At 28.4% G+C, this 60855-nt stretch overlaps 1 protein-coding gene across 4 annotated transcripts; it reads right to left on the bottom strand.

The window, feature by feature from the left end:
* Positions 1–5376: 5376 nt before the first annotated feature.
* Positions 5377–57589, bottom strand: LOC136977189 (voltage-dependent T-type calcium channel subunit alpha-1G-like). Of its 4 annotated transcripts, none has more exons than XM_067272641.1 (34): positions 57108–57589; positions 29175–29420; positions 28913–29010; positions 27455–27626; positions 27150–27191; positions 26482–26767; positions 26317–26409; positions 25748–26237; positions 25174–25374; positions 24754–25019; positions 23330–23481; positions 23053–23238; positions 22474–22591; positions 19187–19342; positions 18933–19062; positions 18244–18440; positions 17892–18074; positions 17606–17793; positions 16664–17000; positions 16456–16535; positions 16145–16337; positions 15885–16069; positions 13907–14033; positions 13698–13826; positions 11601–11690; positions 10617–10809; positions 10273–10424; positions 10089–10198; positions 9890–10020; positions 9203–9352; positions 9007–9128; positions 8655–8930; positions 8441–8561; positions 5377–6814 (listed from the first exon to the last, which is right to left on the bottom strand). In XM_067272641.1, the coding sequence occupies exons 1-34, from the start codon at positions 57272–57274 to the stop codon at positions 5799–5801; spliced, it is 6783 nt and encodes a 2260-aa protein (XP_067128742.1). In that variant the 5' UTR covers positions 57275–57589; the 3' UTR covers positions 5377–5798. The 4 variants fall into 4 exon arrangements, with proteins under 4 accessions (XP_067128742.1, XP_067128741.1, XP_067128744.1 ...); XM_067272640.1 differs by lacking the exon at positions 22474–22591 and adding an exon at positions 21853–22009; XM_067272643.1 differs by lacking the exon at positions 27150–27191.
* Between the last annotated feature and the right edge of the window lie 3266 nt (positions 57590–60855).

Raw genomic sequence — 60855 nt, 5'->3', positions numbered from 1 at the left:
GAAAAATAATTTTAAAAATCCGAAAAGAATACATATAAATCAATATCAAAAGTTTTTCTATTAATTAAAGATAAGCCAGGGGAATAAAAATCTTATTTAACATTGAACTAATATTTACTTGTAGATTTATAAGTAGCAAACCTATACATAGAGTTTTCTTCTATATTTAATTTAATTTAAATATTTTAAAGTATAAACTAGATAATTGCACAGAGAAATTTACTAAAAGCAATTCAAGTTGCCTCAGGAATATTATATATATATATATATTTGTACTTGTATAACGTCAGTTAGGATTTGAAAAAATTAAAAAATAAATGTAAAAACTTTATATTTTAAGCCAGAATTGGAATCTCAAATATTTATCATTTTTGGAAAGACACTATAGACAGAGACATTTTGCATTTAAGTCACAGACCTTTCAAGTGCAGGACTGGGTTCAATTGCATTTGCACGGAATCTCCTTCAAGCAGTTCCTGATTCCAACGTTTATAGTCTATTATTTGTTGACATAAAAAAAAAAAAATGTGACTGAAGGAAGATTCAATTTTGTTTCCTGTCGACATATTTTTTGAAGAGTTATTTTGCTTTTCCTTCAGATTAAAGTTACCAACGACAAACCTCTCACTGATAATTTAATGAATAAATAATGTCTTTTTTTTTTTTTAAACCCCACCCTTTTAAAACCCCTGCTCGTATGTCTATAATCATATATCAAGGCTTCCATTCTGTGTAATATAATTGTAAATTGAACTTATTGGAGATTGAAAGATTCCTTCAATGGAATTATTCAAATGTAAGAAAAGTAAAAATGTCGCTTTTTTGAATATCTTTACGTGCATTGCACTTCTGAAGCATCTTCGAATAGACATAGACTTTTAAAACAAGGATTTTATGATGCGATATAATATAATAATCTTTTATTATTATTATTATTATTATTTTAAACAAATGCTGTATATTAAAATATAAATATGATTTTTACAAAGTTACATCAACTTTCAAATAAAATTTGCTTTACAGGAAGAGCTTAAATTTCGCTTTAATTAAGCAAAATTCTTTATTAAATATTGAAGAATTGAATACTGAATTTCTTGATATATTAACGAAAAAAACAAGTTGTATTTTAGAAAATAATATATATATATATAGGCCTATATTTTAAAAATTATGTATCATAGTTAACATTCGTGTCAAATAATAAGACAGTCAACAAACCGTTGGAATCAAAAAGATCTGAAAAAGAGAAAAAGTTGAATCCAATATTTTGTTTTGTGCCGTTGGTTCCATCAGATAAGTTGATAATCTAAGTTTCCAATCCTGGACGTTATCTTAAGTGTTAGTTTCTGTGTTCGACCGAAATAAATAACATTGGTCGAGTGAAGCTGCCAAAGTTGACAACATTAGGAGGCAGTAACATTGATGTTCCAAAGAGAAATGACGTTAGTAACCACCGAAGCGAAACTTGGAATCGTATTCTCCAACACTCTATCGACTTGTACTTGTTCCTGACAAAATTATTTTATGTAAACATATTTGCAAGTTGGTAACAATGCGATTTTTTTTTTACATCTCTTTCATAAATAATGCATATGTAAACGAACCAGCGATGTATTATAAATTCAATGTAGAAATGGCTGAGTTTTCAGAAAGGTTTGATACTTTACACGATAAATAATCGAATTTAATTTAATATATTTAATACTTTTCGAAATTAATTTCGATAGAAATTATTGTTTACATTTATAAAATCAAGATAAACATCGTCTCGTATGCGTAAGAAAATTATTTTATGTAAATGTATGGAATATATCATATCTTTATATATATATATTTATATATACAGCATTTAAATAAATTTTAGTATATTTTATATTATATAATATGCAAAAACGGGATGATATCTTGTTTATTTATTTGCATATATGATAATATTATTACTTTTAAGTGAAGCGCAATGTTTATTATTAATAATTCAGAAAAATATTATATATTTTTATTTAAAAATTTTTTTTTCTATAAACCATTTATTTAAATTAATTTAAATAATGGTAACATGAAAGCATAGTTTGATATGGTTATTAATTTTTTAGCATATAATTTATAATAATCAATTTATTTTAATTAAACGTGTATTGATATTGGTTTTATTAATGTATTGTTTATACGTACAGGAAATGAATTGATATTAAATTCCAAAACTAATAAAAATATATTATTTTTATTTCAATATAAACAAAATTTAATATTGAATTCAAACTAAAAATTTATATATATATATATATATATATATATATATATATATATATATGTATATAAATTAATTAAAATAGCTCAGTACACGTGTAAATAAATAATAGAAAAGTAAGAGTATTTTGTAGTTAAAGAAATATCTTTTAGCATTAATAAAATGGCAAAAATTAAGCTGCTTGTAGAGAAAAGTAAACAAAACTCGAGTCGTATCTCGTCTTTTTAAATAGTTTCTATTATATTTTCTTAGCAATTTAGTTTTATGCTATTTACTTAGCACTCCAGCTTTGTGTTATTTACGTAGAAAAATAGTTTAAAAAAATAATAAAATTATATATTTAAACTCACACATTTTTTGTTGTAGTGATAAATTATTAATAAGTAAAAATACTTCAGAACTATTGCTGTAATTCATTAAATTAGTCATTTCTCCCAGCTGAAAAAAGCTTATACGTGCTTCCATCTGGTGGTTATTTTTGCAAATATTTATATTTTAAATAAGAATTAAAACGGGTGATTAAACAATAATAATAATAATAATTTTTTTTAAATATCTAAATTTGTTAAGTTTTGAGAAGGTTTATAAATTTAAATAAATTTCCTCTAATTTAAGTTATATTAAATTCTTCTACTGTCATAACCGAAATATTATTCAATTATTATTATTATTATTATTAATGTAAATACATGATAGAAATTTTAGCATAATTATAATGTTAAAAGCTAATGATTAGTTAGATAGAATATATATTTTTTTAAGTGAAATTTCCTCTTTGGAATCTGTAGCGAGGGAAGCATCGTGAAGATTTATCATCCCAAGGTTAGCATCAATTTACTTTTGAAAGACTTCTGTGTATAATATAATGGAGAGAAGAGGAAAATGCATTCTCGCTCTTTCCTATACAAAACTAAGTTAGAAAATGGCGTTTCCATCTTTTCTTTACTGGAAAAAAATGTATATTTTTATTCTATTCTTACCAATATTTTTCTAGCTGATCGAATTCTTTTTTTTCCCTTCTTTTTCTTTTTAAATTTTACAAGATATAAATCCAGAAACATAAATTACAGTGTTAGAGAATATCTCTGATGCATTAGGCTATGCAATCTCACTTTTTCTTCTTATTTTTTTTTTTTTTTTTTTAATTCTCGAATTTCGTTTCGAGCTAAAATTGACGTAACGATTCAATCTATTCGTAAATCGAATATTCTTTAACACTGGGGGACTATATCCTTCTCCAATGTCAAAATTACATTGTAGAGTAAGTAGACTTGATATAACTTTGCTAGATTTCTTTCAATGACAACTGTAATTTATCAATTATTTATATAAAATGTGATTTAAAAACGTATTTTTTTAAAGTAAATTTCTTTTTAATTGAGTACAAAATAACCCTCGAACAACTTAAGTGGTCGTTGTATCGAGGTCATATATATATATATTCTTCGTTAAAATAACAGAGAAAAATGAAATATTTTACGGTTAGATTTACCTATGGTAGTCAAAATGGCGGCTCGTCTCTGATTCCAGCAAACAGAATAAAGGAAACAGTGAGGACACACGTTCTAACCTAACCTAACCTAACCTATTCTAATAAATTACCATAATTATTACTAACCAAATTATTAGAATAGAATAGGTTAGGTTAGGTTAGAACGTGAGTCCCCACTGTTTCCTTTCTTCTGTTCGCTGGAATCAGAGATGAGCCGCCATTTTGACTACCATAGGTAAATTTAACCTGTTTTATTAATAATAAATTAAATTATATGAAAAATAAAGTACATTAATAAATCAAGAAAATTTTCTTAAATTTAAAAGTTTTATTAAGTATTGCCGAATAAATAATTTATTTATTTATTTTTATAAAAGAAACATTACTTACGTAATACACGATACTTTTATTAAATCAAAATATATTTATAAGCATTTACATAATTGAAAATAACAGAAGAAATTCGACTTTCATGATAATTTTTAATTATTTTTTAATCTAGCGACTTTAATTTTATTAATTAAAAGTATTTTAATTACATTTAACAAAGCGTTAATTAAATACGAATAAATTTTTATTTTAATAATTTATATCAAGAGAAGTTTTATTGGAATAGTTTCTTTAATTGTATTCTTTATAAAGTTTTTAATTTAATTTATTATTTTATTTTAAGAAACTGAAAATAAATAAAATGAAATTTCTGGGAAAAATACTATAAAAATGCTAATTTTCTATTATTTTATTTTTATTTTTTTTATATTTTTAATGTCTACACACACAAAAAATAAAAAATAAAGTAAAAATTTATTATAATTTAATTTTATTTTTAGTTTTCTTTATTTAAACATGTTTTAATTTGTCTAAAGTAGTTTAAAGTAGTCATTAATGATGTCTGAATAGTTGGTGGTAGAAGAATGAATCGATATATTTGTATCTATCTTAAAGAATTTGATGCTTTTTTATTGTGTGTAGACCATCAAAATTTGTAATAAAAATAAACAGGAAAAAAGATACTTCCATTAAAGATATTTATGACTTTTATGTTTTTCTTACAGAGAAAATGTATATTCTGTATTTGATAAAATGTCGAATTTCGCATTTCTTATCGCATTAACTTAATATTATAGAATTATGTTATGCGGTATGCTGATTACTTTAAATTATTCTTCTAGAATTTTACTATTATATATCAATAGAATAATGAAAAATGACTGGTGCATTTATCAAAATATGTCCCATATTATTAATATAAATAACATTTATTGTACATTTTTAGTCATTTTTTAAAATAGTTTAAGTAATCGCTGACAAAATTATCATGAAAATCAATTAATTTGAGCGAAATTTTGACGTCAATTATTAATATAGTTAAAGAAGGAAAAATTTATATTGATTCTGTATATATTATTCCATAGAAAATTTAGTCAAAATACGATCAAATAAGTTTAGTCGTACTTTATTATACTTACTTTTAAGTAAGCAAATAACAGTAGAAGTTAAAATAACGCTTAAATGACATTAAAAAGATTATATAATTATGCAATAAATATAAGTTATTTCCTCTCTAAATGTGAGGAATTATATATAAATTTAAGAGTAAAAATCGGAAACTATAATAATAAATAAATTGCACGTGTTATTTTTGTATATTTTTAATTGGCTTCGTATTTTCTGTTTACAAAGTATGTTTAGAACTCCCTTTCTAGATAGAAAGGAAGGCAACGGTTGTCTACAGGTCGTCTGGGTGTAGAAAACAAAATAAATATATCTTCTTCTTCATTGCACTGACGGCATAACAGCAGTTGAAGAGTAAAGGATGATGATTCTTTCTAAACGGGACGGTGTAGATTAACGATGTGAAGAAATAACTTAGTCATTTGGTGATAAAAGACATTTAAAACATAAGATATACAGGTTTAGAAAGAAGCATATTATCCTTTGGGTACTTCAATATTGTTTGGGCCTGTCGTGCAGTCTACTTTCTTAAAGGGCTTCATAATAGAATACGGAAGCATGCCCGAGATGTTGTACTTCAGTTGGTGAAGTCTTATTATTAGTTCACGATACTAAATTGGAATTGCTATTGTTGTCCTGAGCATCTGCATTTTCTGGACTGGAAGTGCCTTCAGAACTGTCTATCATGAGAGATAGGGTGGAATGACAGACGGGAGACGAATGGACTGTGGAAGAATAATTGGACGATGGTTCTTTGCCATCGCAACTAGAACCACTAATAATACTATCTGATAATTTACTGCATTCAGATTTATCGAATGTTAATGAATCTTGACTGAGAGGCAAGCACATTGATGCTCCGTCAGTTTTGGTCAGTCGATAGCAATCCGCTGACAGATCCTGGTCCTTCTTAGCTAATGATGAATATACCGACGTAATTTGCTGTTTATCACTATTTTGCAAACTTGACGGTTCTTTTTGATCACCATTTTGATTATAAAGTTTAACGTCTTGTACTTTTTGATGACATAACATCATCGACTGTTGATTCTCACTATTTTCTGAACTAAATTCTTGATTAATACTTTGAGAAAATAATCCTGATGATTCTTCACTTTCGGATATGTTATCAATGTTACTAGTGCACAAATGAATAAGTTCTTGCTTACTATCCGATTGAGGATAGGATTCTAAATTACCCCCAATCCTCCTACAGCCAATTTGGTCCTCTTTATTGTCTTTAGTTTTTGATTCTACAAGTTGGAAACCTGACACTTGCGATTCTTTATCGACTTCGATTTCGAAGAATGACGAATCTCCAGAATTTTGTGTCGAAGGAAATTTCGAACTTCCCTCTTCCTGCGAACGGTAACTATCTGTTTCTTTCGTCACACAAGGCGATGCTGCAACTTTCGCTTCCTGAATTCCATTGTAGACGGACACAACCCGAAGTGGAATAGGAGATAAGTCGGCCACGGCTACTTTATCAATGGGTTCGTCTGGAGATGCTTGCCTCAAATTAATATTTAACATAGATGTGGCATCTCCCGCAACTGAATTATCTTCTTGAGTTTCGTTTTGCTCCAAACCAATATTGATAACCGGCAATTCTATACTGACTGCAACGAAAAAATAAATTCATCTTTAATAAATGTCGTCTAATTTACATTATTTCAATATTTTTATCTTTCTATTTTACATCTTTACCTCGCTCTACGGAGAAATTTTATTTAAATAACGTCTATTGAAGTCAACTTATAAATTTATGTGATATTTTAATAACCTCTGGAATGGAAATAAAAATTTACTGACTACTTTCTGGAGAAAATAAACATTCTCACTAATTAGAATTTATATTTAGCACTTGTTTATAGTAATGAATTAAATAATGAATTTTAATTAAAATAACTACACGGTGATGCAATCAAAACTTTCTTAGCAAAAGTCGTTCTTTGAGAAATTATTCCAATAAATATAATGCTTTAGAATTAAAATAGAAAGTAAATATTTCTATTTTTAAACTATATTTATAAGTCAATTTATAGATTTTCAAATGATCGAAATTATTGCTTCAGAAAGTATTCAATTTAACGTAAACGAATACGAGTGAATAACGTTATTTCCACTTCGGTTTATCCAACAGAAAAATTTAACAAATTGATTAAAAAATAAATAAAAGCTTCCACTGTAATTTGGCCGGAATTTAATCTGCATACAATTAATAAATGTTACAATAATAATAATAATATTTGCATAAAATCTATAAGCAGTTCAATTTTATGAAAGGGAAATTTTTAGTTTTACGATGTTTGTAGAAAATTGCGTGAAATATAGCTATTAATTAATGTCAAATAAATGTACAAAAATAAACGTAGAATTCTTAGAAATGCATATCTTTATAATTTAGATATATTTTTGAATACTAATGATTAAAGTAAAATTAAATACAATTCTATCTGTAACAGATAATAAGCTATTGTATAGTAAATACAATGAAATGATGTATTTTAATAGCTTATTTAACGACGTATACGTATCTTATTTTTTTATTTGAGGAGAAATTAGACGTATGTAAGTAAAAAGCAGAAGTGTTACACATACATCTGTTATTAAAATTTCCAATTAAAAATTCCATACACATAAAAAGTTTATCACTATTTATGATAGTTTATACACGACCATCATTATCTATAACTATTCGATAAAAGTTTAAAAGAATATTTATTTTCGGATTCCATTAAAGTAATTCTAAAAATATACATTTTTATTAAAATATAATCGATTCAAAATGCATTTATTTCAAGCAAGATCTTATCAACATCCACTCCTGGAGCACGAATGAAAGCAATTAATTCAATAATACCTCTATAATTAAGCTCCATTTGCGATGTAGAAAATAACCGGAATGGCATTTGTACCAAGCAACAACCATCCTGTCAAAATCAGATCCGTGATAATTACTATTGGGATAATTTCGAGAATACAACTTTTATAATTAGAAAACCGAAATTCAGTGTTGTAACCTGCGTACTGTACATAAATCAGGTTCAGTTATGTCGTCAATAAATTGTATTCAGCTAACAAAAGAATTACATTAAATATTTTATAACTCATTCTTACAACGTTTCGCGTGTCGTCACGTTCTTTACATATTTTCCTCGGTAGTGTTTTCGGTCTTTCGATAAATTTTATAGGGAGGCGAATACATATTTTAAAATATAAAAGACATCGTGCAATTAACCTACCATAATCCTTTTCGTTATCCCAGCCGTTGTTGAACGTAAACGTGAAGTTTGCTGGAAGTGAGGCCATCTTGACTATTGGTTTGTGTAACCTTTGATTTATGTTCGTTTCCTCGCGGTCCATCTAAAAAAAAAAACAACAACACGTGTAAAATATTAATAAATGATTTATATTTAATTTCTTTTTGTAAATTCCATTAAGATTAATAAAAATTACCACTTCCAACAAACTCTCGGCAGCAGCAACTTCTCGGAGTTTCTGTTCTTGTTCGGCTGCCAGCTCTTGTTCAATTTCTGCTTCCATCTCCAAATCGTCTTCCATATGTTTGTGCGATTCTTCCAAATGCTTCATCAATACGGCCACAACTACATTCACCAAAACAAATTGTGCCATTAACACGAACACGACGAAGTACAACGGTGCAATGATAGCAGACACACAACAATTACGAACACAATCGCTCGAAGAATCACACGAATCACGGAGAGTATCCTGAAGAGAAGTGGACAATGATCATTAGTAGGCAACGTCCGTTAATGAATTAAGCAATTAGAGTCAAGCTACGTACTTTCATTATTCCGTTCCAGTTGTCGCCGGTGGCGACTCGAAATAAGGTGAGAAATGCCATCCCAAAGTTTCTGAAATGGGCATGTTCTCCGAGACCCTCGCAAGGAAACTCTTCTGTGCATTCTGAGTATTAAAAAAAAAAGTGCATTGAAAAGTTAGGAATTTTTGTTAACAAATTCTTTACAAAATGCACTTACCTAAGCGACCAAACAATTCAACTCCAAGAGCAGCGAAAATAAAAAACAGGAGAAAGAAAAGCAGACCCAGATTTCCAACTTGGGGTAAGGCTTGCATTACGGTATCCAATAAAGCTCTGATGCCTTTGGCCATTTTTAACAATTTCAAAACTGTTCACCAAAACATTTAGAATTCAAATTTCATTCTTGGACGAACTAATTAATTTTATTAAGTGATTTAGTTTAATTTTCAAGTACAGAAAAAAAATACACACTGCAGGTTATTTATTCGATAACGTTAGAAAAACTTTACAATAAAAAATGAGGAATAAACAGAGAGAAAATTTGTATTTTCTGGAGGAAAGATATTAAATATATAATAAATTCTTTAAAACTAAAATGATAATATAAACGTTATTCTATATGGCATTCACACACGTGATGCGAGGAAATAAAAAGGAATCGTACTTGACCTATCTATGAGAAAAGAATATTATAAATTGCCTTGTCTGTATGTTTGTCGGATATATCCGTCAAATATTAAATAATCGTCACAGAAAGTAGTATGACGAATATTTCCGTCAAATGCATTTAATAAAGAAATTTTCTTTTGTGTCATATATATTTAATAATTCATATAACTTTATAAATATTTTATAATTGAAGTTTCATAAGTCGATATAAGGAAGGAATTTATTTGTAGCTCACCTCTCGCTATCCTTAACACTCTCATAACCCGCATTATGGTTGGATTAACTGGCATGACGTCAGATTCCATCTCTTCTAACGTTATTCCAACAATTGATAAAATAACAATTATAACATCTAACTGGTTCCATCTACAGGATATTAAGCATCAGCACGGAATACAAAGAAAAATAATAATTAATAATAAATCGTTACTTACTTATCTTTAAGATATTTAACAACACCTAATGCAAGGACTTTCATTACAGCTTCCAGGATAAAAACAGCTGTAAAAAAATAGTTGAAGATCTTCAAAGCGTAAACAAGCTCCTTTAAAAAAATATTTTAAGAATTATAGTTTCTAAATTTGTTTCCCAAATGACGACACAGATGCTAAAACTTACTTTAGGCATCATATAAAATTCCATAGCCATAGTGACTACATTTAATCCAATAACAGCTGCGATAGCTAAATCAAAATATTTGCTGGTTACAATGCTATGCGTAAATAATCTTGGTTTGGAATAATTGATATAATAGGGTGGTTCCATTAATTCTGTAATGATATAAACCATTATATTATTTATATAGTAAGAATTACATCATTAAAAACGGCTTACAAAATGACTTGTTACACGTAACACATATTTAATATTTACATAAACATTTTTAAAGTTATTAAGGTTAATGAATGTAAATTAAGTAGAAATTTAAATAATTTAATTTAATAAGATAATAATTCATTTACTCTTTCGTTTCTTTTCGAGTTTTTTCGCTCTTTTAGCGGCTCTTCTCGCTTTCTCTTCCTTCTCTTGCTGTTCACGACATCTGTGAAAGTTCTCAACTACCACCCCAACAAACATGTTGAGAACGAAAAAGGCCACAAGGAGAAGAAATGATATGAAGTAAAAAAGTCTCCAAACGCTATGATTTTCCACTGGCTAAGGGAAATATAAACCTATCATAAAAATTATCTCTACTACACTACTTCTACTTCTTTTGTAGTTTATGTTTTAAATAATTTCAATTTAATGCTTAACTTTAGCGCTGAAATGCCAAAACTACATAGAAATATTATATAATAGTAAATTATTGAAAGTGTGCAATGAAATTTACATAAAATTTGCTAACGAAACAGTTCTTTTGTGATATTTTAATAAATAAAAATTGAATTTTAAATTTGAAATTTTCCTTTCTCGTAGCCCACTTTTTTTTATACTTAAGGTTACTTTGTCACTGTTCATCGATTTTTTATTTTATATTCCCAATTCTCTAATCTTCTTTATACGTTCTTTAATCATGAATTTTCCCTCTCTAGTATTAAAAGTAGCATTATCGTATCTATTTTAATCATATCCTCTACTATTCTATAGCTTTATTAATGCTCTTTAAATATCTAAATTGCGAAAATTTTTAAATTTCTATTTGAAATGAAGTATTGATACCGAAAAAATATTACCTTCTTAATATCTCTCAAAGGGATATATATTAAAAGATTAAAAGAACATTCGCATTAATGGATAAACTTTAAATTTCTCTCCATATATATAAATTCTCAGTCGTTTTTTTTAGCCAACTTTCTTTAACTAAGATTAAAATATTTAATTGTCGTGTTCATGTAATAAAAAAAATTCAAATATTTTAATATTAATTACTTAAAAACTTACGTCGAGATATTATTATCGATGTTATATTTATATAAATTTAATATCAAAATGAGAAAACTAATTACTTGCATGTCTACATCGACAGCATCAAGGCCAGTATACATAATATTCACCCATCCATCTTTGGAAGAAAGAACAAATAGGGTCATAAGCGCCTGAAAGTGAAAAAAATAACCTGTATATAAAGGACAAATATTACAATAGATTTCACGGATAGTTTTATTTTTATCATTAAAATTTATATGTGAAATTATACACATATATATGGAGGATTGTATGTAAAAATTGAGACTTATGGTTTGAAGTCGATTAAGCAAATTAAAACTATGTCCTATATAAGGAATTTACTATGGAATTAAATAATAGTTTCATCTACAGGATGTCCCATATATATATTAAATTTCTCTACAGAAATACAGGCTTGTATCGTTATCGTTATTTAGTTCTGTAGAAGGACGTGTTAGATTATTTTCAACGATATTCTAATGTTAATATACGAGATAAATATATAATTATATAACCATAAAATAGTACAAAATAATATATTACATAAACTTAATTAATATTAAAAGAATTATAGCCTATATATGTATTATTATCCCAGAATATAACTATATAATCAAGTCCAGATTCATGAGATATTGTATAACAGTCACTTGTTACACAAACCTGTATAAATATAGTAAATACACATAAAGACACGTATAAATAGAGTAATATAAATAGTAACCTATAGAAATGTATTTATTCATGTTACGTATACTGTAATACGTAGATTTAAAAATAGAATGGTTGAATTAATTATTGAAAATGTCAAGATTTTCAAAATGTATGAATCCGAGTGATTAATTATATTCTACATCCCTTCTATAATGTATTTTTCATCTATATTTTTAATAAATAGCTAGTTTTCATTGAAAACTTATCGTTTAGTATTCTACTAATTACATCTATAAAAGCATTGACATTTCATATTTGTATATAAATTAGTCACTAGTTATATGATTTGATAAATTCTCTTCTACTTCAAAGTTAGCTTAAGAGAAGGGAAAAAAATAGTGGTGCATTATTCTACGGGAATAAGGGCAATAATTGTCTTGGGCCCCCACCAATAGATCTTTAATAAGAAAATATTTCTCCAAAAAATTCCCTGAAGTAAACACTGTACAATACATGGGACCCATTAATTAAGGAATGTATGTTTACACCTTTTATCTGCTTCTTTGAAAGAATACCTCTTTCTCTATTAGTCTAATTTAATAACTAACAACTAGAAAATGAAAGAAAAATCTATATTTTTCCTTAACTTCAAAAATCAATACATTAAAAATCTAAAAAAATATATATATATATTATATAATATTAAAATATATTTTATAAAATAGATTTATCTAAGAAGCAAAACAAGGTTTTTATTTAATTTAGAAATGTACTTTATTCTAATTTTCATATCATTAAATAAATTTTAGTAAAGTTATTTAATAAAATGAAAGAATTTGATGCAAATGAATAAAAAAAATAATAATAAATAAATAAATAACATAAAATTGAATCTCGGTAATGACTTTATATTTTACAGAAACAATTTTCTGTACAGTATGATGATAATTATAGAGGATGGAATTAAGTTCGAAAATTCTCTTTTGAAAAATTAAAAAAGATACGCTTTTGTTAGAGAAGAGATGCATCTTTAGAATATTTTGCATTTTGGATTAGCTCTAGACAAAGAAATAACGTAATTAATTATAATTAATAACTTCCCCACTAACAAAAAAAAACCCCTTTTATTTTCACTTTTATCCACAAAACTCCTTATTTATTCCTCTTTTCTTTTGATAACATTCCTCTTTTTTTTATCACTTATCTTACTTTTCTTCCTTTTCTTTTATACATTTTCTAACCACGAGATACGCGAATCTTGTATATTGTTTTACAAAATTGCGTGCAATTTATAAAACATATCGACTAACATCGATGCAGCTGGAAATTCTAATATTTTCTATGGGGGAAAACTTCATATTTCTATTAAGTTTACTAAGAAATACTATCTAATGCATATTCTATTTCATAAAAATCAATAAAAAAAACTATTTTAGAAGGTAAATTTCTCTTTTTTAAATAGATTCTATTGGGGGTATGAATATTAATAAACTATTACGTACCTTTCCAAGATTATCGAAATTATATTTTCTGTTTACCCAATTGTTTCGTGGATCTGCCAAACACTCGGATTTATTTTGAACGTGTTTGACATTCGGACCATCACAGAAATAAAAAGTTCCTTTGAATAACTGAACAGAAAATTAATTATTTAACGTTACACGCAACGGTTGAGAATGTTTGCATGAAATTACTTAGAAAAATCACTTACCTGGACTCCCAAGATGCCGAAAATAATGAAAAAGGTGCAACATATAAGGACAATGTTACCAATTGGACGAAGGGAAGAAAGCAAAGTCTGTACGACTAACTTTAATCCAGGCGCTCTGTTGATTACTCTAAATTAACGTTAAGATCGATTAATTAACATAAACGAATGACGATTTGCCATTTAAAACTAATAAAATATCGTTTTAAAATTAAATAAGAATAATTTAAAATAATTCATAATGGATTTAATGAATCAAATATTCATAATCTTTTAAATTTTCTAACGTATGGATAATAAAGCTATTTAGAAGATAATAACCTTAAAATTAAGTTAATATTTAATTGAAATGTTTATCATTCTTAACAGACTTGTTTTCAATTTATTATCAAAGTTCACTTTGTGTATAGTTTAATTACAGAATTCACAATAGGAAACGAATTTTCTAAATTAGCTTTTAATTTAGAAAAATATATAATAATGATGCTTAATAAAGAATTAACTAAAATTTGGTTTTTATCTAGATAAATATATATTATATTTAGATAATCTGATGAGATAATCATACGAATTTTTCTATAATATAATTGAATTCAACGTGATTTAACCGTTTTTGCAATACAGTTAACAATAATGGGATATTTAATAAGTGCAATTTAGTGTCAAGGATTTGTCATAAAGTTATTTTTAATTATAATGAATGTACAGGTTTATAAGCATTTCAAAAATATATATATATATATACTGTATAATGGCATACAGACTCACGCAAATGTCATTTTAAAGCTAGTTAAATCTGGATACGTCAGAATATGGATATCAATATCAACTTCATAATTGATTATGCACGTGAATATAATAATTCCCCACGTATAGTCTATAATATATTACCTGTATGAAGGTAATAAAACAAAGTATTGCGTAGAAGAAAGATATTTCTAATTATTAAAGCATTTTACGTAAAAACGATCCTCTCTCAGATAATTATAAATGAAAAATTGTTTCAGATTTGGTATTATTGTAAATATAAAATCGAAATTTACATTTTTTTGGATCTCTTTTAAAATAAAAAAAATTGAATTATTTTTAATTTAATCAAGTTTTATTTTAACTGAAAAGCATCCATACTTTTGACTTATAAAAATAAATTCAATTCTTATCGAATATTTTCTAATTGGTTTTCATTAACTAGAATATATTCCATCAGGCATTAAGGCATTGTAAGGTTTCGACTTGGTTTGATAGCGTATGGCAACATAACACATCAAACAGTACAATACATACATAAATATCCAACAAATTCGTGTTTTATACATACGTTTTTAAAATAATTGCTTTTCACAATTTTTTTATTTAAGTTTTAATGTCGAAACAATAAATATCGATTTAAATTAAGTGACGTAAACTGATGATGACATTTCTCTAATAGCTTTAATTGTAAATCTATAAAAATTTTAATTAAAAGTATGTTATTGACTCTATGTAATCGAATTGTTAAAAGCGCACAAATTATTCTTTATTTAAAGTATTTAATTGTAATAATAAATATTACACGAATTATGTCGTTGGAGATATTGAAAATATGAAAATTCTCTTACAAAATTTCTGTTCTAGAACCTTCAATAAAATCCACGTTTAAAAGCGGCCATTTTTGGAACTTTTTTTGAATACAAAATAACCTCTAAACAACGATCGCTTTATGTCCCCGTCAGTGTCTGTTGTTTACAGGTTAATCTGTTTACAATGCGTGGTCATATTTTCGTTTAAACTGACTTGAAAATTGATATTTCTTAATATATTTCTGTATAAAATTATTGTAAAAATGTTATTAAAAAAAAACTAAATTTCGTATTGAATAGTAAAAAAAAAACTCTTGTAGAATTTTCTTTCCTTAAGAATTTTTACTATAAAAGCAACAAGAATACTTATTTAACCTATTCAAATACGTTGTTTTCAAAAAAGAAATGAAAGATATATTTACCTGAGGGGACGAAGCGATCTCAAAAGACGAAAAACCCGAAGGATGCCGAATATTCGAGGGCTTCCATCAGCAACAAACGACAAAAATATATCCACTAAAGATACGATCACTAAAACTCCATCCATGATATTCCATCCCACTTTAAAATATGCGTTTTCTCCATACCAAAGCCCTTTAGCTATTACCTACCATAAAGAAATAGAATTTATTTAATGTATATATATATATATATATATTTAAAAATATATTTAAGAAAATACCTTTATGAACATTTCTACTGCAAAAACAAAAGTAAAAACATAATTAGCAGCATTTAAAACCTCTCTCTCTACGCTGTCAGGAGGAATCGTTGGTCTCTCCATAGCTAAACTAATACAGTTCAAGGCGATAAATACTAAAATACCATAATCGAATTTTTTATTGTCTGCTAGGATTACGCAGACTTTTCTTAATCTGTAGAATATAAATAACTACAATTAATTTTAAAATATATATATATATATTAAAACAAGATACGTTATAAATAACACGCATAGTTGGAAGATATAAAATATAAAATTCGAATATTTACCTATTGGAAGGAGGAAAAATAAATAAGGAGTAATCTTTTCTATCTTTAAAGCATCCTCGGGGTTCCATATACCAAGCTAACTGCAATGTAAAAGAATGGAATGCTATTGAAGGCTTCTAAATATGATTTCGATGCTGGCCATTGAATTTTTTTTTACTTAAGAAATTTAAAAAAAGTTTATACTAAATTTAAATATATATTCTCTAACCTTTAGCTCAAGCTTCTCTGCATTAATTCCATTATCGACTTTAACCTGTATCGTCTCATTCAAGTTATTTAGCTTGAAATCATCTTTTAGAGAGGATGCGGTTAAAGAATTTTGGCGACTACAATGATCGAAATTAGCGGAAACATTAATAGACCCCGTCTGAGAATCTCTGTGACACGGACTCGAAGAATCTCTCTTAATTGAATTTTGTGGACTAAGGCTTCTCGGAGTTCCTATGCTATTTTGTTTGGTTGGGATGGGTCTCTTATTGTTTGGTGTATTCACTACTAATGTAGTAAGTCCACCATTACACTGAAGATAATCGGAACTGGAGCAACTGGAACGTGTAAAAGAGATGTAAATCATATAATAGGAACAAGAAATCATTTTATTATACGAAAATCAAGAATAATAAGATAGATTATTGATTAAAGAACTGCAAAGAATATATATATATATAAAGAGTGGCGCATTACAGCTTTATGGAGCCTCAGGCAAATTTGAATTAGGGAGTCCCATGTACTGTACAGTGTTGACTTCAAACACTTTTATTCGGGGGAATTCCCCGGTATACACGTTCGTTTTTAACGTGACCTTTGCGCTGAGCACCCTGCACTTGAGCCAAATCGGCAATCTAGTGTCTCCGGATATGGCCTAAATTTCGATATTCTTACTACAGTAATGAGTTTGTAAAAGATTAGTCTGGGGCCCTGCTTTTCCCCGTTTGCCCATAGGATAACTCGCCACTGATATATATGTATATATATATATATATATAAATGACGGAGAGAGCAGTGTATATAATTCTTATTGTAGTCTTTTTAACGGAATAATAAGGACACAAAAGGAAAGACTACTATTAGACGTAACAACTTTCTCTGAAACTTGCTTCAGTATTTATTAAATAATTATTATAAATTGTTACATTTAAAATGAAATTACCTATGAGAGGTATTGCTAGTCATATTATTTAAGACAGTTTCTTCTCCATCACTAGACGAACCGCTGTCTAAATCTACTAAATTTTCTTTATCGCCCTTCTTTTTCCATTTCGATTTCCAACTTCGTATACTTCCACCTCGATGTCGACTCGAAGGACTGTTGCAACTGCTCGACTGACTCAAAGAATTCTATTAAAAATGAAATAAATCGAGGTTGATAAGCTTATTTGTATGCTAGACAAAATACAGCACGCTGCAAACTTAAACGTTTAAAATTATCTATATACCTTTCTACTAAGAAAACCAGGCTCCAAACTAGATCGACGACAAAACATTGGAGATAAAGTCTCCTGTCTCGGAGACAAATTATCAGGGATATTTAAATTGATGCTCCGATTGCTTCTCTTGCTAGCAGTACGAGATAAACAAGGAGATTCTTGAGGACTAGCAAACGATGTCGGACTTTGAGACTAAGAAAGATACGAGATCTTATTAAAAAATGTAGTAAAAAATACTTCTAATTAAAAAAGTTTTCTATCGAAATTACAAGAAAAAAAAATGAATACTGTAAACAATTCGATAATTTTTAATGGCGTGCGCGCCTTTATTTAAAAGGTGAAGAATTAAATAAGTGGTTACCAAAGACTTATCGATTGATTCTAATGAAGGTGCGCTGATATTGAAAGCCATCAGTGGAGACAACTTATTGTTCAGCTCCCTGACAAGAGGTTCCAAAGTAGCATTTGGAGAGCCCTGAGGAGTTGCTGCAGTATGAGTGATAATGGGAGGAAAATGCACCGCCTCTTTGGCTGTTGGCTGCGATCTCATCCTTGTTTCTGTAATAAATTTTAAAAGTTGGTTGGAGCGAATTTACTATTGAAAATTGTGATAAGCTACGATAACGAGCCGTAAATATACAATATAATAATAGAGTCATTCGAAATTTATTATTATTTAAACTTAATTTTACTTTTCTACGTTAAAATTGTTTTATTGCATCTTCCTTCAATCATATTTTTTTTTCTTTAAAATATACAAAAGATATTACTATAAAATTATTATTTCGAAGATAATTAATAATTAATTAATATAATTAATTGGAGAGATACTCTTAAAATTTCCAGAAGAAAAAGACTTAAGGTGATGATTATCAGATGGCGCCACAAGTAAATTTTAAGGCTATTTTCCAAGATAAACAAAAATGGAGGAAGGAAAATTTCCTCGTACACTACGTGTATTCTATTCATAGAAACTTCTCTCTTACAAAAATACATATTCTTAATTAATTACAACAAGTACATTTATAAAATTAACCGTATCGTCGGAACCTTTTTCTATATTATCCTTCGGATCATCATCGTCTTTTTCCGTCCACTGTACAGATTTCGTATCTTCGTCTTTGCAATTTGAATTCTGTTTGGAATCAGGATCATCAGTATCTTCCGCTTTCTTATCGTCCTGAATAGATAAGAGATTTGTCATCAGCCACATTTTTTCTCGTCATTTGTCGATAATACAGCAACATTATTAATATATATATATATATATATATATATATATAAAAGATGAAAGAAGAACATACCTCGGTAGAAAATCCTTCAACCAAAATGGCTACTAATAAATTGAACAAAACGTAATTGCCGAACGTCATCAAAGCGACAAAGTATAAGGCTGCCCAGTGTGAAGTCTTTTCCATGCCGTTAAATAACACTACATTCCAATCTTCTTGAGTCAAGATCTTCAAATACAAAGAACTTTCAGGTTAGCTTGCTAAAGGATAACCAATATTTTTTCAAAAAATATAAAAATAAAACGTGACACTAAGTGCTAAGTACTATAACCACCACACATGATACTAAACTGTAAAATTTTATATATATTATTTACTATATTTTACATCAATTTTTAAAAATATATATATATATATTTATAAATAACGAATGAGACATTTACGATATTATACTACGTTTAAAATTGATTCAATCAATTATTAAACTATCAGTCGAATAGTCTATTACATAAATACTAATATAATAAGAATAGACAATTATCCTACATTAATAGAATATAGATACGATAGATATAAATGCCAGGAAATCGAATTTAAAGCACCGACATCAGCAAATTCGATAATAAATCAAATATCTTATTACTATTTCTTTTAAACTCGTAGGAGACATTTAAAAGTAAATTCAACATTTATTTTAAAAATTGTCTAAAATAGAAACTAGATATATTAAATAACTATTATTTAATTAATATAATACGTAAAAATCGATGAAGTTAGAAAGTTGTAAAAGGCAAACTTTAATTCTAATGCTTTATTGGGAATCGTCTAGACTGCTCTTTCTACTTTCCAACTCAATTTCTTTTCTGATATTTTAAATTAACTTCTCAATTACATAGAAAATGGCAAATATCAGCTTTATATATTACTTTCTTTTTTAATTTTCTGATTGTTTAGAGGTTTCTATCTATTAGGGCATTCGATTTGTTGTTCAGAATAAACTCTATGAAGCATGCATGAACTGCTCGATCTTTTAAAACCTCCAGGGATTTTAATTTAATTTGCTTAATATCCTATCAGATAAAGATATAAAAGATCTATTTTTAATTTTTATAAAATTTATCTGAAGACATTTCTAACTTTATTACTTAATTAACAAATTTACGAATAGTTTAATTATGACGGGTCTATAAAAAAAAATCGGGAATCGTTTAACTCTATGAATAAAAAAAAGAAAGTATTAAGATTATTTACATAATTTAATCTTTAGTAATGTGGAAATATGTTTATAATTATCAATTTATGATTATTTTTCGTAAGTAGGAATGAATATTTCCAGTTTTAATAATGATGATTCATCGAAGTTCATCTTAATAAGATTACTAAAACGACGGAGTGAAATATAACTAACAAGCGAATAAATCGATCAATTTAACATTATTTTTAATTAAAATATTAATAACTTTTATACGGTTATTATTATAAACTACTTAAATACAAATAATTACGATTTATTATTAAAAGTAGAAAAAAATTTTACTAATTTGGACCAATTTAAAATACAATTATAATAAGTTATTCTTCTATAAATAAAATTTATTTTAATATTTTATTTCGCTGATTCTACGCTTCAAAAATAAAATAAAAATGGTTAAAGAATTATATTTAAAAATTTTAATTTTTCAATACGATATTATATTTTCTCTTTTTCGAAAAGAATAATTGAAATTCTCGTAATTTATTTTCTATACTCGACAATCATTAAATATTTATTTTTCGTATTTTTCTAGTTACGTTGTTGTTATTAAATACTTTCGTATCTTCTAATACATTTTCTTACTCCATCGTTAAATAAAATTTCACCTTCTATTCGGGCCTCGTAGAAACGTTATAGAATTATGCATTTTTTAATATAGAACTGTCAAAATTTTGTTTTTTTTTTCTGATTTTTCTATATGCGAAAAGTATAGAGAAGAACCCAAAAGTTACAATATACTAGCTTCTGTTTTGGTTCTAAGGGTTCACTCGAGGGAAGAAGCTAAACTGCTTCAGGTGACAATCCAACTTGGATCATTATAATTCTTTTTACACAATTCTTAGTTATTAAAGATAAATATTTTAATTTCAAATCATTATCCGAAGCTTTAAAGGATGTTCTTTCGTCTCAATTTTTTTTTGTAAAATTGAATATGAAAATAAACCCTTTTCTATAGAAATGTCTGTTGTAATTTGTGATTTTAAATTAATTTAATAAACAGAAACAATCAGAAAATGATTATAATCTAAAATTTTCATGAGAATACATCTTTTAATGGTGTGAGTTCGATTCAAAAGCGGTCTTTTTTGGTGTATCTTTAACGAAAATTTGCACTAATTTCTATTCCAGAAAATCTATTATAAATTGTTTCTATAATAATTATCAACCTTTGCCTTGTCAGAAACTAATATATTAATTATTATAGAAACAATTTGGAAAATAAGTGATTTCAGGAACAACGATATAAATTCTAGTTAAACGATACTGGTCCTTCCAAGCAAATGCAGATAACGTTATTAGAGTAAGGACGAGTTGTTAAAAATTTTAAAATATATAACTAAGTATAATTACAATTAATAAATAATATGTAAATGAATGAAATATATACGTACTTTTTAAATTTTTTTTTTTTTTTTTTTTTATAAAGTATTGATTGACGAATATAAAAGAGTGTACCTGTCAACGTGTTTGCCAGCCACCTTACCTGGAAAACAGTGACTGTAGCCCATAGAAAGTTATCAAAGTGTTTTCGGTCGCAAACACAAGTTGTATTTGGACAAGAGATATCATCACAAGTACATTGAGTGGTTCCATCAATCTGGGTACAGAATTTTCCACCAAATAAATACATACCCAAACAACTAAGGGGAAAAGAAATTGGTCTCGCTCAATTTTATCTACCTTTTAATTAATTAATTATGACAAATATACATTTAAAAAAAAGTATACCTGCAGCAAAACTCAAGTTATAAAATTATAGGAATTATACTTAAATGTGCATTAAAACATTCAAAAATAATTTTTTTTTCTTTCTTAAATTTGTAAATAGTTTTCATATATTGATATATAAACAGTAAACGAAACGTGAAAGTGGATTTTAAAAAAAATTTATGAATTTGCAAACTTTTCAATAAATTGCAAGCAGCTGAGGGTTGATATTGGAACGGGGAAGTGAAAGTAAAGAAATGAGTCGTGCCTTGTATCGACAGGTGACGTGGCAGAAACGTAGACAGGTGGAACAGAAGAAAAGTAACAAAAGGTATGAAAGTTAAAGCAGTGCAATCGATCGGTCTCGATAAAATAAAAGCTGACATAAATACAGTACCTGAAAAACAGTGACAATAGCCCAAAGAAGAGAATCAAAATTCTTCCTCTCGCATTGCATACTTCCATCTCCAATTTTTTTACAGAATCTGCATCCGAAAAGATTCATGCCAAGAATGCTAAGGAGAAAAACATGCACCAGAAAATAAGACATTATAAAAAATTGCAGAATGAGCAAAAAATCAGTGCAAAAACATAAGAAAAATAAATAATAATAAGATTCATTCCAGTATTAAAAAAAAAAAAAATTAAACAGAAGTAGGATATATGTGAAAATTTCAATATGGCTGCAAATGTCAAGTAGTCACAAAAATAAAATTTAAGTACAGTAAATGACAGGAAGCCGTTTTCCACGTTCCAATTATAATTTTATAAGCCACCTTCAAGTTTCAAAATGGTTATTATTATTATTATTTTTAATGGGAAATACACGAATATTTGGACCAAATACAAATAGCCGGTAAAGCGAATGACGATCAAGCAACCATATTGAAAAAAAGAGGATACAGAAAAATTTGCATTTGGTCTACAATTTTTTTTTTTTTTTTTCTAAAATTTAATTAAGGAAAAGATATCCTACCTGAAAATAAAAATGAAGAGAATTAATAATGCAAAAAATACTGCAACATTATCGATAGTGCGAAGCATAACAACCAATTGACGTCGAAGTGCTGGCATAAAGCGAACTAGTTTCAGTATTCGCAATAACCTAAAGGTCCTGAGCACTGATAATCCACTACCGCTGCTCTGACATAGTTCTACTATACTGTAAGTAAATTTTTCATTGGTTATATATATATATATATATAGGGCCTATAAAAAACAGTCACCTTTAAACTCGTAGACACGTGCTTTACCTCAAGATAACAATAGCACCATCAAGAACATTGAAGCCGCTGCTGATGTAATCAAAAACACCTTCGGCTAAAACTTTTAACAGCATCTCTAAGGCGAATATGACCGTGAATATGACATTGCTGATCTCGACCGCAAAAGTTAATCCTTCTGGCTACAAGATAAAAATAATAATGATAATATCATTTATTAATATTTTAATTAGCAAAATCCTCAACTTCAAAATATCATATTGTAAAATGTTAATATAATTAGCTCTTGTTGCTAAACATAATTAAAATTTTTATTGAACTAATTCATTAATAAAGTTTACAATTAAGATAAATTCTATTCCTTATCTTACTTCGATTAGATTTCATCTATTTGGACTGCACGTTGCAATTTAAATGGATTTAATTTGTGGAGAAAATGTAATAAATTTTAATACGATAACGATTGTAAAATTATATTTAGAATATTTTCGTTGGAAAGTAAAATCCTTTTCTGTCTTCTATTCATTTTACGTGTTAGATTTCTTTCGGGAAATATTCTTTATTTTTCTACATTTACTTTCGATTCTTTACATATATCAATGCTTCATTTCTTTTAATTATATATATATGAATACTTATATATAGTCAAATCTCGATTTAGCGCGCTTCAAAATAACGCCACCCTCGTAAAGTGTCAACCTTTGAACGGATTTTCCTCATCGTGTACGATTTTGCAGTGTAAACACCAAGTTATGTGACTCTCAAACACCTCAAAATCAAATTTATTTGTTGACTGTATATAATACCTATTGTTTGAGATACTTCAGTTTATCGCCACACTCGATTTAACGCCAGTTTCGAAATAATGACAGCAAATGGTGTCATTATTTCGAGATCTGATATATATATATATATATATATATATAACTCTGATACAACAACTATTTAAACGTAAGAATACGGTATTTTTAAAAATTACAAATATTCCACTTTACGGCATCATTTATCAATATCATATAGATTATTTCATTAAAAAAATTCTTCATTTAATTAATATAAAAATTAAAATTTATAGAATCATCAACTCTTCTATAAAAAATTCAAATTCTTAAAATTGAATAGAGTTTGAAATTTTTGTATTTTTTTCCCTCTATCGATGTCGGTGGAATTTAGATTATTTTAGTTAACTGCGAAAAAGAGATTTATCTAACTGATAATAATAGCTATTTTTAAATTAAAATAAAATAATTTTAATATATTTCCTGAAATTGGGGATGGGGTATGGTGGGGTGACCTAACCCCTATTACATACATCGCAGTGTGTTTATATAAACACATTACGATTTAATTCTATATTTTATTACGTTTGTAGATGTAAGGGAAGGGGTAGGGGTAAAGCCACCCCTAAAAACATTATTAAAATGCCTCGAAATTCTCATTTACGTAATTCTTACTTGGTCGTGATATTCTATCCCCATGCTTAATGTATTGACAAGTATGGCTGTCAGCATCCCTCGATGAAAATAACCATGGTCAATAAATTTTTTTAAAGTGGTTTGTTGTGCTTTCCACCATTTGTAGCATTTTCCCTTCGGTTTTTGACAGGAACTATCTTCATCTGACTCAGAATCCGACGTCCAGTCGTATTCTGAAGGGGTCTCTTCGCCGTCAGTATCTGGACAATAAAACAGAAGTTGGGGAGCCGAATGTTGCTTTTGACCTAGAATTATTTTTTAAAAAAGTTCTCTATTGAGTTGAAAATTGATTAAAAGAGGTAAAATTTCGATTAAAGTCTACGAAAAAAAAAAAAAAACAAAGTTTACACAAAAAGATTCATTTCTTTATTGTGTTGAATCGAAGAAAATGAAAAGTACCTCGACTTAGACTTGAATAAAACCTTTGCATGGTGATATTGGTAGCCAGGTTAGCAGCTAAAACAGCGCCCTGAGCACTACCGAGTGCCAGAAGTTCTGCACATGTCAGGTGAGAGGTAGGTTGGCCCGACGATGATGAAATTTTGGTCGGTTGAAGAGACACGTGCCTGGAGACACGTTTCGGTCCTTCGGTTCCATAAGCTGCAACAGAAAGGGCGATAAATTGAACAGTAACAAAAGAAAGAAATTCTCCCTAAACGTGTCTTCGGGCATTACTACTTGATAAAGGAATTCAACTAATGCACTTTAATAGAATATCACATTATTGAAATTCACAAAACTCCGCCAAAAAATCTCTTAATGTCTTTCGAGTTTTATGTTTTTAGTATCAATAATTACAAAAGTAATCAGAAATTTAAATATCTCACTCCTGACAACAGTAATGACACGCAATTACAGAGTTTTCGTGTTGTTAGTTTCAAACTAATTATGCGATAATTTAAAAACATAAAATACGATTGTCAGTATTGATATAATATAAATCATTTGTTTAAAATGATTTCTTTTTACTTACCATCGTCCGGAATATCTCGATACCTAATATGTTTCGGTCTGCGAGGTGAAGAATATATATCTACGTCTGACGTTTCAGGACTCGCACACGGTGCTGTAACATCAGCTTCCTCTGCATTTTGACTTCCGTCAGACGAATTTTTTGGCTGAATAATCCCACTTTTCATTGAACTTTGACCGGGTTCCCAAGGTTTTCTTTTCTTGGTCTGACGTAAAGAAATTGCACGAGGAGGTTGGTGCTGTTTTTGCTTTCTTCGACGTCTATACCACCTGTGTAGTTTTTTTCTGGTCCTACGCCAAAGATGCGCTATATATTTAATTATTTCCGTGTAGCAACTAGTGGGTTCCGATGGACTTGTGCTAGTTATGGTACTATTGGACTGATAACGTGCTCGCTCCAGTTTCATTCTGGCCATCTCGCGCTTTTTTGTCTCAGAAAATTGAGTCGCTATCACTACGAGGCACAAGTTTATCATGAAAAAAGATCCAATCTACAAATATTCGTAGTTATTCTTTAATAAAATAGCATTTAATAAACGGTTTTAAAAGAAATGGAAGAATGCCAATTACCACAATGAGTAAGACAAAATAAGTCCAGTCCCAAAAAGAATGAGCATCTTGTATATAATACATGATATCTGTCCAACCTTCTAAACTGATAACCTAAATAATAAATTTTTACTGAGTATTTATATGTACGAAGCGTGCTACACCAAGATAAAGTTAAGTACTTACTAAAAATATCGCCACCCATGCTAGACCTATGTTGTCAAATGATATGGCACCCTGAAACGGATTTCGATCCCCTGCCCTACATTGCGTATAATATTGATTCCAATTAATGCAGGATGAATTTGAATTGATTGAAGTATTGCTAGGTGCTATTGCTGATGCTGTACATATTTCTCCGTTTAGGCGGCCTCTGGGGAGATTTTTGCACTTGTGCATTCCGTTATCTTTATCCAAACTACATATATAATCTCTTTCTAGATTTTGACTTCGATAATAGGAGGAAGTTGGGCTGGAAAATAAGCTTAAAATCAGTATGCATAATTTAAAACAAGCAAGCGATTGCATGCAGTTAGTTGGTAACATTCTGTGTTAATAAACACACAGCATATGCACCACAATGGCTACAAAGGATCCCAACACAACTACGACTATTATAAAATCAACCAGTGGTTCCTTCAGACGTTATCATGCAAGACCTTAATTTCATGTCCTACTCTTCCATGCAGGTCTTACCAACCATGCCTTCGTACTTTGTTTTGGTATAGATTGCGACACACATGCTTTATTTTACACACAAATAACAATATTTGTCTCTCTTATGGATTTGTGCAACGTATACCCAAACAAAGTTGGTCATGCATTTGAACGGGATGAATATAAATATATCTTACTTAACAATTTTCACTTTGTCAACATAATAGGATGAAATATCCCTGAAAAAAGTAAATAAAGTTTATACAATAGAAAAAATTCAGTTAAACTGTAAAGGCAATCGAGAATATTTCATACATAGAAAAAAAAATCCACACACAGATATTGAACAAACGAAATGATAAAAAAATCTTCTGGTAATATTTCAAAAAACATTATTAAAAATTGAAAAATACCATGCAATTTACCTAAAAAACCATTCGTAGAATAAGAGAATATAAATTTAAAAAGGAAAAAAAAAAAAAAAATTAGGCCCTATACTCACCTTGGATAAGTGGAATTTTCAGGAAGCTCGAGGAAGCATCTTTGTCTGAGTAAACCTGCCCACAACTGAACACCGATGATTCCAAAAATAAAGAAAACGAAAAAGCATAGAAGCAGAACATTTCCTAACATGGGCAACGTATCTAATAGCAGCATCACTAAGATCCTCATACCTGAAGTCATAAAATGTAACTCAGTCATTAATCAGCAATGCATTTAGATCAATTTTAAAATTCATATCATCTGCACGACTTATTCTAAAACCCGTAACGTCATTAAGTATTGAAGAGAATAATGGATTAATGGGAGGTGATGCTGAATTGCAAGCTCTCGTAACCTCTCATAAAAATCTTTAATAGATGATTTAAAGTAAAGATGTAATAAAGAAATGATCTTATTTTAATTTAGATAAGTTAATGCAATTTCCCTGACGTTAGAATATTAATATAAGAACTCTTATACGTTAGTCTAATGATATCTAATAACAATACAAATGTCCCTTTTAATGCTATTTTATCTTGTTCTATTGCTATTGATTAACAATATAAGTACTCCTTCAAGTGACATTCTACTTTATTGTAGTGCTATTTGAATAATAATGCAAGTACAGTACATCTTGCATGCTATTTCCAAGATTCTAGAGTAACAATGTATATTTATTTATACTATTTAGAGTGAAAATAATATTACAGTTATTTTTATAAATTCGAAATTTGCATAGAAAAATGATAAATTGTTCCTAATGCCATTATTCAAGTATATATTTCCCATGTAACTATCATTCATCTAAAGAATACGTTTTTTTATCCGTTGCTTTAAAAAATGGGATGAAAATAGGAAAATGATTACTAAATTATTCGTGTAATTTCAATCAAATATAACTTCCTAATCCGGAGATAATGCAAATTTAACAATCCCTCATTAGATAATTCACAAATTATTAGTTAGTACATGAAGTTATTAAGCATAATATATTTTACAATAGTGCAACATGAATTCTAATGATCATTAATTGCCTATTTAATTATTACTATCGACGAATATTCAAGTATTTTTTAAATCATTTATATTATAATCTCCTTAAAATATTAATCGTATAAAAAAATTATGAGACGTGACCGCAATCTACACACACGAACCTTTGTTTTTTCCCCCCCCTATAAAAATGCGTGTGCGCCTATGCAGAATTTCTTCCTCTTTTATTTATGTTATATATTATTTAATACGTTGTTTTACATATTTTAAAAGAGCACAAACATTGTTTTTTTTTCTTTTATTGATCGCATATCGTGTCAAACTATAATACGATCTGCTGAAAGTACCTATCACGTGATGGTACAAATACTTTCTAGTCACGTGATAGTTTCATCTCGTTCAAAAATTCTATATATGAAAAATTTGACGTGAGATGGGACTTATATGTCTATATATTAAATTTAAACGAAGCTTTTTAACTTACTTGGTATACGATTTATAGCGCGAAGTGGACGTAAAACCCTGATTGTCCTGATGGCAGATAAATTTATATTCCCAACATCTAGACAATATTCCAAAGACCTTTAAGAAAAAATAGAAAAGAAAAACAGTTTTAAATTTAAGTTATATATATATATATATATATATAAATGTCATAAGATAACAGAAAGGAGATATGTTTGTACAGCTAGAAAGGGGGGAGATGATTAAAGCTTAATGTTTACATACACTTGACTATAACTCACCCTGCTATAACAATAAAAAGATCCAACCTGTTCCAGGTTTCGGCCAAGTAAGCTCCTTTGCCAAGGATTCCCATGGCAATCATCTTGATGATCATCTCGATGGCAAAAAAAGCAAAGATGAAATCGTCAAACACCTGCAACGTTTTGCATCGATTGGTTTCACACAGTTCATCAGCACAAGGTTGGTACATACCAAGAGTAACGCAGTTCAATAAAATAACCATCATACTCATCCTTTCAAACCATTTATGATTGGAGTTAAGGAAGTTATCTCTTAATAATACTAATATATATATATATATATAATAATAATAAATAAGTCTAATATAAGTTCTAATTAACCGAAACTTTATAAATATACAAGTTTATAATTTTTGGAATATTTTTTTTTTCTTCTCTTACTTAATGATTAATGGTTTCTTAAAATAGTTTAATGAATCTGTGCCTCGACTTTCTACACATCAAGTGCAACAGAATACATTAAGTTGACATTATCCGATTAACTCATACTCGAACGTTTCATTTTAGCAATTTACAAAAGATTGGATGTAGAGCAAGTAAATTTTTCTTTGTAAATTAAAGAGATAATAAATAGAAATTTCGCAGTGTAAATCGAGTTTATTAGCCGAAAATTTTGCAAGTTTTGCGGCTTCCAACTTTGATAATTCTCGATATAATGTAAGCAGATTTTTATATGTTTCAATTATCTGTTCTAGAAGTGGATTGTGGCATGTTTATCTGGATTTGGGCCAAATATCAACCAACTGGATAAATAAAGATGTATCTTCTACCGGAAGAAGTCGTCCACGGAAACATTTATCAAAAATTTATCAATAGAAAAAAATATGGAAGACATCTGTCCACAAAAATCATTTACACAATGACAAGTGCTTTTAATATATTAGATTTAAAACTGAACAGTCTTATCGGTAATAATTTCTATTGGTTGTTATAAATGGCTACGATACAGTAAATAATAATAACAGAAATTTAAAATAGTCGGGTTTATCTTTAACTCTTTAAAAGTCCTGTTATTTTTATGTTGTTGTTAAGTAAACATAACTCGATAGACGTGTCTAAGCTAAAATGCTCGTAATTTAATATAGCTTTATAAAAAAAACCCCCCCATCTAAAATTGGTTCTTACTAATAAATAGAAATAAATAATTGAAAATTTACAATTTTGTATGATGAGACTATAATTTGATTATTTTAGCCTACTATTGTTATGTTTATTACAAAGAATCAAGGGGATAAAATCGGGGGAGGAGTGGGGTGTCACGATAGCTTACATTTTCGCGAGAATAGGCACGAAAAATTTGAAGAAAATCAGTTAGAAGTGTGTAAAGAATGGACAGACACACAGATGTCCTTCTATTTTATAAGTTACATAAAGGATAACGTTTATGAATAACCAAAACTTGGCTGAAAATCAAACAAAACTAAGAATTTCGGTATAAAAAATGAATATTAGTCTAGACACGTGGATTATTCTTCCTTTGTTGTAACTTCAAAATTTGTAATAAAAAAAAAGTCATTTATTTAAAGTAACAGCGGGAATTTAGTAAATTACAAAAACTGTAAGCAAAAAAAAAAAAAAAAAAAAAAGATTCGAAAAGGAGAGAAATACATATATTTATCATATGTATTTTTAAATTTGTATGAAAATTTTATAAGAAAAGAAGGGAGAAATTATTATATTCTCGATGGGCTAATTTAATTCATGATATAATACAACAATAGTTTCGGTCTTACAGCTGATAAATCACAATAATGAACAGGTGAGGAAATGCAATATGCAAATGATAAGTATAAAAATAGAGAATTCAAAGGACGTGAAGCATCTTAAAAGAGATAATGATTCAAAAGAGGAACAAACTCGATCGTTTTAATCCGAAAATACTTCTTTTCATTGCATTTTAAAAGAAAAATTCTATACTTTTTTTTTTCGTTTTAAAATACGAATAAAGAAAAGGCAATTTTTAATTTAATTTTTAATAAATAATTTGATTATATTTTTTTAATTAAAAAAGGGGAAAAAACTTATATTAAAGAACCGAATTAACTATTACAGCTGTTAAGGTAACAATGCGAGCGCACCTTTACATGCCGATTTAATACTATTAGAGAAACAATGCGAATGACCCTTTAAATGCTATTTTAATTCTATCGCGTAATAAAGCGCACATTTACATGCTATTACAGTAACAACAACGTCATTGCTTCTTAAAATCTTATCTAATGCTATTAGAATATCAATGCAAGTACTTTGCAAATTAAAAAAAAAAACTGGAAAAAATAGAACAAAATTAATCAAATATTACAGAATAGAACAGAATTTAATACATTCCATTCTAACAAATCGTATTATTCAAAGCAGTTTCCTTCAGGGACCTGTAGATAGAAAATAGTCTATATAAGAAAGTAGGCACAAGCTATCAAACTTTGTAATGTATTAAAGCAAACGTCACGTAACTGTACCGATGTATTTATTATAGCGAAGGATGTCTTACACAATTTTTCTGAATATATCAGAGAAGAAATTGATCTATAGACATTTCTTCCCATTCAGAAAGGCCGAAAATCGAACTGTAAAAGTACTCAACTAGTCAAAATAAATAGATAAAATCGAATTAAAATACGCTTTAATTATCAATCGACGAGAAGAAAAGTTATATTCCGAGTAATATATAATTAAATATCTCAGTTAAATCTACCTGTGAGTTGTCTTTCATTACCTTAATACAGTGACTATCTAATACAAGGTAATCATATGAAGCTTGATGGTATGTGCAATGTGCGAAATGGAATGTGTTGTTGGCGTGCAACTTTGTGTCAATGAGTTAACGTGACGTACACACAAAAGCTTGCATTGTATCGTCTAGAAAATTACACGGCCAACTACTAATCTCGACAAGAATAAATGAAGTTTAAACACAAGAGGAAAAAAATAAGTTTAAATAAAGATGTTTTGCATATTCTAGCGCGTGATGTGGTAAAAATTCGAGATTACCATGTATAAAAGTGGGTCCACTTATCGATAAACGATAATAAAATATCATAGAAATTGCAATTGTCTTCTGCAAATTTAAACTGATAGAATTTAATTGGTTGTGCAGCGAGTGCATTAAAGTCAAGTGTCATTATAAAATAACGTTAAACTATCGATAATTGGAAGGAACTAAACGAGAACGTTACATAAATAAAAAATGATCTAATTTAGAGTATAAAATCCTTTACTTTTTAAATAAAGAAATTATATATAAATATTCAGGATATTAAATCGTCTCGAGTTAACTCAACGTCTATGATTACCAATAATTAATTTAATATATCCTCTTATAATGTAGGAATATGTAATTATTAATATTGTATATATCAAGATCTAACTGTTGCACCGGTAACACATTTCAAAACCGTTTAGTGTATCAATAATATATGAAATATATCAGTATCGATACAATTATATGGTATATTTTTATATTGTTTATTGTGTAAACTTTTAAATCAATATAAGACAATAGAGATCATTTGTTAGAATAATGTTATGTATTGAAAAACGAAGAGATTGTTCAATACATTACATTAATAATTCAAATAATATATTGTTTTAGATCAATAACACGGTGAATAGTTAACAAGAATAATCTATATATATTTTTTAATATTAAGAAAAAAACGCTCTTATTGGTTGTTATTGGGATGATGAAGGACCATCCCTCATCCCAATCTCATCCCAATACATACATCACTACAGTGTTATTCGAGTTTTGGATGGAGAGAATAATGGAGTGGACCACCCCCCTAAAACATTAAAAAATGCATTGTCGTTGGAGTTAGGTATACGATACACTATACAAAGCAAGTTAAAGCGTTTAAAAACGTTATAGTTTATATGAAATGTGTATATATTAAAGTATATTTTAATATTTTATGTTCTTTTCCTCTCTCTCTCTCTCCTCTTTATCATTAAAAATGTTTGAATTTTTATTTCGATAATCAACACACGTTATTGATTAACTGATACATTTCAGTCAGTTCTTTTGTTTCGTTGTATTTCTTTCTTAAAAGAAAATATTTCCATCGTTATGTATTATGGGAATTTCATGAAAGATATTCGATTATTTCAATATTGAAAAATCCTTCCAATATTTCTTGTTTTTCCCCATTGCTTCTTTCAACTATTCTAACTTCAAATATTCCATTATTATTTTTAAAAATAAACAAATATATTATATATTTATATACGACGAAGAGTTGTTTTAATATTTAAACACACACACACAATTACCGTCAATTTGTCTTTATTTATAAAAATTAAAATTAAATTTCTTTAATTTTACGTTGAAATCGACGGTTAAAAATTAAAAACGCGTTGTTAACAATGATTGGATACTACTTTAAAACGTGATTTTAATTGAAGATATCGTTTAGAACCATTGCACTTTATCTTCCTGACACGAATCTTAATGGTGGCAAAGAACTTTGTCAGCGTCAAGATGTTTTCTAATTTAACATCTTCAAACCTTCGAATTAATGGGGTTCTCTGACATTACAGATGATCAAGCTGATCTCGTAAGGTCTGTACGTCGTTTCTCCTCCCGAAACACCAGAATTGACAGTGATTTTCAGTGATTAAAGACGATAAATCATCTGTTTCAATATTACATTAAGTAAAATCTTTAGATACGTCGGAGTTTTTCATTGTTTCTATATTAATATTCCCGATGTTAAATTAGGCATTTTGACAGTATCGTTTGGCACAAAACCAAGATAAGACGAGCAAAAATATTGCTAAAAATTTGAGCGGTTTTCTGACATTGTTCTATTTTGGGATGTATTTAAAATGTTTAAAGATATCTTCAAAAATAACTTATCGTGTAATATGCTACTCTCTATGTTATGGATGTTGAACTCTAATGAAAATTCCGGTTAAAAAAGATCTTGAACTTTTTCTTTTGTAGTAATTCAGCTATTTATGACAAGTTTCTTGCTATACTCGGATCTTTAACCTTCATAATCTCATATCGTTTTTGGCAGTAACGCGCGAATACCTGCATCCCGTCGAGTTAAAAAGAAAAAAAAAAGTAACTGATTCTGCCATTTTTACATCTTATTTCTGTAAAATATATTAAAGATAAACATTAAAACGTGTTTAAAAGACGTTATATCAACGTCATTTATAATTCTTAAAATATAAAAATGTCTCGAAAATATGTAAAATACACATTCTTGAGACTGAAGAAAACTCTGTTGTATAAATATCTATAAGTTTTAAAATTCATTCTGCTGCCATTTATTCTCATAAATTACAGAAAAAACTCGAGATGTATACAAGATCTATCTATATTTTAAATTTATGAATTAAAAAAATATCGTTTTCAATCTTTCTTTAACATTAAATAACTTAAATATTTGCATCTTTGTATGAATATCTTCAAGCAGCACTTAGACAAATATCTTTATTATTATATAAAAGCAAAGAATAAGAACAAAGGTGCATAAAATATAACGAAATTCATCTATATTTATCGTTAAAGTTTACAGTAAACTTTACCAAACAAAATTTGAAGTTCGCGCCTATCCTATCCATTCATATTCGTAAAAGAATCACCCATAAAAGATTTCTTCTTTTTTTAAATAAAGATCTAAGGTCATTCGTACACGTTCGAACACCCTTAAAGATAAATAAATTAACCAGAAAAGATTTACCAGTACATTTGCATAGGAACTACAGAACTGGGTTAACACGTTCTACACTTAATCAATTAATCTAGCGCAACTCTAACCAATTTTACGGGTATTAACACCTTAGAGGTACAACCATTGTTCATTTATATCCAACAGTATTAGCAATCAACTTACTTATTTTCTGGATATTGCAGCTACATCACTAATACCCATTTAATGTCGGAGGAGTTTTTCATCCGTAAACCATTGTTCTTTATTTCCTTTCCAGTTATTTTTCACACTTAAAAAAAAAATCTTGAAGTGATTTATAAGCGTTTTCATTCTTAGCATATCTAACACATGTTTTTACACTAAACTAAATTCTCAGCACCTAATTTTGAGACGTGTTTAAAGGTAATTTGTGAGTTTACAATTTATACTTTTTGTATTCCAGTTAAAGTACTCATAAAATGTAAGGGAATGAAATAAAGAATTATGCAATGAAACAACTAATTACAAATTTTTGACGCTGTTTAAAGGAGGGAAATAGAAAAAAAATTCCTCTATTTAATTACCTGTTTAATAACGCGGAGATGTTAAAATAAGTTATAAAATATTTTCGTATTTTAAGTCGCATTTTAAAGATTGTACTTGGTCGCTTCTTAGTTGTAATTTTTCACCATTCATCGTTGCATTTTAGATTTTTAAAACGTCTTGAAGGAATATTTTCAGATAATTATCAATGTCGCGTGCTGAATACACCAGGGATTTTCTTAAAAAACATTGAAATTTTTGACCGCAAATCCTCCAAAATAAAATGCATTATTATATCAAACTGTCATCCTCTTATATAAATGAAAAAATATGTCACTTTATGAAAGATTTCATCTATATAAATCCAAATCTATTTAATAACGAAAAAAGTAAATTTCTTTTGAAATTAAATCCGCGTATTGATTCCAGAATGTCCCATTGTTATTAATATGTAGACGTCTATTTATAGAATCGTCTTCTACCTCGATAGAATTTCCAGAGTTTCAAGTAAGCTGGATAAAATATCATCAGTCGAACAATAACCCTTCGATAAAATAGATAGTCGTTTAGAATGTGTTTCTGACATTAACTATTGTCGCTGCGGATGGGGTCGTGTAACCATGGTAACTAGAGAGATACATAAACACGTGACTGGATTGAGAGAAGAAATAAATACTAGCCAACATTTTTCAACATCTATATTTAGTCGGTATTTTCATTCAGGTTGAGTATCTGGCCTTTGAAACTCCAATGTATCAAAGCCCTTCTTAGTAAAATTTGAGTGTTTTCATCTTCCTGTCATATTCTTCTATAAAATATTTGCACTTTTTGAGACGTATGTCAGCACAATTTCTTTAAATCTTCTTGATTTAGTTTTTTAAGTACACTCTAAAAGCTCTTCATCTCTCGTTGAAAGGAGGTTCATGACCTTTCTTCTTACTATGCAATCAACCGGGAAGTCGAAGATGGAATTGCAGAATCAAGACTCGATGATAAATATGAAGTGGAATAAATTATTCCTCATTCTAATTAATTCTTTTACGAATGGATATATTTCTTTTAAGAGTTACAAAAGAATTTTAATTTGCTACACAACCGAAGAAAAAAAAAATGTCTTCTAAGAAAGTTTTTAGTGCAATAAATTATAGAAAAATGGTGCAATTTTCACATTTAACATTCTTTTTTTTGTAGGAAAATCTTCCAATTTTTCTTTTTTTTTTTTTGCAGGAGCTCAAAGCCTTAAAACCACAGAAGCATCTTTTCCACGATGGTTCCTGTATTTATTTTTTTCTTTAATCCTGGAAAAATATTTTGTTTACAATAATTCTATTTTTGTTCATCTTCGAAACAAAATGGTCGCATCTAAGTTGCAAGGTCATTTTTTATATTCTTCAATTTTTACTTTAAAGTATTCATAATCGCATTTGTATATTTACATATATTAAAGTGAATTCATCTTTTTGACTCTATGAAAATTTTATCATTTTTTTTTTTTCCATTTGTTTTACTTTCATTTTAAACTACGTAGCTCTAAATTTATAAGAATCTGAATAAATTTTTTACCATTTCAGTCATATTATATAAAACACAGAATATAAAAAAAACATGGAAATTTCGAAACTCATCCTTTATTTTTTTTTCCTTTGACATCTTTCTCTTCACTCAGAACGAGCTGATAATATAAACAAACATCAAAACTAGGCTGAAAATACGGCATGGCATATGAAACATGATTATTTAGACGAGTTTAAATATTCTTTCCTGTTTAGATGTAGAGAATTTAGATGTAGGTTAAATGTCACACTGTTTTAGATGCTGTATAATATACTGAAAATCATGTGTTTTATCTTGATTTATGCCTGGTTTATTGAAAATATGTCAAAGATTATTTTTAAAATCTATATATATATTTAAAAAAAGTCGCTTAACCTTTATTACATAAAAATATATTAAAGATATCCGTGTATAAAATTGATATTTTAATTTCTATACTTTCAACTGAGCTTTCATTTTATAAAAGAATGAAATTTTAATTTAAAGAATATAATTGGGTTTATATAAATGGAAGAAGATATTTAAAAGATAAATGAATCGTATGTTACATAAATAATGTAAAGAAAAACTAGAAAATGATGAAAATTTAAATATGAAAGAAGCAGTAAATCTTTAAGATTCATAGAAATATAAATCGAAAATAATGTATAGAGTTGAAAGAGAAGAAACGTCGTCGTCGTGTAAAATACCATAGATCCTATAGAAATTAAATTTAAAATGAAATATTTTACATCAAATTCTTCATAATTTAAAATATTTTTGTAGTAAGTAATAATAAAATTTAGTAGTTCGTTAGTCGATAATACGATTCAATCAACCATAGAAAATTATAGTTTATAGCAGTAAAATTGAATGAAATAAAGAAATTTGATCATTTCAAATATTTATTACTTGTTTTATTAAATTTTAGTTATTTTAATAATTAAAGAAAGCCGAAAAAGAAAAAGAAAAAAATTCATCATCTCAAGTAGGATTTTTATTTATTCCATCGCTATATTTCTCAACGTCAGCTAGCTGTTGGAGAATTTATTAATAATTCTCAAATGACTTCTGCTAGAGTCAAATTACAGAATATGTGTTCTTAAATATAAATTAAGGTACTTTTAATCGCTTTCTACCTTTAAAAAAACGAAGAAGGAAATGTTTTATACTAAATAAACGAGGTTCTCTCTCTCTCTCTCTTCTTTATAATTAGTAATTTGAATCTGGAAGGATTCTTAACGAAGGATGCAATCCAGAAAAAAAAGCTCACATTCGCTTTAATTATGTTGGTACTTTTACAATGGTCGAAAGATCTGTAGTGTAATCGACTTTATTAGTCATAAATAGAACAAATTGAAAGATGGAGTTTATGTCTGATTTGATATAGTACTTCGTCATACTCAATAGGTGATTTCAACCTAATTAAGTAGCAGGAAAATTTCGCAATAAACTGCTTGTTAAACATTAATTAGTCAGAATTGTAGGATTAAGTTTTGATCTCGAGCGATAGGGCTTTCTACTATTATGCTTTATTGTAAACTGTAATTGGCTAAGTGAAACTCATTCTTGTTCGAGTAATTATTACAAAACCCCTTTAAGCTGTAAACGATATACAGAATTTTACACCTTAACGACGTTTCGACTTAACTTTTTGAAAGACGGGCAGACATAAAATTCCTATTTTGTGTGATATTTTTAGGACGTTTAAGTTCGAAAATTGGAACCATCTGGATAGGAAAGAAAAGCAGATAAACATATAATGCCATCTGGTATAAGAACAAAGAGATTCTCTATAGAACTTATAATCGTCAAGATTTTTTTTTTATATACCAGTAAGAAATAATGGCTAGAGAATCCATTCTTGTAAGGAGTATGGATGGGTTTGAAGGCTGTTAAAGCCATCCTAGTTTGACTTATTAAGTTTATTGTGTCAAAATTTACGTCATGAGATAATTTTATTTTTTTAAATATAGGTTCGAAAATAGGATAAATGTCTAAGATTCACCTGCTGTAACGAATGGCTACAGTCGTGCACAAAGCTCTCAATCAATGATGCTTCCTCTACCTGACCAAGTTGTTATGGTGATGCGGTGGAACAAGGTGAACGAACGACGACAACAAAACAGACTGATTTTAATATCTTAACTTTTATCTTTAATTCGAGAGTTTAATTACCGTAAATAAAATTTCTCTCTTAATTATTTTTCGAATACATTTACACAGTAAAAATTTAATTGGAAATTATCAAAAGAAGTAAGCTTTGTTTATTTTAGGAAACGTACTTTATACAAATTATTATTCTTCTCATTATTTAAATTTTAATTTTAAGTAATACGAGGTTGTTTGATTTATTTTTAAATAAAGTTATTTAGGGTAATCAATTTTTAATTTATTTTATTTTTGGTTAGGAAATTTAAAGAGATTGAACAAATGTCAAGAAGACACAGTTAAAAGTCTTCGAGATAATGAACAAAAATTTCAATTTTATAATTTAAAAAAAAGAACAAGAAGAAAATTTAATATACTTTTTATTTTAAAATATCTTTAATAATTAAAAACGTAACTTAATTTTTTTTTTTATTTTTAAAAATTAATACATTGTACTGTACGTATACATTTATACGTGTGTAAGCTCTACACATTTGTACACTTTAAGTTATTTTTTAGAAAATTGATTATTTTTATTTCGTAATTATATTTTTGTAGAAATATTCAAAGAAAAACTTTCATTAAGTTTTCTCCTAAATGATTTCTTTTACCAAAATTAAAATCTATCAGAGATTTTACTCGTTAAATTAAAAATAATTCTTTGTGTTTCGTAATTTGTCAGGGAAAATAAAATCTTACCTCGTTTTATATATTAATTTCTCAATTAAAGTAAAAAAAAACTATAATTAAATAATAAAACTTACATTTGATATAATCTGATCTTTACATTTAACGATAAATAACATTAGAATTATAGATTATATATAATATATGTAGGATACATCAGTTGGGATTATATTGTATAGATCTAACTTAGCAAATATATAAACCCAACAGAACGTATTATATATTGCCTAATTATTATACATACGATAGCATATAATATCGTTTCAAGTTTATGTAAGTTTAGATGAGTGCATCATTTCTAAATTAAGCATTAAACTGGAATTTAGTACCTTTTTAGAAACATTTCTGTTTTAAATGAACTGTAAATTTTATTATTTTCTATAATAGATGATAATATTAATATAAACTTGCTATACATTTATTAAATAGCTTACATATTTCTCTCTCTTCCCCCTCTTCTCTCGCTCCCCCTCTCTCTAATACAGATATAATATTCTGTCCTCAGTTCACTTTAACACTGTGCAGCTATGTATTAATATTATCTGTACAGTGTTAAAGTGAACATAATTTAAAGTATAGCTCGTAATATATATCCCATTTTTAAGTTAAGTAATACTAAAAGTATTCAATTTATTTTAAAGTGAAATATTATCCTAATCTTAACATAATGTAGCTAATAAAAAAAAACAAATAAATAATTCATTAATAAATACAGATTTTAATTAAAGAAAACCATTATTATATAACTAACATAACGTATAATTTTCCTTTCAAAATTGATGCCTAATGAAGCTATTTATTATATATATAATCAGATTAAAAAAAGGGTTTTAAGTAGGACTATTAGGGCATATTATATGCTTCTATATATTAATATCAGCTGAAACATCCGTATAAATATATCGAGTTTCAATATTCTAAAGATATATGTCATTTCAGTGTGACTTTTTTAAATTAATAACATATAATCTATATTAGATTACGTGTAAAGACGTATGCTAATGATGTATTTATAGATGAATGATGTTAGATATATATAAAAATATATACTTAAGCTCAAAGTAACATTGAAAATGAGTGGCCATTCCGACAGCAATTCTTGTCTGGCCACGATGTTTCTGGTTGTTTACGAGATTGTTCAGATCTCTTAGCAATAATACTTACTTCCACTCGCTCTTATATGATTTGGAGAAGATGGCAGCGTAGCTAACACCTTCGTACAGGATCCCAAACATACGTTAAGAGAACGTGTTCCTAGTTCATACATCTTATTCCATTTGCCTCAAAATAGTCAACATCTTTCGGTGAGGATGGAGTATTACTATATAGAAAAAATTCTTTTCTATAAGATCTGATACACTGATCTGGATCTCATCTTTATATCTATAAGCATTGGTGGAGTCAGAAGATAGCACATAAAAGTCTACTCGGTCACTAAATAAATTCTTGGTCGAATTATAGCGGGGGGTATTTCAACGATATTAACGTGTCTCTAGTTTCTGGGTAAGTTTACTTCTAAAACTGTATTTTTTTTAAAAAAAAAGCTGAATTAATATGTAAAGAACTTTACTAGAAAAAGAACAGTTGACATAACTTGTATAAAATGAGAAATAAAAGATTTTTATAAGGACGTGCTCAGCAGGTTCTCATTGCAAACGTCAAAATCATAAGATTTTCTGCTTACTTTAAATGACATTAACGTCCCTGTTGCTTCTGAAATATCAGAATTTAGCTGGTTTACAATTGACATTTTTTTTTAACGTTTAACTTAGAATATATGTTATATCTTATATAAGTAAAGCGAGATCTTCTTCCACTAAATCTTCGAAATACCACATTTATCTGCTGAAACCAGAACAATTCATGCCAAGCTATCTGACTGTCTGCTATTTGATTTAACAAGGCAAAAGCCTTTTCATAATTCTCCACTTTAATTCTTTTGTAAAGTAATGTCTGAAAGATAATCTATAAATTCTCTATCCTATTGTTACCTTATTGTAATCCAGACAAGAGGTAAAATCAGCTTAAAAATCTCTCTTTTTTAAAAAAAAAAATTTAAAATTCTAATACTTTTGTTGCTTACAATAACAAACTTATAGGCTATGTATATTAGGGAAAACATTAATAATTCGGTCAGATTAGCGAGAATGCCGGATTACTGAGGGTGTTGAGGCCTAAACGCAATGAATAACACGACCTGCTTCGATACTGCTTCTTTTTGGAGCTGTATTATTATTATTTTATTGTAAAATTACGCACAATGATACAGTAACTGTAAGTTTAATTCTGTATTAAATTTAATGCTACAAGTTTACTGCGTGTATTTAAAAGAAAACAACGAATAAGAGACGAATATATATAACGAATGTATACGCCGGATAATCAAGAAACAGGATTATTAAAGGCTAGATTAGCGAGAGTGAGTAATTAAATGAAGATGGTTAGTAATATTTCTATTATATCTAACTTGTTACAACAATTAAAACCACGTATTTTACCAATAATTCGCGACATAATCGATAGTTTATAAATAGGCTAGGTTATATCTAAACTAAGTAACATAACAAAGTAAGCTTTCGTACATTCCTAAGAGCATTTCTAAAAGTAAATAAAAACCGGATTTTATTGATTTTAAAATCGAAATTTTCCTATCTCTAAAAGTATTATCGATATTACAAATCTCAGAATGATTGATTACGAAGTCGAAATCTGGATATTCGAGTTGATTCACGCAAACTAAGATTGAATATGAAAATATTTAAAGATCTGACATAAAATCGTGAAATTCTACTCAATCTTCGATATACAGTACGTTCTTTTCTTTTTTTTTTAAAAAAAAATCGACACTTTTAGAAGACATCTCAATAAAAATTTAATAAAAAATACATTAATTTGAAACAGTATTGAATTTTCTGATGGATTTCTCTGGAAAATGAAGAAAAAAACGAAGCTTTTCTGGAGAGAATCTTAAAGATATTTTTAGTCTTTTCGGTGATAGAGTATGAATAATGGTCAAATATCACTATCGTTTATGTATGAATGTGTTGGACACGAATCAAGTCATTTTATTCATATTTTCTTTTGATACCAGACTAGGTGATGACGGTGATTGGTGATGAATCATTAATCATGGCAACAAGAAGTCATTACAAAATTTAATAATTACTCGTTTTGAGTTAAGTCTCTATTGAATAAAGCATTTAAAATATTAATCTAGTTAGTAGATTTTACGGTAATGTCGTCTAATTACTTCGTGACATCTCTTAAGAGTTTTACAAAAGACTTGCATATGAATGGGTTCCGATGTCATGGAGGAACGTGTAATTGCAAATTCTTCTCTAATCATTTAAATGAAATTTGAGATATTAGTAAACATGATTATTTTAATGTAGAAAAAAAGATGAGACGGTAGACAAGTGATGTATCAATTCCCCCTCTATGAAAAAGCACGTTATATATAAGAAATTTGACGTCTCGTCTACGATACATTAATGCAAAACTATTAATTAATGCTCAATCTGTGTAATTTCACACGCATTAAATATCAGAGAACGATCCAAACTTTATATTACTTCATTTAGTTTTCGTCATGCACTAGCCGAATCACGAAACAGAATGAATAATATTTGATACGATAACATAAGGAGAATTACATTATTTACTTCTATAAACTTTCTCTTCTTTAATACTTTTTACTTAGAACATTAAAGTAAAAAAAGTATTGTCCCTTAGTCTTTTATTAGAAAACTCTAAAATTATTAACATTCCTCCGAATCCGTTCTATTTTTATGGAAGCGTTAGGGTGATATAAACTTTATTTTTGTTAAGGATTGCAACTAAATCTCCTTAAAGCTTCTGCACTCCATTCTACAATAAGTAATCTAGGCCTTGATTTGCTTTTCCAATTCGTCTCTTCACAGTTCAATACCACTCAATTCGCACAGACAACCAACCGTTTCTTTACAATGGCCGATATTTCTGTTTAATTTGACGTTAAAAACAAGAGCTTTCCTTGCTAAACAACTCACCAAACTTATCAGAAATATATCTTATTTCGTCTCGACCTACGAGTAAAATTTATATTTTAAAAAAGAATTCCTTTAAATTCTCGCTATAATAATTTCAAATACTCTCCCATTTTCTTTCATAACTCGAACATATTGGTAATTCTGCACTCGAGGGAGAAACAATAAATAAAACTCTCGCCGATTGCTTATTTTAAGATTTGAATTTTAAGTAATATTTGCTTCTTTTGTATTACAAATTGTCTCCAATTGCAAGAAAAAAGGGAGTGATTATTAACAATTGAACTGGCTAAACACCAAGCATCGATTTTCTCCATAAAACTTATAACTTAAAGTAGCACATATATACGTACAGTATGTAAAAAAAGGCTGATTTGCAATGAAAATGGCAATAGTCTGAAATTAGCCATGCAGAAAGTCCAAGTTAAATTTCGTGGAGTTTTAAGGTCAATGAGTAGTTCCTTCATTTACGAGTGCATATAAAAATTTACTCATCGATGGATCTGATTACAGTCTATTGTCATTATAAATCCATTTTTTTTTTAATAAGTGCTACGAAACAGAATATTTCAACGTGGATTTCATGACTTAATTCTCTTAGAAAGTGGATTTTTAAAAGGCTTATTTCTCAGTAAACAATCGAGAAAATATTTTCTCTTGTCAACTTTGAGTTAAATGCAACTCGTTAATTAATGAAAACAATTAGATTTAAGTAACAGACTTAACTGAAAGACAATTAAAGAGCAAATAAATTAGCACAGGAAGAATAATAATATATATATATATATAAGTTATATTGATTAAAATTTGAAAAAAAGAAGCGTAATTGAAATTACAAACGAATAAACCTTGAATAATTTATTTTTAAAATTATACAAATAGATTTTTCCTAATAATACATTTAATTTTCTCTACTTTAATGATGTTCAGGTTATTTATGGATAAATATAAGTAAAAATATAACATCAGCGTGTAGAATTGATTATATTCGTATCTATATAATTTCATCTGATAAATAAATAAAGAAATAATATCAGTGTGGGATAATATAATATACAACGTCGCAACAGATGTAATAAAGTTCGAGTTTTGAATAAAGAAAGATGAACAATGCATACAATATATCTTATAAAACTACGAGAAAACGTATTAATAGAAAAGCACATTATGTAAATAATAATAATAATAAATGCTAATTTAATTTGTTAAAAATTAATTTTGTCGCAGTTTCATAAAGAGATTGTCTACATTATTAATTGTTATAATTTTATTTATAAAGTTTGTTTGGTTTTATAATAAAGACAAGCTTATCATCGCTATAAAGTGTTTGAATTAGCAATCTTTACTATCTTCTCGCCATCTGTTTATGTAAGAATTGATTAAAATATCGTCTACATGCACTTGATTAATTGTTTATTAGTTTTGTTTTTCTAAATTTAAATCTATTCAAAAGTAATTTATATTTTGGTTCCTGCTTAAAACCTAGATTTTACTATTCGGCCTTTCATCTTTAATTGTAGAGAAACGAAATGTATTAAACAATTAATCAAATGCATTTAGGCGATATTTTAATCAGTTCTTACGTAAACAGGTCGCTAGAAAGATTACTAATTCAAATATTTCATAGTAAAGATAAGCTTATCTTTGCTTTTGCATTTTGCACAACGAAACCAATGCTTTTGCTTTGGCTTCGTTCATTATTCGTTTCGTTACAAATCTTTGATTTTTTCCTCCTGTATAATTTGAAAATTTTATTCATAATAACAATAACACGTGGTGAATTCACCAAAAAAACCCACAAATTTCCCTTAAATTCTAGAGATTTTCGGGGTTTAACCCTTCCATTTAGCAATGCAGATTATATTCTGTATATTCCTTCTTAGTCTACTGTATTATGTGTCCTCTATATACCCGTATTGTAAAAATTAATAAACTACAAAAAATATTATAGAAAAAGAATGTTTTATTTTAAAACCCCACCCTTTAAAAAAATCCTGCACATAGGCCAGGTATTGTTAATAAATTCAATTAAATCTAACAGTGTTGAATTTATTGTTTAGAAGCATTGTCTATTTCAATAAAAAATGCTAATAAAATCTAACAAATATATTATTTATACGCTTTTATCTTTAATAGATAAAGTATAACGTGCGATACTAACCTGTGTGAACCTTTAACTGATTATATAATTCTTTAACATCGTTTGAGAAGAGGGAAAAAGTATTTCGAAATGGGGGAGGAAAAAAAACCTTTATTAAAATTTAAAATTAAGAAAAGTAATTAATCTCTTATATATATAATTAAAAACGTTCTTATAGGAAATTATATTTGAATTTTCTTAATTACGAATATATACAGTATATGAATATTTAGTCGTTTGTAATTTATATAAGAATATATCAGTTTAGTTATTAAAAGAATAAAATAAATTTTGATATATATAACGTTAGAATTTAATACATTTATTAAAATGGCGAGAACTGCTTCACTTCTTCATTTCATTAATTATTAATAAGAAATTTTCCATTCTTTCTTTTATAACCGGAGTAAAACAAGCTGCATAAAAAACGAAGGAAATTATAGAGGACAAGGCCGTTTATTCATCCCCTTTTTTTAAATTTAAATTTAGGTCACGGTGCATTTAAAAAGTAATTTACCAATAAAAATACGGAATTTACAATTCATCATCATTTTTTTTAATACTTTTTATATAAATAATAATAATAATAATGTAAACAAGCATTGAATGTAATATGAAAAATACGTTCGATATACGAGTAATTTCTTGTATAGAGGTAATGAATTAATTAAATTATTTCGTTTTGATTCATCTTCTACTATAATTTAGTTTTGGAAATGATACGATAGGATGTTATTCTTAATTAAAATATTTCTGATGCTCATCTATCGTTAATTAAAGCAACCATACGACTTTAACGTGTGTGATATATAAGGAGAGAGAGAGAGGCCAGATCTTTGGGTTTTGTTTGAGATTTCCTGCTTTGTCCAGGACAGGAAATCCTCTCCTGTCAACATGACATGTCACGATGCGCTGTTAGATTGATTTAGAAGCTGTATTCCGTAGCTTATAGCTATTCCTAATTGTAAGGCTTCCTTATTGATGATTCTTATTGACATCGGATGCAACGTAGATTAAATACTGCCAGATGAAGAAGAAATTCTTTAATTTTCTCTCTTTGTGTTTCATTCTACCGACAGAAGTTACAATGTAAAGAAGAGAATCTGGAGTATTTTTGTGGCCTCACAAATTTTCATACCAGATAACCCCATCTAAAGAATCACTAGGTTATTTTTATCTAAGATGAGGAGATTTCTATAGTCGAAGTGCAGCAACATACAGTTTAAAAGATTTATCTTACCGAAATAGATCAACCTTAGACATAAAAATGTAAATGAATAGTAAACGACCAAGTTATTTACAGTGATAACAGTATATAATTTGTTTTCTTTTCTTAGTTTTTAACTTAAAAAATGCCAAGATAAATTTTTTAAATAGAAAGTTCTATAAAAATACTTCCTTTCTTCGCGCAAATACTGCAGAAAAATTCTTATTCTCGAAATCTTTACTGGACTTTACAGCTTCGTAAGCTGTTCAAAATACTAGTAATGCTTTAGATGAATGATTTTTTTTGTTATATTAAATGTAGCAATAAAAATCAATACGAAGATGAAAAGAATATTAACATAAAAAGAAGTTTTTATGTTGTGATTAACGTATTATATATTAGCATCATAAGCAATTTTTACATTATTATGCTGTCATTTTGTATTTATTATCACAGTTATTCTGACAAAATTTAAATATAATTGATTTAGATATAATGCGAATAAACTTTCGAATACTTCAAGATAAATGAATTATTGTGTGCTTTCAGAGATAATGCGCTATTTTAAGCCGTATTCAATTGTTTAATTTACTTTTTCGTACAGACATTTTCGTATATTAATATGTAAATTATTTGCTTCTTTTCGTATTTTATACGTACTTTTTGATATACGAGAATTTGAGAAGTTCAGGAAAACCTTGGATACGTCTTTGCTTTTGTAACTGGCTGAATGTGTTCTTCCAATATGTCTAATGTTTGTAGACTGGTATAGTGTTCTGGAGATAAAACCAGTAGCAATAAGGATTATTGACATTATAACACACTCATATTTCCTCTACTGTATTTTTATTTCTACGAATAGCCTTACGAACTTGATAAATTCTCGAGTGTAAATCGTTGGTGTCATCAACTGCAAGAATTACATCTAGCCTATTACGATAAATTATTATTTTTTATACATGTTAAGTTAATACCAAAGGGCATTTTTATAGTACGTTCTGTTGATGAATTTTGTAGGATATTCTAATAATTTATGGATATGTTGTCCTTTCGGTGGTTAATATTTTATGAATGATTTTGCACGCTTGATTACGTTTTCGTTTTGTAATCGACTGAAACATTCTGCTTAATTTTTATAAAGAAGAAAATTTATAACACGTTGTAAAATGTTTCTCTTTTACTTTAAGGAAATCTTTGTGTGTATCGTTAACTAGCCATTATGTTCATTAAAATGTGCTACGTATAATTTTTATTTATTGCAACCATAAATCCTTCTCTACCAAGGTATCACTACTATCCAAGAACATGATGTTCTCCAGCTATCTTCAACTTCGCAGCATTATTTCCATTAAAATTTCTACAATCTAAACTTCCTCGTTTAATCTCTTTATGGCTATAGTTTCAAATTATAATTTAAAGTCAAAATTATAACTACACTTTATAATTCAAATCATCATTGACCTAACTATATAAAACTTCGGTTTTTCATTGGTAAGACTTGAATTGTTTACGTCTAATTTCTCATACAAAATTTAATTGTTTCAAATTTTATTATATTTTCTTTCTGTAATTCATATATAATAATAATTTTAAATATTAATTAAAAGGAAATTTAAGTAAACCTATTTGTAATATGCTTAAACATTATGAATTTTGTTAGTTAATGATTGTTAGAGGCATGTAAAATTTATAGAAAATCATAGATAATGATGTCATTATCTGAAAACGTGAAATTAATACTAGTTATTAAATTTAAATACAGGTTTAACGTGTTATTATCCCGAAATTGAATGACAATGACTGGAAAAATATATATATATATGATTCAAAATCTTAAACTTAAGCCAAAATTAATTTAGGGGATTGAATTACATTTAATTTACAATTATTCCTGTTTAGTAAATTAACAGTTCTTTAATAAAAATACACCTAATTATAAAGGTTTTTTTTTAATGTGTTTTAATAAAATTACAACATTATTCACCTTCATTAATCTCTGACGATTCTACTAAAATGCCAAGGCATGAAAACTAATGGACTGATACTAGAAAATAAAATAATTTAAATTATCTAGCGATGATATCTGCTTTTTTTTTTTTATCTCACCCTCCGTACATTTTCTATCTAAAACGGTACTAAACATTACAATTTTTTCTTTTTTTTTATTTTCAGAAAGAAAAGAAACAACTTTTTTTTAATTAAATTTTTATAAATTAAAGGAGAAAACGTGTATTTGTCTAACAGTATTTTTACAATCAAAAATTTAAATTCGGATACTTTTTTTTATTATTATTTTTATTATGCTAATATTCTAAAGGCACTAACGAAGTGTTGGAAGGACGGTCTAACATTAGTTTAGGCAATGACTAAAAGAAAGATTTTATTCCGGATAGGCAGAATTTGTCAGGAATTGTAAAAACAGAAACGTTTTATGATTTTCAGGCACGACGCTTTAGACAGGTATGAAAATGTAACCATGGCAACCAACATATCTGCTACTACCTGCGACTCCCTGTCATGAACAGGATGGCACTCCTTCGCGTTGCACACGAGGTTTTACCTTACAGCCCTGAGAGAATCTTCTCCCAAACCGACTTGAATAATTAACCAGAAATTTTAATATTAAAGTTTAATTAATTATTTATTTATTTATTTAATTTTTTTAACTTAAAAATGAAAGTAAATTTGTTTAATCTACGAGCCAGCGGAATAAATTATTTCGATAGAAATTTTTATTTTAACCTGTAAGAACGGCTATTGATAAAGTAAGTAAGTTCATCCATTAAGATAAGAAGACAGACCTGGACGTTATAGATACTTATCTGGCTACTTTATTATCGTTACGATTAATATTACCGATTATTATTATTATTATTATTATCTCTTTAAGGATTTTTTGACTGGCGATGGGGTCATTAACGTTAAACAATCAGCAAAATGTTACTCGACGCTTCGATGGCGACGTGTACCTGTTCAGGTAAGCAGGCAGGTCAATATATTGATTCATGAGCCTTGTCGGGTCCAGCACAGGAGAGGATTAGGAGAAAATTGATCGAGGATTGGAAAAAGGTGTCGAGAAATCTGTCCAACAATAGTTTCTCATTCCTGAATTTCTCTTTCATTCAAAAAGACACTCATAAATGAAAACAGATGCTTTAAATCCTACGTCACGTTTTCTTCCCTATTTAGGACTTTAAACGGGTAAAATCCAACACGATAAACAAGATATGATTAATCAAAATTTGGTTAAAAAGCCAAAATGTATCCAACTGATTTGTAAGATAAAGCAATCGAAATTTATGATAAGCTTTTATGATCGGTTTATATTACATTTTTAGATTCAATCAGTACAGTTTTCGATCGTTAAGGAAATTTATACCAATGCCAATGCTATTATGGCTTCTATCGAGTTTTTTTTTTTATTAAAGTGGTTTGCTGAAAAAACTTTTGAAACTTGAGAACTCGAAATTGGAGGAAAAAAAGAAGATAAAATGAATATAAATTTCCATTTAGTACAGTAATGTAATATTGTGTGATATAACTTATCTTAAAAGTAAATACCTTGTACAAAACGTTAATTTTAGTACAAAAACGTTTATAGTATTGAAAATTAGTTAAAATGTTCTACTTTTTATCGAATTTTCCCGATTTAAAATTCTGTTAAACACCAATTACGTTAAAAAAAAATTTAATATTTTATAATTTAATATCAAACAACGTCTACAATACGTTCTACTAGAGTTTATTTTTAGTCCTACACGATATAAAATATTGTGTTTTATACGACCTTCTAGCTTAAATTCAACCCATAAAACACACAGAAAGGGAGCGCATCAGACAAATAACCAATGGCAAATAATGCAAAAGAATACCACCCGACACTAGCGAAAACTAAATATCACCGTTAATAAATAAAATATAAACCAAATAAAAGAAAATTATTTTCTTTCTCATCATGCAAACACCAAACACACGACTCGTCATTAGATAAGCAAAGCATTTTATTGTAAGTTAAGATTCGAAACTAGTCACCCCCCCAAAAAACATTAAAGTTCCATTAGAAGATAGTTACGCTTTTAAAATTAAATGCCAATCCACCCACGACTATCGTGGAAGTGTCAAAGTGGACAAAGCATATTGCAAGAGATAAGACTTTAGTCTGTTTCCCTCAAAATTCATCCAGGTACCTTCCGCCTTCGACAAAGCTATAAAGACTTAACGAAGTAGTGGTTCATCCGGGAAATCTATTGAATAATACCTAAGCTAGAAAAGGCTAGTCAAACATTTTGCCTTAGGAAGTGGTTTGAGCCGTAGTAAAAATTTCTGAAGGTACAAAAGCTTCTATTCTTGCACGCACCGTAAAGTAATCTTTCACGTTCTTTTACAAAATTTATATATATATATATATATATATTTTTTTTTTTTCGTCCATAATCCATTTGAAACATCTAAAATATACATGACACTCTTCTATCGATGATTATCTGAAATTTATAACTTCACGTAAAGAGAATTCGCGCTTGAAAACGTTAGTTTTCTATGTGATTGAAGAACTGAGTTGAGTTTTATTAAAAGAGACATTGTGTTTTCTCAAAAAGTACAATAATAAAAGGAAAAAAAATTCCCAAAAAATCGCCCTAACCTACTTTTCTCATATGTTGTTGGTATTATATACACGCAAACTCGATAAATCATGTAAGTTGTCCCATAATTTTTATAGGATTGTTAATGACAATAAGATTATTCACCATAAAATTTAATTTTAACTTCCTTCTTGAATTGCATAAAACAGGGTGATTTAATTTTAAATTTTTCATTAGTTTGATAACAAAAAAGATCAAACGATTTGGTCATTTTAGATTGATGATATTACTTCTTAAATTTTGATATTTTACGGCAACGCCTACTAATCAATACAGAAGCGTAACAAAACAAAGGATATTACCTTTCTTTCCAACCAGAAAAACTATATAAGAACGTATGTGTCATAATAATAAAAAAGAGAGACTTAAACAAAATTAATTTCCTTACAAATTGGATAAACTTGATAAAATATTTTCTTTAAATATTAGTGGCTGTTTCGATGTAAGTCTGCAACTCTTACCTACATTAATAAACAGCGGGGTTCTTTACAAAGAAAACTCGAATAAATTTCTTTTAAAAGCTTCCTATAGAAATTACCATAGATTTTTTTTTTTTGTTTTGTAGAAAAATAGACGAACCGTAACTAAATATAGTCCGTTGTATCGACGTTACGCTGTAAAGGAGAAGTTACAAATGTTGAGATTTAAGTAAACATGGAGACATTTTACGTGAGAGTGATATTACAAAAATACTTTATTCTTAACAGAAAATGGCGTCTAAAAGTCAGAGTAACATTATCAAAATATATCATAGGAAGAAAACATTAATTACATCTAAACTAGAGCGTTTTTATATGTTAAAAATAGAGTAAATTAAATACAAGCCATATAAAAAGTTTTCATATACTTTATTCAATAAACTTGCCAAAACTTTAAAAAATAATTCGAATTTATCTCTCAAGTTTTGGCAGGAGTACCCCGTTTAAAACTGTAACTTTAGCATCCGGAAACGTTCGAGAATGTTTTAAATCAAATTATAATAAAAAAAAAAAAAAAAATCTTCGAATTTTAAAGCTCAGACAATACTTCAAAATACATTCGTTTGATAGAGAAAAATTCTATAAATAAAAAATATATCCAATTTTAAATTTACGAATTATTGTAGAAATGAAAAGATGTCCGACGTAAATTGACAACTTATTGTTACGTAATTTCTCTATCAGTTCTAGAATGATGTAAGTTTCTATACGATGGATTGGATTATTATTTGAGTGTTTGCTGGAGAAATTTTACCGCCGAGTAAAATTTCCCCCCTCCCCCCCAAAAAAAAGAATAAATCGTGTTGGAAGGAGCCTTATACGTTGCTTCACAGGTAGCCCACCTGATGTTCCACCCTTATTATACTTTACGTCTAGATAGTAGAATGATCAATGTCCAACTATCTATTGTGATCGACTTTTCAATCTAAAGAAAATGTCTAAATTTGACAAACTTTACGTCTCGTCTTTCATCATCCGACATCATTAATCAAGCAGAAACGGGGCGAACCAGTATTTCATTCAATTCTGGACAAGGACGTCGTCTTAGGTTGAGCTATGGCATGCAATAGAAGCCAGACCTCGTAAATACGTCACAGATAACAGCCAATTAGATCGTTTGTCTTTTATTTCTAAGAGTTTTAATCAAAAATTTTCCAGCAATGATATTAAAATTTTCCTTATTATTAATTTACGGTTATAATAAATAATATTAGAAAGTTTATAAATAAATAAATAAATAACACAGAAATATGACATATTAAATATACAGATGTCAACAAATTCTAGAGTCGGATTCTGCATTTGAGAGTTCCTTTCTAAATTTCCTTTACTTCAATAGATGTCAATCTGTCTGTCAGCCTCAGATAAGTTGAAAGAGAATTTTTAAAATTCTTTTAAGACGATTTCGAGGAATCTTTTGTTCACATTATACTTTAGTAGTAATAAATTTTCAATTTAAAAATTCTTCGGTTTTCTCTTCTTTTTAAACTCTTATAAAACGAAAAAAAATAGTAATAATAATATGTAGAAGTTAGGAGGGCAGCTAAGTCAACAATTTGCACTCAAAAGAAACTTCTTTCAATCGATATAGATTTATAGCCAAGTCTCGGTTGGTGGGTGCTAAGTACGAATGCTAAGCAATCTCATTCTCAGCATGACATCGCGTGTAACTTGAGTATGGATGACTTCGACAGTTCATCTAGGGATGCGTGACGTCACTTCTGTCGGGATCAAGAAGATTCCATTGTTCTCTTAAGGTGGTGACTTAAATCCTACTAGGCTACTTGATGAGGTTAGAAAATGGCATTCTTTTTCTAACTTTATAGATAGTAATTTCTTTCCAAATTGCAAAATTATAGGAAAAAGAAGCGATGGGGATTACAGAGCTATCTCTGAAGACGAGAATTAATTAATAAAAATCTCCGAAATCATCCAGATAACGCGAAGGAATGGAGTCAGTTAAGTATGAAGAAAGTTCGAGTTTTCTACGAATTGATCAGATTAACTCGAGTTAGATTGAATCGTTATCGATTTTCCAAACTATTTCCCAATTAAAATAAATAAAATATCTACAAAAAATAAGCAGGGAAAACATATTAACATCGATAAGTGTCAAAATACATATCATCGAATATATAGGTTGCTTAACCTTGAAGTAGAAGAACTCCTCTTTACATAATTACCGTGGATCGTGAAATTTTATTCTAGTTTCTTAATACAAACTACATTGTTTATGTTAAGATGAGTAATAAAAATATCCCGAGGTAAAATTAGTTTTAAAAGCCTTTTCGAAAGTAAATTTCTTTTATTAACGAATTAGGCAACTTTTCGATTCAATAAATATAGATTTATGTATCTTATAGGGAAATTTGGGAGAAAAAAAGGCAAATTTCCCCGTCTCTACTCCACGGTTTTTCTCTCGTTAATATGGCGACTTCCATTCTTCAAAAGGTGACGCATCACTAAAGAACTCTATTGCTCCCACTCTAACATTACAGTACAGCAGTTCTCTAGATATCGTTTCCATTAAGATAAACCCGGTCCTAATTTGCTTGGCGAGTTGATAGTAGCGAGCAGTTGTGTAAACAAGACTTAGCTAGCCAGCTGGGGGTTGTCACATGTCAAAACCCGCTGCTTAAATAACAATTAAAGTTTTCCTATATTCGTTACACGTTATTTATCCTACCAAACAGGGAGAAGAAATATTGTTTTAGCACGAAACTTCGAAAAAAAATGTTTAATAATTTAAGCTGGGGCATATTCGTACGAGGCTTTTAATCATTGCATACGTACTAAGGGCGTATGTTAAGCCGCATTGTCTAGTATGTCACAGAACGTGTTTGGAATTTTAATCATACATTCGAATGTGATTTCAGAAGAATGGGTGTTGCTCCTTAATACGCTTCTAAAACTACACTAGTTTCGCTTTAATTATTAAAATAAATCTAAATGATTTAAGTTACATTTATTACGTTTCTGGTTGATCGAGCATCAATCTCAACTGAAAGAGGTTATAAAGGTCACATCATTCTACAGGCAGAGTTGGACAAAGCTGACGTGGACTATCGTCGAAGCAAGAGATCGCGTGTTGAATGTCACTACATTGCCCCTGGCTGTATCTATCGATAGCTCTATTGTGTGCATTGTTAAGATATATATATATATTGTGAGCGAGCATATGTTATTGCCATTTAAACGATATTAAAACCAAAAGGGTCATCCTTCAAGGTATACATCTAAAATATCAAAGTTTCTGCACCTTTAGCTAACGTCAAATTCAATGTTATATTATTTAAGTTATATATATAGTAATTCGATTTTCTGTAAAATATTTAAACATACCTGTACGTTCACGTTTCTGTTTAAAAACGTTCAAATATTTTTAAATACGAATATTCAATCATTTAGAGTTTTAATATGAAATGATTTATTTCCAAGAAAGTTTAAATAAATGAATTTATTAATCTTTTCAAAAAGACAGGAATCTTATTGTGTAAAATATTAAAAATCTTTGTTATTTGCTTTTATAACGGCAAAAAGAACATAAAGGAAACAATTATATTTTACCGTAAAGAATATAGAAATATGAATAATTTGAATATATTTTTTTTTTTTTTACAAAATGTATATCAGCGGTAAACAAAGGAAAGTAATAACCGCACAGGAACCAACTTTCGAATTTGATCGATACACAGCCTGTTGATATATCTATCCCATTCTGGAAGACGAAAGGAAGATTCTTTTAATCCGGATTATCTTGTACTTAGGATTTATTCCTTCCATATTTCCGAATTGTCAAAACAACAAGAATCTAATATCCATTTCTGTATTTATAGTTTTAATCTCAACAAAACAAACCTTACTTTTCGATAAAACTTTTTCACTTAATCTAAATATATATATATATCAAAAATTTTATTTAAATAACTCGATTCATTTTTTAGACAAAATATTTTCTTGTATGAATTATGAAAAATAGCATTCCTGCATCCCTAGTTAAGAAAACTTAACGATGATCACGTTTCTCAACACACGTCCTTCATTAACCGCGTAGCTTGCTGCATGTTAAAATTTTTTAAATGAGTGTTTTCATATATTTAATATAAGTGTTTTCATTTTTTTCCTGCAAAAAAAAAACCCACCCTCGGAAGTTTATAGACTTTTTCAAATATACTTCAGGCAGGTGTTGAATAACAATGAAATAATGTCAATCTTTGGCTAATTTCCACGACTGTCGACAAAGATGACTTCATTGTAAACGTTATGGATTACTGTCGGATAGTTTTCTCGATGTTTCCGCATATACTATATCTGACAAATCATTCGGACAGCTGCAAAACTCATCATGCTTCGCAGAAATTTGTGAGCGAGAACACTCATAGCATAAACAAGATTCCTTCTCAGAATCTTTGTGGGGGAGGGTCTGATAACTGTCTATTGATAGATCGCGACTTGGCTCATTTTACATGGCGAATTTTAACTTACACTCCAAAAGAAGAAAAGAAACGTTTATTAAACCATCATAAAACCAACAAACTCTTAATCACTTCGGAGTGTAAAACTTTACAAAGTCATTAGAATTAAAAAAAAGATCTTCGATAATTCCAAAAATTCGTACACAAAATAGATTTTTAGATGTTATGTTATTATTATAATCCTCCTGAATTCGCCAGACGGTGTAATCCTTTTGGAAACCTTACTAATTCCTGGCTTCTTATCAGTTTTCCGCATATTTGCACTAAAACTTAGTGCCAGATTTAGCGAAACACGTGAAAAAAAGGACAAAACTTACCTTTCACGTTAAACACGACTGCGCTGAGGAGAAGTACACACCTTACAGGCGAGGGAAGGGGAAAAAAGGATATGGATTTGTTATAAGCTTTAAACACCAACTTCTCGGTCTAGTGTGTTGATCTAAACAATATAGCGAAACGGGTACAAAACCGGGATATGCCAAATATTCATCTGAACTGCAGCAGCTGTCCTCGTGACTACAACGTTGGCTGTTAGCAACACTATCTGTATCTGTCATCCCGCAGATCTATCGGCGAACTGCACCCAACTCACATCCTTGTGTTGTTTGGAACAGTTCACACTAACTGTCACGTAGATATCGCCATGACTATGCTTCACGCTCCAGCTCATACGGCTAGACACGTTGCGATGTGTGTGTGTCGCGTTCCCACTACCTCACCCGATACCAGGTGGCGCACCTTCGACGCTCCTCTAATTGGAAATTACATGGAAAAAACAGTCTAATGGCAACATTCCGTGATTTTAAAATCTTCCCAACTCTCCACCTAACTTTACTAACTAATGTTGCTTTGGCATATTCCACTTAAGTTACGTTCTGCCGATTTTTATATTTTTAAACCGTCCAATCAGCTCTCTCCTTACTGTGACGTCAGCGCTAGCATTTAGAATTTATAATAAATTTTTCCAAATGGCAAATTATGTCGTTCGATTAATATAATTAAGTTTAATGTAGTTTTAACTCATTTCGTTGTTATATGAAATTTTTAGGGACGAGTCAACGACATCACTTAGTCTTTGTTTTTATTCCGCCAGTTGTCTTGTGCCAAGACAGCTAAAGGGCTCCACCCTTATAACTCATCACTCATCCTAACCACTTCCACACTTACTCTATTATGATTACCTCAATGTCTGCGGATCAATTTGAGTAGGTTGCTTAATTCCCATCCAGTCGAGACTTACAGATAACTTATCTAAATAAAACACTATCTTTTGTAGTAAGGGCATCATTAATATTTATTTTTTTACGCTAATAGGCCCAACATTTTGTCGTTTTTTGACATTGAAAATCAATTTTATGGATTAAAGGAAGCCAAACGTATGATCGAATACAGAAAAATGCTGCATAACAGTAACGATATATTATTATTATTATTAAATACGAATGTAATTTCTGTACACGAAATTAAGATTACAGTTTACTTGAATTTACAATTAAGTAGATCTTCTTCTTTTAATCTTTACGCGAGATTAAAATGAAGCAAGGTGAAACCATTTTTACTTATTCGTGACATTCTCTACGTATTGGTTATCATTAAAAGACGGTTACTGGTTAATTATAATGGAGAAATTATGTCAGTAGTCCGAATTATTGTTGGGAAGGAGCCAAAAAACACCATTGTTATGCATAGTAGCAGCTACGTTAAGCAATTTTTTTTACATCTTTAATTAATCAGCGAGCTTAGATTTAAAGGTTGAGCGACATTTTAACCTTTATTATTTTTTTTCCTTACAGTTAAAAGATAATTATCTATTAAAATTTACTAAAAAATTTTAATTTCTGTTATCGATTTCGACGAAAGAAAGAAATTCTACCTGTAAAGAATTTTAAATCAATATTTCATTTACTCTATGTATTGAAGGGATATAATCTTCTTTACGGGCTAAAAATATGCATGTTATTTTCTCAATAATAACATGTATATATCGTATAATTATTAAACAGCAGAATGTTTAAGCAAAGACAACGTGTGACGGATGCCATTCTGATCCAATACAATTCTCTTTTGTGAGGCTTGGGTGATCGGATCAATGGCACAAAAGGACAACCTGTTGCTATAAATAAAACGTAAGAGAAAAAACACTTCCATCATTCTACTTTCTAGATCCAACTAGATATTTCTTCTTCTGTTACTAAATATGTCAGGTTACCATGGTATCCGAGTAATTGGTTACAACCGATAATTGGCTTCGACACTCCAATTGGGGATGAGAAAGAGAAATGATACCATAAAAGACTACTTATATTTTTTACTCCAAATAATACTTTTGAAAAACGTTTATTAACTTTCTAAGAATTTTATATCCTGTATACGTAGGCCCCCCATCCTGTAATAAGTTATGTAAATTTCTGTAGAAAACATAGTTGCGTAGTTAATTCGTAAGATAAGGCAAGAATCCAGTTCTTGGCTGAAAGAGAGACATAAATAGTGTCGGGAATGAGAGTTACCGGATGCGAGATGACCTCACAGTTTATGTTCTTCACTAATTACAAATTTTGGACGGGATATCTACAAAACGGCTATATGTTGCATCTCTAATCAGTTTATCTACGGTATTTTAAACTGGCATTGTTGAACCACGCAGAAAAAGCTGGAATTGTTCCAAAAAAATATTCTTAAAAATAGTTATATTTCATTAATTTCTGTTACATGCCTCTTTAAAATTTTCATTCTGTTCTATTAAGCTTTACAGCTTTATCGAATCGTGTGAAACGAGCGTTAATCTTTAAAACATTGTATAGAAAATTTTTAAATGTGTTATTTTAAAAAAAAAAAGAAATAATTTTTAAATTTATAACCTTATTTTTAGGCTGTTAAAAATGGAAATGTATTTTGTAATTTTAACTAAAGCTACTAAAATGTTTAAATTTAGAAAGAGTTGTTTTTTCCGGTTGAAGCAGAAGTAATCATTCTTTCCTTCAATACACGTCTACATAAAGGTTAAAACTCTCCCCCAAACGGAATTGGAATTAACTCTTTTAAAGTGAAATTCTCACTTATTTTAAATAGCATTTCTCCAAATTACAACCCGAAAATGAATTCTGTATAATTAAGATATAAAGAAACACCATATATATATATATATAATAGTGTTATGCTAGTGAAGTCATTAAGAAATATCATATTAATACAAAAATATAAATTAATGTTAGTAAAAATAATAAGATATTTTCAAATAAATATCAAATGAATATTAATGTATCGGTATACACTACAAAGAAAATAATGCTACAAATAAATATTTAATAAAATTCAACCATAAAAATTCATGATTGAATTTATTAAATTGTAATGATAATTTTCTTTATATCTTTACTAAACAAAACTGCAGAAGCAAACGTCATTAAAATGATATTCATGCAATTTTACTTATACAAATCACGAAAATATAAAAAAATCCAGAAAATAAATAATATAAATTACATTATTTTTTTAAAAATTTAAATTAAAGTTAATAATATTCAAATCACAAGAATTTATATATATATATACATTTTTTTTAAATTCCGTAGCGCAAGTAATCGTAATCGTTTATTAACTGTCAAAAACTTCATACTTTTTCATTAGTAACGTCAGTAGCTTCATTTTTCATCGTATAATTAACATTTGGCTCTTATAGGATATATATACGAGCGTATACTTTACTTAATGGCATGACGTCACTATAGGGATGGATCCGTCTGACGTCACAAGACGTGGAAATGGCGTTTTGAAAGTCGCCGGTGTCAGTAAGTAACTAGATCAACATTTATCAGAAAAAAAAAAGGCAACCGAGTTTGACGTGACAAGTAGACGTTTCTCAGCAAAGTAGTTTACCACACGAAATGTCAATTTGTGTTTTGATAAAGACAAACAGATACGTGGTTTATCTACTCTTCTCCAAAACAATCGACTTATACGGCTTGTAATACAAAAGAATCGACGCTATATTAGAAGTCTGCGGATCTAATTTAAACTCGCTGAACAATGATACAAAATTTAATGCAACACCGCTTCACTTCTAATAATGAGTATTCATCTTACAACTTTAATAAAAGCCGATTTGATTCGGGATTTAAACCTTAAAGTTTAAACTAAA

The sequence above is a fragment of the Centruroides vittatus genome, unplaced genomic scaffold (assembly GCF_030686945.1).
Source record: "Centruroides vittatus isolate TY-2023 unplaced genomic scaffold, ASM3068694v2 contig_452, whole genome shotgun sequence".
NCBI classification, from domain to species: Eukaryota; Metazoa; Arthropoda; class Arachnida; order Scorpiones; family Buthidae; genus Centruroides; species Centruroides vittatus.
The sequence above is the reverse complement of the archived record's forward strand: the minus strand, read 5'-3'. Positions and strand labels throughout refer to the sequence as shown.

Coding starts and splice junctions, on each gene's coding strand:
- LOC136977189 (XM_067272640.1), bottom strand. CDS start 57,274: ATGACAGATACAGATAGTGTTGCTAACAGCCAACGTTGTAGTCACGAG. Junction 27,627..28,912: donor CGCTATAAATCGTATACCAA/GTAAGTTAAAAA, acceptor TTATGACTTCAG/GTATGAGGATCTTAGTGATG. Junction 23,482..24,753: donor GGATAGAATATCACGACCAA/GTAAGAATTACG, acceptor TTTATCTTGTAG/CCAGAAGGATTAACTTTTGC.